Raw genomic sequence first — 72,089 nt, forward strand, 5'->3', positions numbered from 1 at the left:
AGTTCGAGTTGCCATACCATATTAGCACAGAGATGAAGTTGTCGGTTCGAATCCCATAGTGGTAGAAGTAGTAAGAGTATAAGCATTATGTGAAAGATTAGGCCTTTGGGGCCTAAAATTTCTGAGAAGCTTCTGTCACTTCCGTTTCTTTATGGTTGGGAAAAACCTTTTCTGAATTTTGATATTCTTAAAATCGATTTGGAAATTTTTGGAGATTCGTATTTTTTTTTTCAAGTTCTGCTGGATTACCATGTCTTTCTGTGTAGCTTAGGTATTTCTTTGGCACATGTTAAGATTCCAAGAGATGGCTTTTCAATATGAAAAGCGTCACAATCGACACAATTTTGTCCACACTAAAAGGATCTTTTCCTTTATTTTAACTAAGGCCCAATTTTCCCATTGAAAGATTACAAATATATTATTTTATTATCATAAGAATAACCAACCATAGATATAACCAGTATGTGACGATTGACATGCTTTTAAATTTTTCAAAAACATCAAATGTTTAGAAACTTCAGTGTACGAACTAAATGTTTGTCTTCATTTAGGTCACATACTTTTTGTACAAGGTACTTTTGGTTGACAAGTAGTGGTTCAAAGACTAGAATGTGGTTATTGCATTATGTATACTAATGCGCCAAAATATCAGTAGGATCTGATTTTAGAGAACTCAAGTAAACGGTATGAAAAACATCCGCCACAAAATATGCTTGTACTGAGTTGTATGAATTCGGTTGTTCGCACTGTTTTTTTTTTTCAAAATAACGACTACTAAATATACTGCGTTAATATGTGAAACTTTTACTTTTGCCCAGACATGGATGAACACAAATTCCTTACCAGATCTTGACAACTTTGAGCAAGATAAAGCCCTGGCTTTCGCATATTGAGACGGCACAATGCGCATGGTCGTGTTGATCTGGTCGCCAGGCTAAGCTATGTGCATTACAGGAGATCATGATACTCCTTTTATTTCTCCGTGTCACTTTTTACTCGATCGAAAAAAATCACACTTATTTAATTCTACTAACAATTTGTCTTCAAATAATTGCAAACAACAAAAACCTATACACAACAGTGCCTTATTTCCAAATATTTGCTCATCAGCTAAATTTATTACAACTGAACGTTCGGGAATTCTGATAATCCTGTTTATATTGTTGGGTGATATACTTTGTACAACAGCCAGGTTCACACATTTATCTGAAAAATTCCAAACAGTAGCTGAAGACAAGAATAGTGAGCTTGTATTCCTGAATTCTCCTGCTTCATCCTCAGTATTCAAACCAGCAAGATTTACTCGACGAACAAGCAAACCATCTGGCAAAGTAGATACTCGTAAGACTGATATGAAAACGTACTTGAACAAAGCTCGAAGACATTTATCATTTGACGGACAAATGGAAATAAAGTTTTTGAGTTCCGAACTTGTTGAATTTATTTGCCACCGACTTCCTGATCCATGTGCTCGCGCTGCTTATCTTCGTCAGCATGTCAGACACGATTTGTGTTTTCGTTTGCCTTTATTGTATCTTCTCCCATATACTGATTCTCGTTTGGATAAACCATATTTGTCGGAATATAAACCTGGAACTTGTAAAGGAAGTCTATCTCATCTCATATACCTACCTTCAGACAGTATTTTTGAACAGTTTCTGACTCCGGTCCATATATGTGAACGCAGTCTACTTTCGCTAAAAAAGATAATGGACGATAATTTAACTTCACATTTTGGAATATTTGACGATCTACTAGAAAAGTCGTTTTGTGTTAAACCATTTGATTCCCGCCCTAACGTAACAGGAGAATGCCAATGTCAGGAGTGTCAAGTAAGTATTATTTGTAAAAACACTTGTTCATGTATACACGATGACCTTCTTAGTTTTCTTATATGGTTTCATTATATTTTGAACATTTTAAACTTTGCTTTAACTATGATACAATAACCAAAGATTAGACCTAACCATCACGTCCTAATTGAAGAATGAATGACTTACGAGTTAATTTCCTGCAATCACATACGATACTTTGTATGTATTTTGCGTTAATGTTTTGTGTATAAGCACGTAACTTAATTGCTTAAAAACCCCCTATTCTCGCTTAGCCGTCTTGTTCCCTATTTCTAATAATTCGTGGGCTTAAGTCAATAATATGATTTCGTGAGCACCCATCACTTGGTCATATCATATCATTGTGTCCATCTATCACTTAACATTCATTAATTTCAAATGTCTAGAATTTGGTCTAACTATTAAAAAGCCTCTCCCATAAACAAACTAGGCTTATAAAAACATTTCATGTAAAAGCTTGAGATTTATTTATTTATTTAAACACTTAAATATTGGTACAAGGAAGCACCAGATACATATGCGCCATACAAATCTCATTCGATTTGCTTGAGGGCTGTGATACTGCCCAGGTGCCCAGACTGAAGCAGGTGGTTTTCTTAGGGGGCCACACCCGGAGCCTTTGACCGAAAGATCTGATCCACAAGGCAGTGGAGCATCGTAAGGAGATGCAGTCCCATGGTAGCCGGTGACCAACGGTTGGTTCATACGCCATTTGTTCCTTCAGGATACTGGAGCCCATGTGCATCATTGGTTTGGAATCAGGGTTTTCCAACTCCCCTAGGTGGACTCGCCGTGTTCACCAACCCGGTTAAAGCGCCGGACATTCGCTTTTCGTCCTCTCAATTTCGTAAACAACAGTGATGCCACGAGAAGGCAGTGAGTAGGACTTCCCTGGCAGAGGCTGTATATTCGCGTGGTCATGTGAGAGCATTTCGAGAGAGAGAGCGGACTCTCCCCACTCTCGGCCGTACCAGGGCATTTGGGGGCACAATAAACAAGAATAAACATACCGTAATAATTGTAAAGCATGAGGAATTTGTGAAGGAAAATGTACTTCTCACGTTGAACAGTCTTCACATCAGTTTACAAGAAATGTAAATCAAATCACAAAGCGTTATTTTTCTTACGAAAGGGATTCCATTTTTAGAGGTTAATCACTTCAAGACAAGTTCCAGTGGTGTACTAAACTCAGCACGAACATTGAACTGTACTTTTTGCACCCGATTTAACTCTTTGTAAAAGCATTGGTTACTCATTTACTCCCGGAAAGGTATCCTTTTGTTTCCAGGTAAATGCAAAAGTGAGATTCTACTAAAGATACCGGACATATGTCTCCTAGTAATTGCAATAAGTATCCTTTTAATCAAGGTGTTAGTTACTTACTTGCTGTACCTTCTAGATGTGTTTGACCACCCGAAGATCTGAAGATCTCAATAAATGATCTTCAAAAGAATTAAAGTTTGCCGTTGCTTTATTATATCTGTTTGCATGAACGTTTATTTTATTACAGAAGTTTCGTAGTTTAATCCACCTAACTTTTTAGCGGTACCAGGTTCACTACTTCATCGACTAACCTTGTCTTCTTGACTAGAACCTAACACTAAAACTTAACCTTTTTAGCTCAATAGTTCTTTCATATACGAAGAATGTTTGGATGACACCTAAGGTCGATTACCGACAAGCTAATGTCTTAAACATTCAATGATCATATATCCTAGTGGTTAACTAGGTCAAAGTATTCTTTTCCTTGGATAAGGTTTACAATATACCAAAGTCAGATTTTCACTCAAGCTTTTCAATATATCCCACAACCTTCCCATCACCTTCAATTAGTAGGACTCTATCTTTTGCTTATTTAATCTGTTAAAAGATCTCCAGATAGTATATTAATATTGCAAAAGTGCCGGAGGGTACACAATTTTCTACTGAAATTCTCCCGAGATGTGTCAAGACATGGTTAAAACGAACATTCGCCATGGATACCCGGTTGTCATCATTGCACCTCTTGACAAATCTAGACGATTGTTTCAGAAGATATTTAATCTGAGGACTATCACAGATCACTTTAGCCACTTAGATCTGTAGTCGTTTATCTATGTGTTTTGAAGGGAACGTACATTAAGTTCACTGAAATCCTGTAGCCTTTAAAACTTCAAACAATATTCGTTTTTCGTATCCAAAGCAAGATATTTACAATTTTTAAGGAATGACTGTCTAAATGAATAGTTAAGGTAAATGTCGGTCAATACTAACTTTATTATTTTATTGAACGTACATTTGACACCCGAAAATACTCCGATTTCCAATTTAATAGGTATTGGAAAACATAACCACTGATCAAATAATTGAGTATATTTTGGGCAAATATCAAATATCGTTTGCATACGAAATATTCAGCTCAGATACTGTTGTTAACAAAACATCAAATGATTATATATATCAGTCAGCTACAACGTAGGACCAGGCACATATATGCATCGTTCCAAGTTGCCATACCTCGTTAGTACAAAATGAACACCGAACTCATAGAAGTAGTTAATTTAGTGGTGTTAATATATAAAAGAAATTTATTTATATTTATTATTTACTTAAACACATAAATATTGGTACAAAGGGGCACCAGATATATATGCGCTACACAAATCTCATTTGATTTGTGGGAGGGCTATGATACTGTCCAGCTGCTCAGACTGAAGCAGGTGGTTTTCTTAGGGGGCCACACCCGGAGCCTTTGACCGAAAGATCTGATCCACAAGGCAGTGGAGCATCGTAAGGAGATGCAGTCCCATGGTAGCCGGTGACCAACAGTTGGTTCATACGCCATTTGTTCCTTCAGGATACTGGAGCCCATGTGCATCATTGGTTTGGAATCAGGGTTTTCCAACTCCCCTAGGTGGACTCGCCGTGTTCACCAACCCGGTTAAAGCGCCGGACATTCGCTTTTCGTCCTCTCAATTTCGTAAACAACAGTGATGCCACGAGAAGGCAGTGAGTAGGACTTCCCTGGCAGAGGCTGTATATTCGCGTGGTCATGTGAGAGCATTTCGAGAGAGAGAGCGGACTCTCCCCACTCTCGGCCGTACCAGGGCATTTGGGGGCATATAAAAGAAAGGTTGTATATAGGGATATAGTACAGGAAAAAAGACAGATGTGAAGCAATTTTAATTTCGAGGTTTAAGGGAAGATAAAGAGTGTATACACCTATGCCATTGTGATCGATTCTGAGCCATGTCACCTAGAGTCTCCAACCATTAGTTACGATAGTCACGCGGACCCCAACCAGGTAGTTTGCATCTACCAACATGGCTCAGACTAGAAGTTAGTGACTTCAAGCTCTGATGCCACGTTTTGGTTTGGCCACCCCTAACTCTCTTCCAACCATCCCGAATACTAGTCAGCATTTCGCGTCATGGTAATCGGTGTCCAGACATACGTAACACGTGGCCCAACCATCTCATTCGATGAAGATTCATGACCTGATCAACTGATTTACCATCATTCCCTAATACCCTGTGTCTAACCTCACTATTACTTACCCGGTGATCCCAGCAGATGCGAGCAATATTTTTAAGGCATCTGTGGTTAAATACTAGTAACTTACGAGTATTTTCTATTCTTAATGGCCACGTTTCGCAGTCATAAAGCAGAACAAAGCGAACTGCTGTACAGTATACTCGTCCCTTAATTGATAGACGGATATCTCGTCTTCGCCATAGATGACATATATATATATATATATATATATATAGTTCTGACCAACAAACTTCACATTACCTTTGCTGTACAATAATTTAGTGACCCGATATCTGACTCCAGTAATATTGTATGATTGGTTGTTATTGAAATATGCATTCCTCCAAATCGTCGTATAAAATTATCGACTTACCTTGCGTTATTGAACAACGGAATTAATAAGTCAAATGCGAAAATGAAATTTTGAATACGCATGTTTTGTACACTCATTAATCTGAACAGACAATCAGAGGGACGAAGCGAAATGACGTGCGGTGGAAAAGGCGTGTGAGTCAACTCGATCTAATCAAGCGTTAATCGATATTTATAGCCGAACAAAAATAAGTTGCAGACATCTGACGAGTAGGATAAGAAGTGTACACACATACACATATAAAAACAATCAAGGTTGATAAGCACATAATTGACAAGGTCAAAATGTGACTCAAGAAAAATAAACAAGTTGGCCTGTCCAGAAGCTAGAATAAGTTATGTGGACTTAACATAGTAACCGACACTACAATAATCAGTTCTTACTATTTGTTCCAAACGATCTGTGAGACCCTGGTGTTTAGAAAAACCTTAAAAGCTATATTGTTTTGATATTTTTAGAAATAAGCTATCAGAGGCCTTGAAATAACACGATATAAAGTTTTTCGTAGCTCCCATTCACTTGTAAGAAGTGGTAGTTGGGTTCGTGTGCTGATAACGTCTCAGCCTCTTTTAACAGCCAGTGGGTTCCATTGTAATCAAGGCTACAATATTTTTGCCATTTTCTATAGATTGATTTAGTGTCTTAAGAATTAGTATTAGATATCCTTTAATTTTCGGTTGTCCGCACAAGTAGTTTATATAACCTGTTTGTAGTACTCAGTTTCTTTCACCGTTTCCTAGCCCAATATTGGTTAGGTTATACTAGAAGAAATGAAGAAGCATTATTAAGGCTGCATGCAATGGGATATAAGACCCTTTTAATTTATAAGGTACGTATTTATTTATTATCTATTCTCCGTCCACTTTGAATGTGTCGTCAAGGTCGATTGCTTTTACGGTTTTAGAATATGGTACTGATTTCTACAAAAATAGAGTAACAAAGACGAAATTTGATCTGTGTTTCTTCCAAGCTATACGTTTTATGCATTCATAGTGGGATTTTTCAAAATTCTAAAAATTAGACACTTATTTTTTAACTTTTTACGTTCTCAACTGTAAAATACTTTTTTTTATTAAACTAGGTTGTTACCAATATAACTCAAATTCACAGATCTTATGATTTAGTGAAAAGATTTTCATTATTCTTATCTTATGTAGTACACAAATCTATGTTTCTTAGGTATTTTGTTGGCTAAGTCTTCCTACTTTTAACCATCGCGGTGTTCAAATTACACCCCCATTACACTTGGGCAGCTGAGTGATATCACTACCCTCTACATATGAAGTCCAGCTCAAAATCTAGTACATGGTTCTATACATGATTACCGACTTCCAGTCAAATATATTCCATTAAGTTGCGTTATTTAGTAATGAGATAATTCTGTGTTCAACTTACCATAAATATATCTTTAAAATTTACATTTTGTCTTTAAATTAATAGTAGTAGTTTAGAAAATGTAATGACTTATCAAAATGCTTACATGTTACTACTGGTGTGGGAGTGAAATAAACTGCTATTCGTCAATTGTATAGTGGAATAAGACTGATATGGTCTGATGCACAGAATGGAAGACAGTAGGTGAGAATGTATTTATATACCAACCATTGATTCACAACTGATTAAAACGATATCAACATTTTTAGTGAAGTATATATCATTTTAAATACTTGTTCAGTTGGTAAGTTTAAATACACTGTATTGGCAGTAATTATCATTATTTAATTAATAACTCAACTGCTTTATCTGATAGATATAGCTTAATTACTAAGCTATATTTTTCCCCCTTGTGATAGAAAAGTCACTAGTCCTGAATAATTTAAACTAAACCATGAGATTTAACATCGATATTATTCCTAAAAATTAATTTGTTTGTACTGGCGTCTAACATAAATCGCGTTTATATATTAGATGTTAGTTACGACTTTAACTGTTTCAATGCTTTGGGACAGAACTTGGCCAATTTTTCAATTAAATACGGTTAGATCGTTAGCTGTTAAGTTAAGCTTGTACATTTTTATAGTTTTCACTGTGTCTAAACTAGTATTATCACTTAACTATGTACACAGGTAAATAGTATAACGGGTTTCTGTTACTAAGGCATCTGTATGAGCTCATTTGAGTTGCACATAATCTATCGCAATAGAAGAATATGTATAATTTTGGGGTTTATTATTTTGTCTTTACTCTTCTACATTTAATATTGATGGTCTCTCCAAATGCTACTCACATTAAGCTTTGGCTCTCTCTTCCTGAATCAACCAAACTTTTAACTTATTTTATGTGTTCCTTAATTTGTTTGTTCGTTTGATAGTCACTCTTCCTTTCGTCTCTCGTTATCTATCAGTTAGTTCCTCTCACTTTAGTCTATTGATCGCCAGTCATTTTTCTGGTCTTTCGAACATTTTCCTGCTTTTCTAAATAATGTATAAGTGTTTGTTGGCATGCGTGTGTCTGTTCATAAGTTTACTCAGCTTATTCACTTTTATGCTTGTGAATGCGTTTATATATCATCTTCATAAACTCACATAAATCGTTTAAATCATTTAAATAACCTTTACAAATAGTCCTTTTGCATCTGAAATAATCTCAAATATTTCTATCTTATACGTTGTCTTGTTAATCGGTATTACCTGTTAGTTTATCTTTTAGTATGTTGTTTTGAAAACCTGACAAATAAATAGGATTTTAAGCTCTATCAGTTTTAAGAGTGACTGAGTAAAATCATGTAGCGTGACTTTTCTAATAACTATTCCTCAATATTTCTTCTAGTTACTTGCTTTCAATCTATAGTGAATTTCCAATTAAAATTCTTCCACTCGATTCTTTATACATTGAAGTATGTTGTCTGTTGTATTCTTTTACATGTTATCATTAACCATATATATTCACAAAGTTCATTTTCCGGTGCCATTGACTTTGATAGGTTTTAATAGATTTTGAAACGTAACTTGATGATTTGGCCATTTAGCTTCGAATTGTGTGTTGGAAAATCTGTATTGTGCACACTATGTTACTTCTTTAGTACGTCTTTGCTTTGTTGCTAAATCGCACTACTGTTATGATTGTGCTAAATGAAAACCTGTGGATTGCTTAGATGTTTAGTTTATGCTTTTTAAATATCTTAACCATGCTATTCACATTCAACTATAATAATAATGATATATCGTGTTTCGGAATCACAGTATTTTCGTCACTGAGTAGGGAACAAAAAAAGGGAATAGTTTTCATCCTGTCTTCTTAAGTTGCGTAATTCGTTGCACGAAGCAGGTACTAAATTTGAAACGAGAATCGTTTAGGTGTACAACTATTTCTTCCTTCTAATCTTCTGAATTTGTTGTCAGTACTAATAAAAGTTTTCAATAGAGCGTTAGTGAACCGTATGAAAGACACAGTAGACGCCCAACTTCGAGATCAACAGGCTGGATACCGTAAGGATCGGTCGTGCACAGACCAAATTGCTACACTACGGATGGTCGTGGAACAATCAGTTGAATGCAACTCGTTACTATGCATCAACTTCATTGACTATGAGAAGGCGTTTGACAGTGTGGACCGGAGAACATTATGGAAACTTCTTCGACACTAAGGAGTTCCTGAGAAGATTTTCAACATTATCCAAAACTCATACAACGGACTACAGTGCAAAGTCGTGCATGGAGGACAGTTGACAGATGCATTTCCAGTAAGGACTGGAGTCAGACAAGACTGTCTACTCTTCCCCTTCCTCTTTCTTCTGGTGATTGACTGGATTATGAAGACTTCGACATCTGAGGAGAAGCACAGAATACAATCGACATCTCAGAATCAATTAGATGATTTAGACTTTGCAGATGACCTAGCCCCCCTATCTTATACACACGTACAAATACAAACAAAGACAACAAATGTAGCAGTAGTCTCTGCATCAATAGGCCTCCACACACACAAAGGAAAATGCAAGATTCTCCAATACAACACGGAGAACACCAACCCAGTCACACTTGATGGAGAAACTCTGGAAGATGTAGAAACATTCACTTACCTGGGAAGAATCATTGATGAACAAGGAAGATCTGATGCAGACGTAAATGCGAGGATTGGCAAAGCAAGGACCGCATTTCTACAATTGAAGAACATATGGACTCCAGACAGCTGTCAACTGATTTCAAAGTGAGAATCTTCAATACGAACGTGAAGACAGTCCTACTGTACGGAGCTGAAACGTGGAGAACTACTACATCCATCGTCAAGAAGGTACAAGTATTTATAAATAGTTGTCTACACATGATATTCAATGTCTGTTGGTCGGATACCATCAGCAACAGCCTTCTGAGGGAGAGGACAAACCAGCTTCCGGCTGAGGAGAAAATTAGGAAAAGACGTTGGAAGCGGACCGGCCATACATTGAGGAAATCACCAATAAGCATTACAAGGCAAGCCCTAACGTGGAATCCGGAAGGGAGGCGGAAAACAGGAAGGCCAAAGAACACATGACACCGGGTAACAGACGCAGGTATGAAAAGGATGAATAACAACTGGAAAGGATTGCCCAGAACAGGGTTGGATGGAGAAGGCTGGTGTGCGGCCTATACTCCTCAACGAGGGGTAACAGGCGCAAGTAATCTTCTGAACTCTTCATGTCCCTTCCTTGTTTCACTTTCCAAATTTATTTCACTGGATTATACTCCTTGAATAACATCTTCAAACCCTAATCCTTCCGATTACTGCTTATACTCTTACTACCTATACCACTATGGGATTTGAATCGACAACTGCATCCCTGTGCTAATGTGGTATGGCAACTTGAACTGATGTGCGTACGTACATACGAAGTCCTATGTTGTAACTAAGTGACCTTACAGATCGACATAAGAGAATCAAAATTTTAATATTATTCCAATAAACTACGTAGATTTGTTGGCAAATTTTCATATTACTCCTCTGCAATATGTTCTTCAACCACTAAGTAGAAACTTAAAAATCTGTTTAGTTTACTTTTTAGGAAATTTGATTTAATTGACTTAAACACCAGGTACTTGGATATGTGGTGATTTACTTAGTTTGAAAATGATTTTATTAATAATCCTAAGCTTATTATTGACCCACCTCAAAATTGGCTTTTAGGCTGTTAGACAGAAGGTTTGACCTAGAGAGTTGGGAGTAAGGCAGATACACACCGATCATATTAGTTGGTAGCCACTATATCTTGCGAATTTACTGGTGTTGACACATGTAACTTTTATTTCTATCAAATATATGAATGATATAATGGTTTTTGCGAAACCTGAATACTTTGGCTTTTATTTTGTTTAGCGTCTTAGGTGTCTACTCCTGAGCGTTCCCAAGAACCTCTAAACAGCCTATAGTGAAGATTTTTCACTTCGCCTCTTGGATGTTTTCATTCGGCAGTACATCTGTAGCCTCTTTTAGCGGATTTGTACTCAGTGGCTTTATTCGGTGTCTCTCCATATAGACACAGACAAAACAAGGGTATACATTTATTTCTCCCTCTTGTTCTTGTCCAACAAGGGTAAAACAGAGTCGCTCAACAGCACGTTCCTCTTCATTTATCCCATCGTCAACATTCTGAAAATAGGGCTAAAGGAATTATATAATGGTGGAGTGGATCTCTTACTTGGTGAGACCTTTCCACCTGTGGAACAAATAACAGTCTTACTGTGAGATGAAAGCTCAGTCGTCCTTTGCCAACTTACATCCCTCGTGGTGTAGGCGATATTTCTGTCTTCCGAACAAGGGGCAAAAATGCCTCTCAGTAGTCCGTTTTGTATTTGTCCATAGATGTGAAACCTGGTCTGGCTAACTCGTTGAGTGTTTGAAATGAAAGATACTGGATTTGAATACCAGAAAGAATATCAAATTTAGGATGCAGGTATATTCAGCTGACGACTTCATTGCTAGCCACATCTCATATGTTCTATAGAAACGTTTGACAATGACTATGTAAAGGTAGTCTGCACAGGATGCACGTACACCAGCTGAGACTGACCAAAGTTCGGTCAGAATATCAACAGCAAGATAATTTTTACCGCTACAACTCCAATATTATATTTTCAGTGTTTGCTCTTTTTCACTATCATCACTACTTTTATTTATCTAAACACAAACATTAGTACAAAGTGACACTAAAATGTATATAACCCAAATCATGAAAATGAGATTGTAAATAGATGGGGAAAGGAATGTGGGTTTAACAAAAATAAAAGAGCAAAGATGAATTAGCATATGAGAATGAAAAAATAATAATGGGAGAATTAGTTTAGTTGAAAAAAACAACCAGAATGGGATCTTTCAGTTATAAGGGGGAAAGTTTGGTAAAGTTACAGCAGAACCTCCACTGACTTCTAATCTGAGCTGTGTCTATCTCTAGGACCTGAACCAGGGGGTTGTAAAGGACCGACAGTCCCAATTCCTACACAGATCTATTTCGTATTGCAACACCATGTCATAAATTGACCACCTCTCCGCCTTTTCCAACCAGTCCTAGCGCTGCCAAATGATGCAAGACGTGGAATTCTCTGGGACTGCATTCGTAGAATATTTCCAAGCCACCAAAGTCGGGATTCTAAGATGGTGGCACCAATTGAATTATCGTCACTGTGTTCGAACACACGATACCGAACCTACGCACTAATAACACGGTGTCACTACTGAATATCAGCAGTCCTTTAGGGGACAACGGTAATCAAACGCAGATAGTCACTTCACACCCTCAACTGGAGGGGGCAGGTTTGACAAACATACAGCTAAACTGCTCTCATCAGCGCGTTATATATCCAACCTTTTACATCCAAACTAGCATCATGAAGGCACCAAAAATGGCCTAGATCAGTATGAATTGCTCTAGCCTTCACTATATTTGAATTAATCTCACTACTCATTCCACCACCAGTACTTTCACAGATACATAAACATCTCGACTACTTCTATCTGCTCACTACACAGGGTGGGTGCAGGTTCGAGTCTCTGACAGTCGTGTAAAAGTATCTTACACTTGAAAGGTGCAAAGCACATACCATACCTACGGACACTGATCGGCAGCTTGGCTTGGGTATCACTGCACAGTAAGACAATATCATCTTTATACTCAAAGTTCACACCACTACTACGTACATTCATCAGAGCTGTTTCCAGGACGTCATCGATGGCAAAGTTGAAGAGAAATTGTTAGATTGAGCAACTCTGCCTGACCCCCACTGCTGAAATAGGACAATAAAAGGAAGTGGTTGTATGCCCTAGCTCTGCCTGAGATTGTATCTGGGGCTTTGAAGATGTTAATAAACACACCCTTCTTCAATAGACAATCCCAGAGAACGTCCCTGTCGAACAAGTCGAAGGTGGTTCGGATATCAAGAAACACAGCAGTTGTTGACCTGCAATAAGTATGACGGTGTTCTAACACCTGACCGAGGTTGATGATATTACCAATACATACTCAACCTAAATGAAAACCGGCCTGCTTCACGCGAGTTAATCTTTCTCGGATTTTTAGCAACCTACGAAGTATGACGGAAGCCAATAAATCGGACGCAATCGGAATGAGACTTAATCCCCCATAGTTGTTGCTTAGGTGTCGTAAAACCTTTTCAAAGATAAGGACAACTATCGACTGTCCTCAAGATGTTGAAACACTCTGTGATTACCAGACATTTGCAGAAAACTCAGATCAATAACTGAGGGTCTCCATCATCCTTAAAAAGGACCGAAGATAAGTCATCTGGGCTGGGTGATGTGACTCATCAGGAGTTGGAGTTCCTTGCATAATCCTGCTTCGTTAGATGCATCAGTCGTCACAGGCCATGGGGGGGTGATAATTTGGTCGATGTCAGCGAGACAAGAGATCAGTTGATTTGTTCTTCCAAGATCTTTGTCTATCGTCCAACACATTGATAGATGTTATTGATCAGCGTCCCATAAACTTCATAAATTGTTTCACTCACATCCTGCTTCAGTCTGGGCACCTGGGCAGTATCACAGCCCTCACACAAATCGAATGAGATTTGTGGGGCGCATATTTATCTGGTGCTTCCTTGTACCAATATTTATGTGTTTAAATAAATAAATAAGTTTCACTCACATCAGAGTTCTTGCTGAGAGTGCTTCCGACAGTTATAAGATGCTGCTACTTCCAACTCGTTATCACTTTCCGACAACCAGGCTTCTCGGTTCTTACTCAGAATTTACACACTTTGCTTACGTAAAAATCTACGCTTATTGTCAGAACTACGGTTAACCGGAGTAAACCAACGTACTCCAACGAGTTGTAAGGAGACTGTAGAAACCCAATTCCTATAAGCAGGACGTTTCACAAAGCTGCAAGCGTCTCTATGTGCCTTTTTCATGGCGTCATCCAAATGCAGCCATTGCTCATCCATACTTTTCATTGGGTTGATAGCTAACCATAAACCTAGCTCACTCTGATATTTAGTTGGGATAGAGGCTGCAGTCAATTCGCTTGCATCGACCCATTTAGGACGGTAAATTTGTTGACCACTGAAACGTATAATAAGATTAGCGCAAATGAGAGCACAATCAGAGTCCAAATAAGTACTTCAAAAAGAGCGACAGTCTTGTATACAACCACCCCAGTGATAGCTGACCGCTATGTGATCAATCTGAGTCCAGGCTTGAAATGCAGCGAGAGGACGCCAGGTGGCACATCAGCGATGACTGTATCGATAGTTAGTGCTAGCCAGAAATAGGTCGTAGTCTATGCAAATTTGTAGTAGACGGTCGCTGTTATTTGACCTGACACCAACAGGTCCCCATTGGCCAACCAAACGGCTTTGCCCTGCGCCTAGACACCCGACTTAAGAATTGAAGTCTCCGGCTAGCATTACAATAACTTTCATTTCTACTAGAATATTCCGATGGCGATTCATCTTGTCGTTCTGCTGTGGTATAGCAACTTAAGTCACTTGGCATCTATAACAGGCTCACGTTGGTGATGACTGACTTACTGTGCGACAATACCCGGACTAGAGAAATTGCATACTACAAATTAGTAATTGGTGTCTGTAGGTACAACATGCACTTCACAGTTTCAAAATGCAAGATCATTTTTCAAGATTAACACAAACCTATTCCTGCAATCATCCTCTTCAGTAAGCCATTGAAAACAATTGGAGATTTAGTGTAACTGAGTAGTAGTGTTAGTCCTCGTATTGGAATGGCAAATGAGATCATTCTGGACATCAGTCACTCATGTATGGGTTATCTCATTATGGTGTGACTACCGTAACTCCGTGTACTGAAAATTCTATATTGTGCTAAAAATATGGTAATAAATAGAAAGATTATCATTTATGCGGGCCACTTGATATTATCATTTGAAGCGAACATTTAGCCAAAACATGACCTGACTGCTGGTCGATAAACAAATAATAGACTTATATCATGGTAGATTCCAGGAGTTATTAAAGACATTTGAAAATGCTTTTTTTTATGACACGAATTTTAAGTTATAAATCAAAACGCAAAATCGAACCACGTAAGACACTTGTAACAACTTGCAACGATGGTAAACGCTGAGAGTTGTGTCGAGTTCCAGCAACGAATATTTGGTCAGTCACATGCAATGTAGAACCTAACCTAGCAAATGTGTACATCTTTTCGAGCTTCCATATTTCATTAGCACAGCGAAATGAAATTTTAGAAACGAATCACAGAGCAGTGCACGTTGTAACAGGTTTAGTGGTGGTAGGAAATATTAGGCACGTAAGATATAATTCTAGAAGAATGGATTAGTGGGATATCCATAATAAAATGTGTAAGGTAATTCAGAAACTTTGGATCTTAGGGAAGACAGAAAGTTAATGTATCTGCAAAGTATTCTGAGTTATGTCGTCTAAAATCTTTAACCATTAGTTATGACAATCATGTAGACTCCAATCAAGTAGTCTGTGCTTACCTACATGACTCAGTCAAATGGTCAGCTTTTTCCTAGACTGTAGTCATGTCTTGGTTTCTCCCCTCCTAACTCTTTTCCAAACTATTCATACGCCGGTGATCATCGAGGTATGTAGTGAATGTGCATACGTAACATATTCCCTAACCACCTCAGTTAATAAAGATTCACTACCTCGTCAATGGATTTCTCATCCTTACTAGTGCTCTGCGTCTAACTTCAGAATTGCTAGCTCGATGATTCTAACGTATAGGAGGAATGTTTCGAAGGCATTTATGATCAAATACTAACGGCCTACAAATGACCTCTATTTTTAAAGACCAAGTTTCATGCCCATAAACTAGGACGGAACAAACTGCTCACATTAGCTTCATCCTTTATTTGACAGATGGGTATCTCACTCACGCCACAAGCGACACAAGTTAGCAAACAACAACCGAGCTTTCGAATTTGTCCAAAGATTTCGTCAGGAATAGCGAGACTCCCAAGATAAGCGAAGCTATGGATGCACTCAACTTCACTCCTTAACATTAATTAAGACATTGACGCAAACCAGTGTATAAGCAACATTTTGCATTTGAAAGAGGAGCATCACATCTCAAATATGCTTTGATTGTTGCTTAAGGCAGTCAAAAGACTGGATTTTTTCAACGTCTTCACTAAACAGGATTATATCATCTGAGGGTTCTAGGCCAACAACTGAGTCCCCAGGTAGAATATCAGTTCTCAAAGAGCAAAACGGCGACAGCATTATCTCTAGAAGAATGTCTATGACAAGTTTAAATAAAAATAATGGAAGTGGGATATCCTAACAAAAAGTACTTGAAGTTATCGATTCTTCGTGAGCCTTAACTCGACCAGTAGTATTCGAGTAGAGAGCCTGTACAAGGTTGATATACTTCGTTGGTACGTTTCTCAACGACAGGCACTACCATAAAGCATGCCTATCTATCGAGTTGAATTCTGCCTTAAGGTCAAGAGATACAACTGTAGCTGAGAGTCCAGAACATACCTAAGTTGGGATTACTTGGTCTACATATCCAAACTCAGGTATGAAACCAACTTATTCTTCCCGAGTTTGCTCTCCACGAGCTCTAGTTAAGCGTTGAATAATTATTGATGCTAATATTTTAAATATGTAAGCCGAACTGATTCCTTTGTGGTTATCACAAGAGGATTTTTGTTCTGGAGCGATTGGCAAGCTAGACTAGTGAGATGAGCTTATTTTCAGTATCAATCTTCACTGTTCCTTCTGTAAATATCAGTTCATTTTCTCTAATTCCATTCTTCATGCATTTTCCCACCAATTGCGCTTCATTTCAGTTCTTTCCTTATCGGTCTTCTGTCAAAATACATTCTATGTTTGACCATCGTCATATACTACTGATGTCTATATAAGTAGATCACACCACATTGCTACTGTTTTCACAGCCGTCTAAATATCATGCCAATTCACATTTGAGTGAACACCACTTTGACTATTGACTAGCTTCTTTAGTTGTTTTTGAAATATATTCTTTACTTCATTGTTAAGTTGAACTACAAGGCTTCTTTTTGCCTTGGCTTTCACGCGTCCATTAAAGCGCAAACAAGCGCATGCACGTACTAGGGCGTGATCGAAGTCTAGAAATGGGCCCCAGAACGAGATGCAGTCTCTTATTGAGCTTCTCCAATGATGGCTGATTATGATATCGTTGAGTCGATTGTGACAGTCTTCTTGTCATGTCTCTTTATACTAAAAGTCAGTACTTGCCATGAACAGACGATCGTCAAACCGTAGTTATACCATACTTTCACTTGTTTGCTCGTTGAACCAGGAGCACTGTAAGACTGACTTAAGTGTATTTTACTTTGACTTAAACTACCTACTTGCACATAAAGATCTAAGATTACGAAGTTCAAAAGTTTGGCATTTTGTATGAGAGCAAAGCTTTTTGTAAAACTCATCCCTTACTTCATCCGAACTGCAGTCAGTGGGAGCTTAGGCAGAGACGAAAAAAAGTCAACAACATATGTTTCTATCTTTCCATGTTCTAACTTCCTCATTTATTCGAACAGCCCAAAAGTAACTATCTATTGGTATCCAGTCTGAGAGAGCCTGTTCTACTTCTGAATTTAGTGCTATCCCTGTACTAGTGAGGCTACGAAAACTCCAGATACACGGATGGTGAATTTCACCAATTTTCTGTTTTAACTAAGTACGGTTATGTGAATGATCGTACTTGGGTCCTGTTTCAGAGGCACATTATACATCGATAGTTCTTGATTCTAGAGTCCCAGCTGAGGCAATCTGTTGTCCTATTTAACATGGGGTTCTAACATCGAAACCCCCAACATATAATTCTGTGAGCGGTTTCAGGCGACAAGAAATAACAAAATCCTTAGCACTGGCGCTGCGTTTTGATAAATCCATGGAAGAGTTAATTGTGGGAACAGGGGGAATATTAAAAGATGAAAGGATTTGACCATGAATATGGTGATCTCGAGCGCTGTCGAAGGTGTGAGTGTGATTGTAACTTCCTGGTTACCTACACCTTAGAGGGATATTTTTCGAGGAACCTGAAAAAGAAGATGGATTAATAGTGGTCATGGTTGACCTGTAAGCGTGACTCTAGAGCTCAAGGGGCAACTGCTTGAGGTTGGCTATTCACAGCTTTTCTGTGACAAGCTTGCAATGTGTTAGCTTTGTGCTTCAAAATACCTTGGTACTAGAGACGGAAGTCCGTGGGGCAAGTTAAAGTGTGATAATTTTTTGTGCCCAAACTTTACTAATCCTTTCTGCTGTGAAAACGCAGCATCTCTGCAAATTCTGATCGCTTGACGGGAACACCTTTGTACAGTCAGCAGTACGACTTCTCCCTTGGACTATTAGTTTGTTGCTTCTAGTCGTACTGTTTGGCAACCAACCCCCCTGTCATGTTAGAACCTGAAGGAATGATTGTTTTAGCCATTATAGGTCGACCAGGTCATCGCGATAGGCAAGCTCAACCGTTTGGTCAAGGTAGCAACCAAGGTTGGGAATGAATTCGCAAAATAAAAATTAATAGATAATTATAAAACTTAAGATCTTTGGGACGACAAAGAGTAAATGCATCTCTCTCGTTGCAACTAGTTCTTAGCTTTGTCTCGCAACATCTCCAGTGATGGGTTTCAGAAGTCGTGTAAACTCCAACCTGGTAGTCTAAACTTACCAACATGACTCAACAAAGCAGTCAACAACTTCACGGGGTGATGCCATGTTTTGATTTGAGCTTTCTTAGCTTTCTTCCAAATTACTTTGGGTGTTGGCTTAGGTGATTGTTTGGTGGATACATTATATATCCCAAATACTTCGGCTAATAAAAATTTGTTATCTCATCAACCTGTTTGTCTTCTTTACTTAGTACTTTGCGCCTAATCTTAACACACCTTTGATTATCCAAACTTACACGATCAATGGCATAACTGTGTCCTTGTAATTAAGTTTCATAAGTGCAATAAAGTGTAAGCGGGGGGAGCATCTAAACAATTAAATGTTAAAGTAAAGTGATACAAACTATCTGAAATATGTCCCTGAATCCTTAGAAGAACTCAAGAAGCTTTGAAATAGTTCAGTGGTAACACTACACACATTGGAAACAGGACATGATACCAACTTTGAAGCAATAAAATCGCTTCAGAAGGGTTGGGGGCTCATAAAGAGAAACAAAGCTTGGAACATATGGACGAACCAAAACAATATCAACAGAAGGAACGGAATACAGTTTGCCACTTTATGGGGACTGTTGTTTTACAATTAAATACATAAACTTTAGCATCCACTTAATATATACCACCCTCAAGATGTTTATCTGCAAAATCGCGGTTATTTAGCCTGTGCGTGAAGTTGTATATGATCACCTTTAATTTATGTCACACCGTTTATTGGATCGGCAGAGTCGGTATGCAGTTGTGTCCATTATTTTTCTGGTTGTGACTGGGATATTGGAGGTACTTTTTAGTTTAGCTGCTCTTTGACACTTAGAGCAGTCGTTCACAAATTCTACAATATGTTGCTCCATAAATGACCAACATGCAAAACTCCTAGTCATGAACTTCATATAATAATATCTGGGTGATCACTTGGAAATTGTCATATGGTTTGAGGTAAAAAAAGATTTGGTTGCTGTCATTTTTCCCAAGCACTAAGTAGTTACCCACAATACATAAGTATTACGGCTATGGAAAAGTCATTTTGGCTCTCCATCGAGAGAGGTCTATGGCTATCTATTCATGAAGTTTATTTCACATGTGATTGTTCAGTTTCCGCTTCTAGAAGTTTGTAATGAAATGTACGATCCTTCTTGCATATAATTATATGAAACATGGTTCATAACGAAACTGTATGTAGTCATTTGCGACGAAATGATAATATCTTCACAACTTTTGGGAAATGCTTTATTGTATGGTGATTTTATCAAAACCTACTTCCAGATGAATTTTCTTAAAGTGTCGTCTCGGAATTCGCAAGTCGCAATGGGAAACTCAAAATTGTCTTGACTTAGTGACACCACTAGTGGTTTATCCTGAGGAATACATCAAGTAATTATGTAAGCGGCTGCGCAGTTATTTACCGTAGCTATCATCATTAATAGTTGTGAATAAGTCCGCATTTTTATTCATCTTGGCTTCTTAATTCCAGGTCTTGTGGTATAGCGAGTCAATAGCAATAGATCAGATCTGCTGTCAATTAATATGTTCAGTGAATCATTCAGTTGAATTGCATTAAGGTTTGTACCACTTACCTCCCAGTTACTTTTGTACACCTCAGACATGCAACTCTCAACTACTAAATTTTATCTTTCAAACAATCACACCTACTACAGTGTCACTAATATTCATGTCATATTTTACAATCGTGTATATGGAATTAAATGTGAGAGCATTTCGAGAGGGAGAGCGGACTCACCCCACTCTCGGCCGTACCAGGGCATTTGGGGACGAGCAAAATCGTAAGAAAATGTTATTCTGCTACGATTTTGCTCTTTATTCAGATTAATAATAGGCTGTTTATCTCGAGTGATAGACACTGATGGATATTTTACAATTGATCATGTAATTAGTTTTCATACATAGATCCATTTGTCTACTTCATGTGGCTTTTAAAAATATTCACTTTCTGTCTACATCTATTGCGTTCTTTTATTTATTTATGTACCCACTACTTCTAAATTTGTTGATAATATTCGTAAACGTTTACTAATCGTTCACATACACCCGATAATAGTTACCTGACCGTTTTATGCGACTCAGCATTTTGCTATCAGTAATTACTAGTCAGTAATTCATACGTACTTCTCTGACAAGCATTTGCTCTATTGTGTATGAATTTTAACCAGTTAACTGAATTCGGTCAAATACCAAGTTTTATTTTGAAGCACGAAATAAGTATTTCAAGTAGGGATTATCCAAAGTAAATATTCTATCAATAATTTAGGAGTATTTCTGTTTATTATTAGAATTTTTCTTTCCCTTTTTTTCAGGGATGGTTTTTTCGTATCGATTTTTGATTAATGTCTTTATGCTTATATTGTCTTAAATGTGTCATTTAGGATGAAAAGATGGATAGTATTTCCTACTGTACCTTTATTTAAAATATATGCAATCTGTCAGTCAGAATGCCACTTATTTTCTCGTTCATCCATCCATCCCTTTTTTCTATTTTATGTCTATTTGTAATCTTTCTGTTTTAATTTTCTCTTGCCAAAACATAAATAAATATTGGAGGAAAATTTTTACGTGACGACTTCGTTTGCAAACGAGCGACTTTTCAATTCAAATTTCTCATTGATCTAGGAGGAAATTTCTCGAACTTATGTGATTGGCCCGTTTTTTTCTCTCGTTATACTAGGTCATTTTGTGATTCGCCAAGATAAATATAATTTAGAGCAGTTTCTATTTGCCTACTTTCAATAATGATTTATTTTCTGTAATGTGATAATATTATATTTCAAAATGTATTCCAATCTTGCTCAAGTTTGTGGCATGCAATTTGGTGTTATCCCTTATGTATTTATATTGTAAGAAAATCAAACAACGTGTGCAGCACCATTTTTTTTTATAGACTCACGCTTATGGTGGAATTAGAATATATAAAAAAAACAGGATCTCCGTAAATCTGTTAAAAATACCAGAAATAACTGGCCGGTTTTTAGATTTTCCTTATATTCACTTGTCTATATGCCCATTAAGTTTGATCGATATTTTCGTATGTATTGTTTTCCGTATCTTTTTTTACGTGAAAGTTTTTCTTCAGAAAAGTAAAAAAATATTACTGACAGAAAAACCCAAAACGATGACAGTATAAGATGACTTTATCGCTGTTAAAGTATTTACTAGCAGAAACCAATGTGAACTCTTAGATAGTTGTGTGGTGTGTGCTACTGATGTTGACAGATGTAAGTAGTATGTATCATCGATTGAAAGTGAAATGCATGGCGGCAGAAGGTTAAGAAGATCAAAGAGAAGAGAATGATTGGTGTAGAAAAAAAGGAACAATCAAGTCTAAGACAATTGATTGACATTTTGCAAATGAAGTATCTACTGTATGGTTCTCAGATTTTACTAAGAGATTCTGTAATTTTGTATTTATATGTATTTGGTTATCCACACTGGTGTTCTCGTTCACTACAGTTGTACTAGGAAAATGATTGATGTAGTCGTAAATTATCAGTATTGTCTTTCACGTGCTTGATTGATAGTGACCAGTAGGTCTCAGCATCATTCATACAGTGAGAAACATACCGAGTGAATGTTGATCGAACAAATAAATAACTCAAGTGATAAGGTAAATAAATAATCAAAGAACCAAAAAAGTTGATTTATCCCACTTAAGAGGCACAAAATTGTAACTTCCAAGAAGTGGGTGATTGCCAACTTAAACGAAATGATAAGTGGACTGTTACTTTAAACTGAATTAAACTTATTACTGTACAATAGACGTTATGCGAAATAACATGACGTAATTACATACTGAGTAAAAAAAGTTATCAACAGCTAAAGTTAGTGTTACTCAGTAAGCATCCAGTCAGGTTTTTTATCCAATTTTTCAATCACGCTATTTCGAAATTAAAAATTGAAGTTTGTATTGATCTGTAGAACATCCACAACGATTTGTTCCATCGTTTAGTTTATTGGTATAATAAATCTGATCGACACGATAGAAAAATATTGTTATCATGTCGTTAACAAAAGTAGATAAATCATGAAATGCTTACTTTGAGACTAAATGTAATAAAATCTATACTGTACATGTCATTTGGTTTATATAAACAAAAAACTCGGCTAACATACTAGCTTTCATGAAAGAAATATTGAAAGTGATTCAAGTTCTTGCATATTTTTAATAACCAAAATCAGTTTTAAAGAAAACATCCATAAATCCTCCTCTTAGAAAAAAGTTTAGGAATACTTTCAGTGTCACAGTATAGCACAAATATTCACTGTTTTAGGCCATAAATTACAGAGTTTGCTTCTTAACTACTACAGTGTTACGCTGGTACTAGATTTTATGATTGTCAAGTATCAGTTTCTATCACTAAAACGATAACCTTACTAAAATAAATCAATCATACACGTCAAAAGATTGCGTACTGCTTCTACATTGAGCAATTGAAAATTGTAAAATTGAATGTGCCGTTCACTCCAGATTGTTATTGGCGAACAAAGTGAATAATCGTTAATTGTTTTTGGACCTTTATTCTCATCTTTAATTAATCACATTCGTTAACTGACAAGTAAATGATTGCCACTTAGTTTTAGCCAAGTATATAGGTCAATCGGTTAGTGGTTCTGTCTTATTAAGTAGACAAACATTTTAATGTGAAACATCTACATTCAGTGTCCACCTGTATGTTTGTAATTCAAACTGTACATTATTATGTAATAAAGAAAGCTAAAACAATCATCTAACATCTTCCTACCTCTGGTGCTGTAACTCTAATGGTATTGAAGTTAAGTATAATACCATATCAGATGATTCAGTACAGTTTTGATGACTACCGTTTTGCATCTGTCACAATTGTTTCTGACAACCTTTTTTATCATCAGTACAAAGTAACTTGTTCAACATATTCACGCTAGTGAAATTGAATTTCCGTTATCAGGACAGTACGTATACGAGTTACAAGCAGGTATTAAACAAATAAATCATTAAATGAATATAAACAACAGTTTAAAAATCCCCATAGAATATTCAAAAATGAAGAATATTTGAGCGAACAATTGTTTTCAAAAACTTCATCATGAGGCTCTACAGTTATAAGTCCATAATTATGATATTTTACAAAGGCCAAAATGAGGTATGTATTAATTAATTTGACAATGTTATATGTTGAAGATGGTGAACGTTTGTGTTATATCCCGAAGAGAATTATGAATGGTAAATTTTGAGAACTATTCATGGACCAATATGATACGTATATTTCCTATCGTATACTTGTTAAGTAACTTAATTATTCATATTCATGGTCTTTTTATCATAAGCTTTATTTTGACCCAGAGACTATTATTATACGATTTACCGTTCTTGAGTTATCCTCAGTCTATCAATTACTATCTCCCTTATTCACAGCCACATTTGGATAAATCTTGTACAAATGTTGTTTTCTATTTTATGGTACGATATGGTCTGTCTGTTTGGTATATAAACCTAGTATGCTTGAAATAAATTATTCGTACCGCAGAGGCTGAGATTGGTGTTCTGGACTTATTTGGTTGGGGTAAGCAGAAAGCAGGACTGATAAGTACTGTAGACTGCTCGCATGGGTTTTTATGCGTCATTGGTTCGATCGATAAATCGCTGCTATCTAATTGGCGGCTACAAGTTATAACATTACTATTATCATTATTATCTCAGTTGACAAGATGAAATTCTCATGTTATGCATTTTATTCACACGGTTTTTTTGCATTTTCATTTTTGCTATGTTACTATTATATTGATTGTGACTGGACACTTTATTGCAAATCATCTTGACCTTTATCAAACGACCTTTCTAATTTACGAATTATACAATTTTGAAGTATATATTTCGTAACAGATGCAAACGTTCACCATTTTTAACATATAACATTGTCAAATTAATTAATACATACCTCATTTTGGCCTTCGTAAAATATCATAATTATGGACTTATAACTGTAGAGCCTCATGATGAAGTTTTTGAAAACAATTGTTCGCTCAAATATTCTTCATTTTTGAATATAAACAACTATGTAACTTCATGAAACAGGTGTGGTTCTGATACTGTTCTCTCTGAAAATTTGTTGATTGATGGCTAGTGCTTCCTAAATATTCTTTCATTCCAAGCCAATACCAAAGTTTAATGGGAACAAACTTCTTATGCTTGAAGTGACACTAACTTTTCTATACGACCATAAAGGTTATGTTTATGGAAGTGCAGAAATTGAGTGTTTAAACTTTATGATCACCGTTCTCAGTGAATTTGTTTTGTTCTTTATGTATAAACGCAGCTATCATTGATAAACCGTAGTAGTTTTTGAACTCAACAGATATTTGGCGACTATATCGATAATATAGTAGCTTCCTAATGAAAGCATAAAAAAAGGGAAGTTAAAAGTAATCATCAGGTACTGAGTGTATTTTCTTAGAATTTATTTGTGGTGCATATTACAAGTACACTTATACAAGCTTGTCTGTACCCAATATTTTATGTTGTGTAACTTTTTGACATGAGATTGAGTCACTGACACAGTTGATATTTAAAATCAGTAAATACCCTTATGAGTAACCACAGGAAAACCAATATCTGCTGAATCACATTATTACATAAGATTTCTGATTTAGTAGCAATCGATAATTGCAAGTTATAATATTACAGTTGTACTTAAGCTCGCCTTGCGATCATTAGTTTATTAATTTTAAACATTAAAGTCAAAGAATAAGACCGCTTATTTGTAAAGGATTGTGCTAACTGATTTCTCAGTTTCCTTCTTAGGTCCTTAAAGATGCTGAAGTTATTTATCATTCGAATATTGGATCAGGTGTAAATAAATCCATTGCATCACAAGAACTTATTAGTTTTTGTAGCGTTAATATATCGTGTCCCAGACAGGTTCGTTACTGTTAATTGACCTAGTGTATACAGCAGTTAGTCCAAAGAATATATCTTAAGTAGTTTAGTTTGCGTTAGTATATCTACTGTACCAAATAAATAGTCTTGTGATAATCTTACGAAGATTTATCTAAAGAACATTCACGATATTCTCTAGTGGTTCCCTCTTCGAATATCACAGTTTGCATAAAATTATTCACTTGAGCATTCTTGGTAGTATACATTTTATTATAATCTGTGGTAAATGGTGTTATGTACCAAGTACATAATAAAGAATATTTCCAAAATAAAATGTGTAGTAAGTAATTCCGTTCCAAACTTGAAACTCGTGCTTTGCTAGTACACCCCACCTATTTGCGAAATGGCAGTTGTGTAATTTAATAAATTAGTCAGGTCACAATGACTTCTAGTTTTATTTTACTTTTTTATAATTACTTCGGTTTTGAGATCAGAATATTTACGTATGGAGTATAAAATTCGTCCGGTATGAATAACTAAATATTTCATTTTTAAGATCACAGTAATATTTTTTGCTAATCTATGCAATAAACTATGTTAATTATTTCATCTTAGCATCTAATTAATATCTTCATATACTGCTATAGTTTCTTTTCTGATTGTTGTTTTCTTCCACGTACCTAATCATAAACATACTTTCTTCATTTTATAGGAAGCTTATAGAAGTTGGTTTTGTGCAACAGAATTCCCACTGTATTATCCACTTAATGACGCAGATTTAAGTATACCTTTACACTCGAAATCTCTGGGTTCCGATATAACTGACGTCGAAGTTCATCGAATTCATGTTCCCGTCACAATTTCAAATCTATCGACCAGTTCCAAAATGCCTCGTCCTCGAAAGAGTAGTTACTTCCTAAATAGATCATCACCGCCGCAACCATTTAATATATCTGTTGTAGAATCTATGTCAGAACCCAGAAATATATATCGAAAATCTAGCCCCACAGAATTCCAGGTAGATTCCCATTTACTTTTTCGACTGGTAATTGTACAACCCTGCATTTCATGGTGTACTCAGGTTGAGACTGTTTGCCCATATTTAAATCCCGCTGATCCTACCTCAAACGGTGGTGAACCTGCATTTTTGTGCGATGGTAAGTCCATATTTATTTATAGTATTTATGCTCACTAATGATTATTTTTTCACCTTCTATACTAGAATTTATGTACTCATTTTTATTCCTGTTACTGGGTTAAAAACCTTCATGCTATCACTCTTTCATAATGTCTACCATGAAAGCATTTTCCATTGGTTTCACATGGTGGTGACTGTTTCCTGCAGAATGGAAGTGGTAAAATAGACGACCTGATACATAGGTATTGAGTGTCCATTTGTATAAGTTCGGAAACCCTAGTTTTAAACTATTTGTTCACCCAGAACCTTGTATACGGGTAGTATTGACGACTAGTACATCTATATTATTTGGTACTATTAGGGTATAGCTTCTAACATAGTCCGGTCATCTTTCAGATTGAGACAAAATTTGTAGATTTTTTTGCCATTGCTGTGGTCTGAAAGCCTGTGTATTATCAAAAGTCATTAAATATCACCTATGCTAATCCATTTACGGCACCATTTTTGCTTCTTTGTTCTTACTTTTGGTCCATACCTTCAACTAATTCTACATGACTAACAGTTTACCTATTATATATTATTTAAGAATCCATCTACATTTCGATTATTGAGTTCTCTTTGATTAGAAATATGGTTCCCATTAATCATTTTGATTCACTCTGTATGATGTGATGTTGTTAGGGTGTGGATAGACTGAAAGTCGTGTGAATTCATATTGTTTCATCAGCTATAAATGTTAATAACTCTAGTCAGTTTTCTTATGCATACTCATATTTCTGTTAGATAGATGGATAAAATTCATTATTGTGTTTTATGTAAAACTTTTGATTCAATAAAAAAACAACTAGCTGAAGAGTTTAGTTACAGAGTAAGTAATAACTTTATTTTACGAAATATATTTTTGTATTGACTGACTGTACCTATTAGAAACAGTAAGAAGATGGAGATTCAGAGCTTTCAAATACCTAATTTAGAAGAATTGTATTAGCTCTAGATATAACGATACAATATTATGACCAGCGGATACCATGACATATTTATATTCATTGTTTTCCTCTTTTCTAAATACTTTACATGTTTATTCATCACTCTCAGTTTGTTTTCTTCATTTTCTGAGACCTAGAACCTCTTCCAGCGTTCAATTTTCTATCCTTTTTATTTCCGTGAAGCATTTTATAATTGAAATGTCGTCGTCTATTAATCTCTTTGTTCACACTAGGTGCTTTCGCTCATTAGTAGTGATTTCTTAACATTATTAGCACCCGTAACAAAAAAGCATTCTCAATACTTACTCAAAGATTTTGATAATTTCCCGTTTAGTTGTATCGTTCTTCATATGGTAATATATGTACGAGGTATGCATCATGAATACGTCACGGGGTGTTTCTGGAATTTCGTTGTTCTTGTGTCCCACTTGGTGACTCCGAGTTACAGTTATGTTACACAGCCCAACAGTTCTTTGTTCAACTTTAGTGAACCTCTTTACGTCCGAAGCAATTTTTTACAACTCATTTTCCAATCAACTTCATGTGCTAATATAGATTTTATGTTCTTGTTTGCGCTTATATTTTATTCATTTTCGTATTCTTTCACCAAGTAGTGTTTAAAACCGTGGCATCCTAAAACAATACTCTATCTCTCGCTACAATGTTTAACTTTCCTACGTGTTGTTCATAATCTCCCTAAATTGTTTCAAACAATTCACTGAAAGTACTTACTTATTGAATGAAATGTTCTTCAAACTAATAACCAGCTTATTTTGTTTATTAGGAGTAATAGTTAAGGCTAGCTTTCCATTATTTCTTGATCAAGTGTATAGTTGCATCTTTAGCGATTCATCTGTTATTGTCAATACTCTTTTATTTTGTTGTACTCTTAAATACTTGATCATTGCTTATATATATATATATATATATATATATATCACTGCTTGTTTGTTGTTCGGGCCTTCCTCTTCTATTCTTTTTTGTCCTACATAACTAAGTAAATAAAAGCTTATTGACTTTTTTCGCTCTTCGTTCTCTTCATCTGTTTTCTATCTGTTAATTCGTTATCTGTTAATATATAGGCAAAAATTATTGTATATTTCATCAAGCTAAGTAAGATTAGTTTTTAATGATAGTTAATTATTGCTATTATATCTTCTTCACATTCATATATGTACATTATTTATTTGTTTTTCCATGGCTATGAAAGGAATAACTTTATTTTGGTCTCATTATACTCATTATTGTTATTATTTATTATCATTATTATTATTACTTATCTCTTAATGGAGAATATTGTTGTTGTCTTCAAGTCTTAGAATTATATCTAGGTAAATATTTCCAATTTCTTCTTATTCATCTGTACTGATAATAATAATAATGGGTCTTTCTATTTATGTAAAGTATCATAAAAAGGAGGCTCATGCATTACTTGAAGCTTAAGCGATGAAACGAATATGTTTGAATCGTTTATCGAGCAACCTTATGGTATTCTGTTGTATTCAAATCGCACCTCCTACTGAAAATACATTCGGAATACACTGAACAGCATATAAATTCGAATAATAATCTTTGGATTTCAATTGGTACTTTCCTAGACATTTATAAATGATGAAAGAGATAATCACTGAAATAAATGAAATCCTAAAGTAGACATATAATTATTAGTTTTCACCATACTATCTACTTGACTTCTAATAGATAAGTTCATTTGTAGTCTTTGTTCATGGGTTTGTAACTTTTCACCATAGCTATCCACTAATAATAAATATATTTTTTATATCCCAATGAGTAGAAAGATTGTGTTTCTGACGTTTCGTGACTTAATGTAAGCCACTTCTCCAGAGTAAATAAATAACCGAATTAAATTAACACAAATTTAACTAGTACAATTTTTCTACTCATTGGGATATAGCAAAAATATATTTATTATTAACTGTCTAGCCAATGCTCAATTTATTTGAAACGATCAAGTCCAACGTTGGCATTGATACATATAGCTATCCACTATTAACGGTCACAACCCCATTGAAGGACATCCATAGATCTTTTGTATGGATCCGTGAACTAAGATTCTAGAATTTTGGTTAGCTAGACCTGTTGCCCGATCAGATGTACGACTCAAATACGGAAGGATGCAATTAGTAGATAAATGCCCGGTCCTTATAAATTGTATATAACATTTCGTAAGCTCAATTTGTTTACATATGTTGAAAAAATCAACACTAGTTTGAGAGAGTCAATAACAGAAACTAAATAAAATCTAGAAAAAGAGAAGTGTGGATGCGAGTAATGATGCAGGTCACGCAAATAATCAACACTTTCCGGCCGGAATTATCGACTCAGAGTATAGACACCTAAAACGTCAGATAATGTTCCTAGTGTGGGAAAAGTCCGAGTAATGTGACTAGCTGATCTTCAACCAATCGGTGGTGGCGGGCCATACCAGAAGGTTCTAGAAGCTACACATTCAATTTACATAAAACATTTATTTCTTTTCCACCATACTTTTGTTCCGACTTCTCTTGAAGATATATTTTGTTTGTAATCTTATCAGGTCGAGCAAAGTTCATTGTTCGAAAAGTTCTAAATAAGGAAGTACACATAAGCGTCATAGAAGGATGAAAACTTCAAAAAGTGATATCCTGATGCTGAATACGAACACCTAAGCGACAAAGTAATAAACTGTATTAGAAAACTAGAAATTTTTTATCGACTAATCACTCAATTGGTAATGACATATAACTCGAATAATATCAATAAACCGAACTATTAGTCATTAGTATATTATTTCTGGTTTAATAAATACTTGTTTGTATATCGCTTATTTAAAATAAATTATGCATTAATATGTTTTTTTTATATTTATAGCCAATATTGAAATTAAAGTAATTATATTTCACACTAACTGAACAATCACTTGTGCATCAGTGACTCTTTAAACTAAAATTTTCATAACTTTTTTAATCCTTGTTTTTATTACAAAAACTATGATTGGGTTTGTCAAAATATAGAAATATAAATTTATAGTTGAGTAACAAACAAATTTTATATAAATTATTCTTATATCTGAAATATCCACACAAGATATATTTGCAATCATTAGAATTATTTTCTAGGACTGACGTGTAAACTATCACACTATGAAATTAAGTGGGTATATAAATCTTTACATAATTGTCTACTAAGGTTATATTGTACTAATGATTCCATTAGAATAGTCAAACTAACATGAGATAGCACATATTTTTTTAAATGTAACTATATAAACTTGAATTAGTTATGATTGAGACTACAATGAAAAGGGAACAAAACAAAAAACTACTTTATCCTTAGTTCTCAATACACTTAAACATAAAATGGATAGAGAGAATAGAAAAAAAGAACAGACGAATCGAATTAATCAGAGAGATTGGAGTTTTAAAATAAAAAAGATTGGTTAGGTGGAGAGTTCTCCTTTCGGCGAATTCATTTTCAACGCTGTACAATCGCAAATGTACATAGTTATTTTTTAGGATGATAATAATAACAATAATAGTAATAATAAGGTTCTGTCAAACGTCGTAACAGTGAAGTAGTATAAACAAAGGTTGTTATAATTGTATTGCTAATAAACAACCCAGCTACTCCTATTGCTTAGTATTCTTATACAATGACACTCGACAAGACCCCTAAATCAGAACACGTTGAACAGGAATGAAATCGTATTCAAAAATAACAATGGTAAGTGAATAGCAATCACTGATTTGAATAACGTTCATATATTTATAGTATATACATAAGAAGCTTCTAGATTTTTCTCCAATAATTTGTCAGGGCTGATTAATTTAGAATTAGCCAATCAGTGCGCACCATCACGATCATGCACATAACATGCCTTAATCCAGTTTATTTCCCGCTAACAAAGGTACTTAAACATTTTCTATCAGGGAAACTAATAATAATTTTATTGTTAAGGGCCTTGAATATTCATTATGAAAATATATGGGGAAATTATAACTGGGAATGGATAGCTCAGCATGATAAAATAAAATGTTGAAATAAAATGTAATTACGAGGATTATAGAATAAAGTTTGTATGTACAGAAAAAAATAAATCGATTTTTGGTAATATATGTGTATATCAACAAATATATATTTATTTGTTTATAATAATAAAATCCAATGTCTTATTTGACCATTTAATGAACTTGGCAAATCTTTTACGTTTAATATTTCATTCAGTTGAATGTTATTATTTTTTACTGTCTTAGGTCTACTATTCTTTATCTAATTAAATAAGAACTATAATAAAGACTGATTATATATATATATATACTATTCATGTTTATTTGAAAATCGTTTATCAAAAAAAATTAATGAACTGATTTAATCGGAGAGTAATCAGTAGTGATATGGCCAGACCTCGTTATATATATATATATATATATATATATATATATATATATATATAAGTTTCTATTGACAGAATTAATTAACTTTCTTATTCAGTTTTCTACCGATTGTTTTGACCTACTTAAGAGAATTTATATAGAAAATAAACACAGAGTCACAAGCGTGTATATGTATAAAGCTATCGAATAGTTTTTGTTAGATTTTACGAAATGAATTGATTTAATTTAACAAGAAAGAAAAAAAATGTTGCATTTCGCTTATTTGGTAACTTTAATAGAAAAATAAATTTTGATTAAAAAGAAAAGATTATTCAAAGTTATTCGTTTGTTTTTTTTAAAAATCTTTTAGCTTACTTTAGTATAGCAAATTATGAATGAGAATGAATAAAGTGATTTCATTACTAATGTTGTTTATTATTCCTTTACCTGCTTAAATACGGGTTTTTTGTCAAGTTTCTTATTACTCATGAGATTTAACTAGTACACTTTTCAACAAAGAGTTAATGGTTAATACAGCCAAAAACAATAGATTTTTATGTTCTATTTAATTGTTGAATTAAATACTGTGAACTTACTATATATTCCTAATTACTTTACCGTTTCTTTTAATAGACGACGTATGAACAAAAATTTTTTAATGAAAGCTGTTCCCGATCATGTTTCCATTCTCTAACTCCAAACCAACAAAATTCCTTGTACCCATGATATTAAGTGACGAGAACAACATAGAAATCAGTATATGGTTGAATCGATTCAAATTGCTCTACTTTGAATTAGTATAACATAAAAATCAAATTGGCAAATATTATAATAAAATAAGTCAAGAGGTTAACTTGGTGAAGAAAACTAGTTATAGAGTATTAAAACACAAAATATGATAACTAATTAATCCATTTATATCATTAATTATCTTAATCACTAATATCTACTATAATTAAGATAGATTTTTTATGACTAAGATGATTATTTCCTACTTTTATTAGGTATTTGTTTACCTTCATGCTGTCATCTTGTGGTTTCCTTCCATCATTAAAATCTTACACTCGACAATTCCATTTTACACAAAAATACATTAGTCAAGCACATAATTCTCCTACCACTACATATCTTCGATGTTGAATTGTCAAAGTTAATGCTAAGAAATTAACTATTATTGTATTTATTCGTTTTTTTGTGGGTTTACAAATACCTAACCGTTAACAAAGTCACGTTAGTTATAAATGACATCTCCGTCTTCTGTATTCCAGCTTATATCCTATTATCTCCCTGTACGTTGATACGACTCCGAATAGAAAAAAAGCCGTTTGGTACATCTAAGCATTTCGCTTTCCATAGTCCAACCAGTTTAAAGTCACACTTTTTGTTTATATTAGTTCCAAACCCCTCCCAGAGCATGTACTTCTATGTATATTTCTCTGTTAAAGATATTCAAGTCGCCATATTTCTGTCTTCTCTTAGTCATATAATGTACCGGTTCTAGTAGTTTATGACTAATTAAACTCTAATAATAATCGTTTCTTTTTTATGTTTCGCTAAATATTAATGAAGCGTAAGATGGTAAAGAAAATGTTCAGAATTTGAATTTACATATGTGTATGAAATATTATTCTAACTCGCGTGCATTGATTTTTTTTTCATGAATCCAATATCTTTTTTTGTTGTTGAAAAACACGTAGAAAACGTTCAAAGAATATTTTCGATTTCAATCGTTACTATTCGGTACTTTCTTCGTTATTCTGATATGAGAAATAAAAGATTCATTTTGATTACCCTTTAATATGAACCATTCACTCTTTTTTATCTCAATATAAAGTCAATTAATTTTTCCATTATACATTTATTCTAAATTCTTATTTTTGTCCAGTCATTTTATATTGGCTAGCGCTTTTAATGTTTCATTACTCTCTTATAATTATGATATACCTACTTGTGTTCATTACTCTTATGGATATTGTTCATTTTTCGTCACACTATTGTAAATATAAGTGATTTTCTGCAAAATCACATATACTTCATAATGGCGAATCAATTCCATGTGCAAAGAATTTGATGTAAACTGACCATTATCATTTTGTCTGTATATATCTATACTGATATCCCTACATCTTTAAGGAAAGTTACTCGATAATATATATATATATATCCTATTTTCCTAGTGAACTTTTTTTTCGATTACTTTGTTTTATACACTCAAACATTTTAGTGATTGGTAAGCCAATTTCATGTCGTACTGTAATGACAGTAGACCGATGGACACGTTAGGTGCCCTGGTACGGCCAAGAGTGGGGAGAGTCCGCTCTCCCTCTCGAAATGCTCTCACATGGCCACGCGTATATAACCACTGCCAAGGAAGTCCTAATCACTGCCTTCTCGCGGCATTACTGTTGTTTACGAAATTGAGAGGACGAAAAGCGAATGTCCGGCGCTTTAACCAGGTTGGTGGACACGGAGGGTCCACCTAGGAGAGTTGGAGACCCTGATTCTAAATCAATGGTGCAAATGGGCTCCAGGATCCTGAGGCAACAAATGGCGTATGAATCAATCGTTGGTCACCGGCTACCATGGGACTGCATCTCCTTACGATGCTCTACTACCTTGTGGATCAGACCTTTATGTTGAAGGCTCCGGCTGTAGCCCCCTTAGAAAACCACTTGTTTCGGTTTGGGCACCTGGGCAGTATCACAGCCCCCACACAAATCAAATGAGATTTGTGTGTCACATATGTATCTGGTGCCCCTATGTACCAATATTTTCGTGTTTAAATGAATAAGTGTATAGGGTTTGACAATTTTTCAGTTCAGTCAGTATAACTTTCAGTGAACTACTTACTTTACTTTAGCCATATATTGAAGATATCTATTCCCTTTAAGGCTTTCATATTTTTCTTATTAGTAATGAAACGCATATGCTATTTCATAAGAAACCTAGAAACGATCTTAAAGCTTGAGGCTTCCTGTTGCACAGAAGTAAAGGATTAGCTTGAAAAAACTTTTTTGACGTCATTATATTTGTATACTTTTTTATTTAAAGGGAATATGGTTTACTGTGCAGTAAAGTTGGAAAGTGCATATTAAAGGAAATTCTCATTTACTTTTCAACCTCATAAGTTTTCAACTATATCTATGTTTTACACAATTACTTTTTAACATTTTCCGATATACTTATTAGTATGTAAATTATAATGAATTCAGATCTGTTTATAACATAAATGATAAATTTGAGAGTCGTTACTGCTTATTTAATGAGGTTTTGTTTGCATGACCACGCGAGTTTCATGCATACATTTTTTATTACTTCATCTACTGTGTCAAAGACTTAATAAACTATTTTAACTTATTTGTAGTGAAATACATTTGTTTTTTAAGATATTTGTATAAGAAATTTATCAATATATACACTATTTGTATCTTTAAAACCGTTGGAATAAACAATCTTCAATTGCCTGTAATTAGTGTAACTATTCGAGACCCACTGAACAATTCAGTGGAGTTATATAAATGTAAAGGTAGAATCACTCATTTAAACAAAGTAAGAATAAGACGGATTCCTTTTTCTTCACTTACATACAGGCTAATAGGTTTACTTTGTATTAAATAATAATATTTTTTGTGAAATAAGTCTACGAATTGTTTATCAAAGAACAGGGGATTGTTTGGAAGGTAAACTGAGCTCGGAATTTGGGGTTATTAATAGAGTATGTATAAGTTAAATTATTCATAAATATTATGTTATATATAGTTAGTCATAGATAACATAGAACCTGGCTCATGTGCTTCAATCCAGATTGTTATACCACACTGTACAGCGAATTAACATTACCTTGATGAATTACAAGGTAGTAGGAATGATCAAATCCTCAAAAGATCTATTTACGTACTTGTTCGTTAAATTTATTTATCGTATTTGATATTACTGGATAGATCCTCTTCATTAACTTATCCTTTCGTTTTATTTTTCAATATTATGCCTAACTTAGTTTTACTGAAACAGCTAGACGCAATATTCGATAATTGAAATGAAGTCAAGACTTAATTAAATCAGTCAAAGGATATAAATCATCGGATCAGTAATGTAAAGTCTGTTAATTTGAATCCAGCCGTAACTTACACTTTCTTTTTAAACTTCTATCATCACTCCTGCATACAAAAGGGAGTATTTTATGTCTTCACGTGGTATTCTAGTCCATGATGTAATTTTTCCATGAAGTTATTATTTTTAAATTTTTTTACTCACTGTAAAGAAGTTCTTTTTAACACTAACCTAATTATTATTTGTACTTCATTCTGTTTTATTATCATATAGAAAGTCATTATCATCACAGTTCAAGATACCAAGCAGTTTATTGGGATGTGAATACTTGTGAATCTGAGTGTTGTTTCGGTGTATCAGATTCAATTCTTCTTTCTGTATCCATTCCTGATAAGAAACAGTATTCTACTTCCACCGATATTGTCTTATCATATTCATCTGATGTTGACAAATCTAGTGATAATGACTCATGTAGTCATTTACGTGATCGTTGCCTTCATCGATTTTTGTCAGTTCATCATTCATCATTGATAGCAGAATTTTCATCGATTGTTCCAGATCAAACGTCATCAAAATATTTCAATTATGATTTCAATCAATCTAATAGAATTAATTCCAAGAATTTCAGTGACTACCATTCATTATCTCCTGCTTTGCATAAAATAGATAGCATTTCTTTTAGAATTATACTTATAATATCGTTCACTCTTCATATTTTCATTTGGTTGCATAACATTCAAGTTTTATTATTTCAAAATTTCACTTCTATTATTTTCTTGCGTTATCATCATGTGACAATGACGATTATGAATACTTCTCTAACAAGTAATGATGATAATAATACTACTGATGAAAATACACATTATGTATCGAGTTCCTTGAGTCATTCACCAACTTCTTTGGTATCCCACCCACCACTGTGTTTGTCTGATTTTACAAAACATTCAAATTCATGTCGACCATCGTAACAACAATTTCTGAATTTATCTTATAATGTGATAGATTATTATTATTAGGTAACCTTTTTATCTCTGTATTTTATAATAAACAAAGTAAGTAATATGTTTAGATATTTATCTAATCATTTGTTTCTATCCTTTCATTGCTGTTGACTTTAGTTTCTATTGTTTTTATTATTATTGGTGTTAGTAAGGATACTTTTTTGCCAATAATAATATCATGCGAAATTCGTCGATTTAGTTAAGTTTTACTTCTAATCTCGACACTTGGTCAAAGTATAAAATTATTTACTGTGAGCGTGTATATTTATATATATATATATTCGTTCTGTCCCTTTTCTCTGCACCTTTCATTTTTGTTTTTTTTTTGCCTCAAATTCGTGTCAGTAGGCAAAGATATACTTAAAGGAGTGTCGTAGTTTTCTTCTTCAAGTCAACGATAATGTATTTCCTTATAAATTGACATTTATTGATTTCCTTTGTTCGTCACTACTAGTTCTCAAAAGCATAATCTATGTATTTCTTCCAGGCTGTTTACTTCCTCTTTCTCACTTTTCACCAGTCACGAAATCATCTTGTTCTCTTGTCTTATTTTGTTTAAGCTTTTTCTGTAATGGCGCGTAAAAAAAACAAAGGAAAGCGACGAGTAAAACTCGTCAAAATTTAACAAGAAGAGATGTATGGGAGGATGTTATGAGCTTGTTATTATTAGTATTATCGTTAACTATTTTAATCCGCTATAAATTAATGGCATATAGACAATGTAGATTATTAGTTAGCTGTACAATTGAAACCATTTGATTTTGTTTGTTTTCTTTCAATCTTCCTAAATCAAATTATGTTTATATACACACGTAGGCACTGGATATAATCATTATTTTGTTGTTGGTAGTGTTGTTTGTAATGGGGACGAGTGTTCACTTCTGGTTTTTTGATTATTAGACAGGTTATACATTTTCTCGTCACTGGAATTTATTTGATGAAGTATATATATATATATATATATATATATATATATATATATATATATAATCTCTACTTTCTTGTTTCAACTCCCATTATATATACACATACAATCACATTGGAAATAAAATCTTCATACACCGTAACACGTAATAAGAATTTTATTAAAAAAGTCATGGCCATGGGGTGTAATGTAAGTTTTATTTAGAATAAACACAACTTTTAATTGTGTATAGCTAATAATTAATATATGGAAAAATTCACATAAAAATGTTCTATTTTTGAATAAATTTATACAACTTCATTTGTAGTAACGTATAAATATCGACTAATTTGGAACTGTTAACATTTTCCACTGATTAGAATGTTGAAGAAAAGCGTTCTTGTTGATGATCTCTGGGCTGATACTATTTCATGGTCACTTTTTTCTCGACAATCTTACTTTCACTGTTTGATTTATAGTGAGAGTTATGTAATTGTTGATTATTTATTGTGTTACACAAACTGATCATCAGATTGAAGTTAAATCAACTCGCTGGTGCAGATACTGATGACGCTTTAAGGATTTATTGACCAAGTTTGACCATTAGGCTGTGTAAGACAATAATTCGATGATGATGATATATACAGTGACGTCTTAGTTACCAACGGAATGGTAGGTGCTCACTACGTTCACTCATTGGTAATGAGATTAATAATTGGAATACAAATATATAACAGCTATTAGTACTGGAGTGCCTCATTATTTCATAAGGTCGTGACAAAACTAGCGATTGGTAAGCAGAGATGGATAGTGGCTAGCAGTGGAATCCAGGACGCGCGTTTCGTCCTATTTAGGACTCGTCAGCTGGATGTACCTGCATCTCAGAGTTGATGTTCACTCTGGGAATCGAACCCAGTACCCTCGCTTCAAACGCCATCGCGTTACCCACTGAGTCCTCATAGCCACTTGCTTCAAACAATCACTAGTTTTAAATTCATTTAGTGTTGTTTGTTTGAATCTTCCCATCGATGTGTTAGGACTGCAACTGGTCAGTCTCTAATTGGCATATGTGCATACTGTGCGTATTGCATCGATATAGCCTTAATTCACAAGCATGGTAAGCAGAGATGGATAGTGACTAGCAATGAAGCGAAAGGTACTGGGTTCGAGTCCCAGAGTGAACATCAACTCCGAGATGCAGGTACATCCAGCTGACGAGTGCCAAATATGACCACACACGCGTCGAGGATTCCACTGCTAGCCACTATCCATCTCTGCTTACCATGCTTGTGAATTAAGGCTATATCGATGCAATACGCACAGTATGCACATATGCCAATTAGAGACTGACCAGTTGCAGTCCTAACACATCGATGGGAAGATTCAAACAAACAACACTAAATGAATTTAAAACTAGTGATTGTTTGAAGGAAAAAGACATGTAAGCAGACATTTTTGCTTTCAATCAGACACTGAGGAGTTACTATAAAATACAGGTACGTTTTCCACACATAAATAATTTATTAAAGCAATCAAGGCCTTTTACCAGTCATTGAAGTAGATTACGGACTTATCAATAAGAATCAGTAGTTTAGTAGTGGTAGTAATGGTAAGAATAACAAAGATGATATGAACATGTATAATGAGTCGGAGTCTTTTTTCAACAACCTATTTTTAATACTACAACAATCCTTCTATCTAGTCGATGATGGTTTGCCACTAGTGATAGGGTTCTAAGCAATAAGTGTGTCTTAATTGCAACTCATTTACTTGAATCCAAAGCCAATATACCAGCTGAAGTCAGACATTGAGGTAACTGCAAACATGCTTCACCTTCTACTCAAGAAGATTTGGGAAGAGGAACAAGTGCCAACGGACTGGAAAGAAGGATACCTCGTCTAGATACCAAGGAAAGATCTGAGCAAATGTAAGAACTACAGAGACACCACACTATTGTCAGTACCAGGAAAGGTTTTCAACAGAGTCTTGCTGAACCGGATGAAAGACTCAGTAGACGCTCGACTTCGGGATCAACAGGCTGTATTCTGCAAGGATAGGTCGTGCACAGACCAAATTGCTACACTACGGATCATCGTGGAACAATCAATTGAGTGGGATTCGTCACTATACACCAAATTCATTGACTATGAGAAGGCGTTTGACAGTGTGGACCGGAGAACATTATGGAAACTTCTTCGACACTAAGGAGTTCCTGAGAAGATTTTCAACATTATCCAAAACTCATACAACGGACTACAGTGCAAAGTCGTGCATGGAGGACAGTTGACAGATGCATTTCCAGTAAGGACTGGAGTCAGACAAGACTGTCTACTCTTCCCCTTCCTCTTTCTTCTGGTGATTGACTGGATTATGAAGACTTCGACATCTGAGGAGAAGCACAGAATACAATCGACATCTCAGAATCAATTAGATGATTTAGACTTTGCAGATGACCTAGCCCCCTATCTTATACACACGTACAAATACAAACAAAGACAACAAATGTAGCAGTAGTCTCTGCATCAATAGGCCTCCACACACACAAAGGAAAATGCAAGATTCTCCAATACAACACGGAGAACACCAACCCAGTCACACTTGATGGAGAAACTCTGGAAGATGTAGAAACATTCACTTACCTGGGAAGAATCATTGATGAACAAGGAAGATCTGATGCAGACGTAAATGCGAGGATTGGCAAAGCAAGGACCGCATTTCTACAATTGAAGAACATATGGACTCCAGACAGCTGTCAACTGATTTCAAAGTGAGAATCCTCAATACGAACGTGAAGACAGTCCTACTGTACGAAGCTGAAACGTGGAGAACTACTACAACCATCATCAAAAAGGTAGAAGTATTTATAAATAGTTGTCTACACATGATATTCAATGTCTGTTGGTCGGATACCATCAGCAACAGCCTTCTGAGGGAGAGGACAAACCAGCTTCCGGCTGAGGAGAAAATTAGGAAAAGACGTTGGAAGCGGACCGGCCATACATTGAGGAAATCACCAATAAGCATTACAAGGCAAGCCCTAACGTGGAATCCGGAAGGGAGGCGGAAAACAGGAAGACCGAAGAACACATGACGCCGGGTAATAGAAGCAGATATGAAAAGGATGAATAGCAACTGGAAAGGATTGCCCAGAACAGGGTTGAATGGAGAGTACTGGTGGGTGGCTTATATTCCTCAACGGGGGGTAACAGGCGTAAGTAAGTAATACAAATCAGTGAAGGGACAATAACACAGTTTCTTTACTTAATCTTATTTCATGCAAAGTATGATATGGTTTCACATTCCATCTTCTGTTTAATATATTTTCGTTAGAACACATTTGTTAATTCCAGATGTTATTAACAAACTACAAATAAGACAAGTAATTAATTTTAGGACGAAACGGCTGTCCACTACTTCCAGGTTTTCCATGGTGGTCTAGCTTCAATTGATTCATGATTTCAACTATGAAAATACTGAAATATCCACAAAAACTCCTTCTGAATTAATTTTAGGCAGTCGATACTTCTAGTGTGGTGAAATATATATATTTGGTATTATTTGTCTCAGATTGAACTCTCGTCCATCACTTTGAAGCTATTTTGAAACCAGATCGTATGGTTTTGTGGAGATTTTTGTATGTTCTCAAAGTAAATAATTTCGCAAATTCAGGTTAGTTTGGAAACCAAGAACCTCTCCTAAGTCTAAGATCTGACTCCATCATGAACGAACGACGAATTAGCTATGAACATAAATCGTCCGTTTGATTTCCCATATTCTACCTAGGCTAACTCCGTGTGATTGACGGTGGTGATAAATATCCAAGTACGAGTTAAGTTGGAAGAATTTCTTTCAGGCACTCGTTTACTCAGATAGACGGTAAAGTCAGAAGTGGAGAAGGGAGATGTGCCCACTACTTGATAAAGCTTGACTCACTATGTAGAGCCGGACAGAAAAATAGGCTTATGATATGTGGTGAAAAAAGTGATAAACACACACATCCTTAAATAAAATCAGTCAAGGTTATGAGCGAATAGCTAGCAAGGTCAAAATATGTGTGGGCACCGACCCGAGAAGAATAGATCAGTTGGTCTACTCAAAAGCCAAAATAACCCATTTAGACGTGAAATAGTGCTAGATGCTATGTTCACCACGACTGATCGTTCCTGTTCTATGTATCTTAGTCGTATACTTATCAGTGACCAATTTACATATAAATATCTGCAAAATCTATTACAAAGTCATCCAAGTCAGGAATTATGGATTTAACAGTAATCTTGAGCGGGAATCACATTACTTACTGAAGTTTAAAATATGTCATTTGACCCTGACTTGGTGGTCTATAGTTATCTTCATCATAACGAGCCATGACGGTCCAGGATTTGACCCACTCCGATATGGATGTTGGATACTACTAAAGAGTTCCGAACTGGGATGTAACGGCCACCCAGTACCTCTTGATTCACCATGCAGTGTCGTTTTGTGATGGAACACATCTTCAAAACGATTTCTTATGAATATGGTTTGAAATTGATGTGTGGGCGAGAATGATAATGATTGGTTGTTTTGCTTAGTCAGACTTGTAGATATTGTGACAGGTGTTAAATATGTGTATATTCCTCTATCCTTATTATTATTATTGATTAATTGTTCTTTGTTGTTGGATTGTGTCGGGTTTTGGTGTGGAAATATATTGACGTTCTAGTCAGGCTAATCACGTGTTCTTGATCTCAGTTGTGTTGAAGTCCTGTAGAATAGACACTGGGAGGGAATTTAGTGTAGATATTCGTCTAAGGTAAATCAACGTCCCACATACGTGTAAAAAGTAAAAGGACCGTTATAACAAGAAACTCTAGCACTTTAACAGAAATAGTTTCTTTTTTGTTTCTTTGTTTCCTACTGAATGAAAAAAGTAGAGCCTACCAAGTTGTCAAAGTGGTATCACTTCGAGTAATAAACAGTGAGTTTACCCCTTATTATATGCTATACATGGTGTGCCGTTAATTTCATATCATATCACACTCAGATATTTACTATAATGGGGTAAATATACGTTTCTTACCCCTTGTAGAGAATTACAGGCCACCCACAAGCATTCTTCATCGAACTCTGTCTTGGGCAGTCATTTTCAGTTGCTATTCATCCTTTTTATATCTGGCTCTAACTCTGCACAATGTGTCCATTAGTCTTCCTCTTTTCCTTTTGACTTCAGGATTACAGGTTAGGGCTTGCCTCGTAATGCAGTTTGATGATTTCCGCAATGCAATTCCCATACACATCCAGCATATCTTCTTAATTTCCTCTTCAGCTGGAAAATGATTCTTCCTCTCCCTCAGTAGGTTCTTGCTGATGATGTCCTGAGTAAAAAAGACATCAGTATCGTAATCAATTAACTAGCTCCTTTTAGACATCCTAATTAACTCCCTGGCAGTTAAATCATTATTACTTCTTGTAATATGATTGACATCACTTCCATAAAAATACGAATTTTGCTCAATCATAGTGCCCATGCTACGTTAGTGACAATACATTACCAATTACTACTAGTTATCATCTGAATAATAAGTTGAACCAGATTGAAAAAACTGTTATAAAAATACCAGTTACTTACCAGTAGTATGGTTATGTAAACGACATATTTATGAGTGCGACTGTGTGAAAACAGTTCAAACAAAGGACGTTAAAAATGCTATCCATCAAAAGGGGATGTAATTGTTATTAATAAAGATATATTAAACAAATAATCAGATTATAACCTTATTATTATTCTTTTCTGTATATTTTTTAGTGATCATTAAATATTAGACTATGATAATGGAACTAATCATAGTTTTGACATTAAATATTAATAATATGTTTGTAAAATCTCAGCGAATGAATTTGTAGTGTGAGTGTTATGTATGTTTCAATTACTTTAGTAGAAACATTCAAGTTCTAATTACAGCTTTGGGGATATATAGGTAATTAATAAAGGAAATAAATTATTCCCATCTCATAAGTCAAATAACTGTGTTTTCACCTTCATTAGTTCATTGTGAATTTACTAACTGTTTATTTGTAAATCTCTTGTTTATAAACCTATAAATGTATGTGTCTTTTATTATAAAGTATCCAGGTTTTATTACACATTTTTTCATGATAGCCTGTCCCTACTTGAATGGCTCCTAATACAGTTTTGAGCGTCTGAAAAGAGGTTATTTTCTTGGAACTATCACTTCATAGGTTCGCCTAATCCTAACATCTTCTAATTAACTGAGATTGTTATTAACCTTACTATTAGTTTAAGCAATTTAACGAGATGATAACTATAAAAAGTAAATCCAATTTCTTCAGTATTCAATTGTATGTTAGAATCGTTGTGGTATTGAATGATGAGAATCTTGGTTAAATGAGTTTTACAGTGATAATCACCTTTCCTCATATTATTAGAAGATTGTCCCGACGATGAGAACACGCTTTTTGTTGGGTTGTTGTTAATTTTGTATGTTGAATTTCTTATGTTCCTAGATTTTAGATTATTTCATCTACATCTGATATGAACACGATATCCCTAGAATATTAGTCATATCCCTATGAATAAGTGACTATGTTTGGCTTTGTAATAGATTTTGTGTTTGAAAACAGCCCTTCAGTGTAATCTGTGTGTGAGAACAATCTTGTTTTCAGTTAGGTCTTCATTAGTCTAGATTCCAATTTATGAAAAAACTTAAATGCATGTATGAAGAGTATTAAACTAATCAAGGCGGCTTATAAGACAATAACAACAAAATAGGTTACATAACCGTGGTATCAGTGAAATAACACTTATCGATAACTGAACTCTCCCTTTATTTAAACGTGTTCCTACCTTAGAGGACTGGTTGCCGGATGTTGATTGTTCGATAACAAGTCACTGTAGATGGTAGACGAGGAGGATTGACCAAGCAATGACACCGCTGATCTCACGTCACAGCTGGAAACAACGTTCTTCACATTCTTTCAGTTCGTTCTGCTAAATATGTATAATATTCTTCTGGCAGTATATTTGTTACTTTCTAAGTGCTAGATGGATGCAGAATTGCCTAGAACAAACATTCCCTGACGAAGTGCAACTGCAGAACATCTATACATTTTGTAATGGTAGGTGAGATGTTGATAAAATAGGGAACAAACCTATCCGTTTAGTAAATATTCCTTAAGATATATCGATGGAAAACATTATTTTCACTGAAATATCACATACGTTCCATACGTGTTTGAGACTCTCACCATTATCTATTTTAATCTGTATGACGTACTAGATTACTCTGACTAGGTGATGAAATTCTTGCTGTGAACTGTTAAGTCAGTTCAGCATGGAACGAATAAGGGTTTTTCTTACTCATTTATGATAAACGATAATTTGATGCAACTGTTAAACAATAGCATCTAGGTTTCTAAATTCTGTTAAGGAACCACAGGTTACTGATGACCAGCACATTCATTGTAATATAATGGTATCTTAGTGGCTAAGTTAACGAATTTGAGATGCTCCTCATTTAACGTTCATTACATGACATGGTTCACTTAACTCACACAACTTTGTGAAATACTGACACTGATATCAAATTCAGTATTTCGTGAAAAATGTCAGACCTCAGATTGTGATTAAACAGTTTGAACTTTACTTTCAATGGATGTACTTTTTTCTTACAAATTTGAATAAAAGCAGTGGTCACAAAAATCATAATAATATCAATGATAGTAATGTTTGTATAGACTTAACTAAGAATAAACAATGGGCTTCAGGTCATAATCATTCAGGGCCAACCATTGTTTACGGGTTTCGTTCAATTAACTTCATAACATAGATGGATTTCTATTTAGTTCACCATATTCAGATTCACAGAAAGTATTCATTCATTCGTGATTGGTAATGTACACATACAAGATGACCTATTACAGATTCTTACGAGCAATTACATTACCGTTATCTTGCCTTAACATTCTACTAAAACTTGGTAAGACTTATGTAAATTTCATTTTGCGTGGTTGTAATATGTTCCTGTCAGTCGATAAAAATTATTTCATAGTACAGACTCTTCAAACTTTATTGATTATTCTTGTGACATGAATTCAGTATGTTCATTTAATGTTGTCTTAAGGTATACGGTAAAACTCCCGAGGTGTACTTACGTTTGAGTGACAATTACATGTGGTAATCGCAAATCATGCTTATCAAAAATGTCACCATAAGGGCTTGTCCAGTAAAAAATCAACCCTTAGTCACTCATTCCTGACTTCTGGTTTGGCTTAGCTTGGGATCTTCTAACTATGAAGACATTGTGGACAAAAGCGTTGTCAAACCCTCAGTATCCGTGACACCTTTACCACGTTCGCGAGTGAAATTCCAATCATGTACTAATGATGTACATTTATTACTTCTGTGTTATTGTAAGTAAAATTTCCACTGGGCTTAGTCAGTTTATTTAGATTTTAACCACCATGTTTAGAGCGACCTCCTTGGTTAGACAATTTACATGAGATGACGAGCACAAAACCAATCAAATGAGCCGAATTCTAAGGGGGAGAAAAACTATAACTTTTGACACCTATAGCATTCCCACTGACAGTTGTTCAGCCTGCATACCCAGTGCTGTCCATTTTAACTTTGGATTCAATGTGCCTTATCAGAATGGTAAGGTGTTCCCCATGCATTCTGTTGAGACGAACTCCAACCTTTCACAAAACCGGTACTTCACGTCGTCCGTATGCACATAGGAATTCTGACTATAGTGGCTGCTAACGATTGTATTTTAGTTGCTTAACTAGTCATTCTAATCTACTATATTTGACCAAGCATAATACAACAGATTAACTTGAGTAATCTCACGTCAAAATCAAGTCATGGGTTGCTGCTTATTCAGACCTATTCAAATGTGGCGGCCAGGTTGTTCAACTTTCAAGAAATCCTTAATGGACAGACAAACTTTTGCGTGTAAAATAATATATTTTAGATGAGGATGAACACAGTATGACCAATTTTGTATGGATTGAACCATGCTTCTATGTGTCTATGCCTTGTTCGCCACTAATGAGCTTAGCCCGTTTCCACTAACCATTCAGTGCTGTGGTAAATTTTCCAAAGTATGTTACATTAACCTTGATGGACTGCTCAACTAGAGTTCAGTCCCATTCCATTACTAACATATCCCCATAGCACCGGACAACACTCATTGAGACAATTTCTTTATTCGCTTTGGAAGATGCTTTGATGACCCAGGAACCACAAGTTTCCTATCCTTGTGCGCCTTTTTGCCTATTTGGAGAGCGTCTGGGAAGTCCTTTCCGCTCTCATTACCAGAGCAAAACAGTGTCTTTTACAGAGTTGGCCTTTGATATCCAGTTCGTTTCCTGTGAATTGCATCCATTATCGTGGTTACTTAAAAGATACTCAGGGACTCCCACATTGTTCATTCAACTTACATCTCTCTGTTAGTTATCTAACCGGTCTTCAGAAGCGATTTAGGTTTCGTTGATTCCGAAGACTCTAGGCTTTTGACATGAGATGTGATAAATATCCTATACAAAGACCCCTCTCTTCACAAAAGTCCAAGTGATTTTCTTATGTTAAAAATTTTATAGCAAAATTCTATTTTGTGAGGCAAGGTTTCTAGCCCTACATCCAGACTTACTTTGGCCAGAATTATAACCGGTAGTAGATACAAAAGGCATCTAGATAGAAGAGGTCTAAAATAAACCACCCACTTGAAGATGTGTAAGGACTTCAGTGTTTCTAGAGTTACCTAAGATGACACCAGGTTACCTAAAGATTTAAATTGCTCTTATTACCTAGTTATTAACAAGCCCATCAGTGACCTATTTATCTTCCTGAAAAGCAAATGTTTTGACATTTCCTTTTGCAAAAGGAGCTTAATAGGGATCTGTTCTATTTGTGTTCGCTGTTCATTCTCAAAATAGGCGGATAAAAACAGTTCACATAACTGTTCCACGAATCAGAGCATACAATGAACGAACACGTTAGAATGTTATAAACATTTTTACGTTGGACCTGCCTTTGGTTAAGTATGTTGCTTAACTCTTAAGGGCTTAAAATTTAACGGTGATGAGGTTCATTGTTGACTAACGGGAAGGGTACAAGTACATTTGACTACTTTAACTAGTGGCCGTATGTGGCCTAATCAAATCGGGTTAAATAAACACTAAGGAATAAACAAACGTGGAAGTGGTCACTACTAGGTGGCAGATCTATATAGTTAAGCGTTTTGCTTGATCGAATATTTAATTCAACCTAAGTGATATACCATATGGTTACCATCTGACCCCAATGAAATATAGAACACCGACTCGATTCAGTGTATATATCCTTGAACAGGACACACTGTCCAACGCCATACTGGAGATCAAATACTCAGGGTAAATTTAGGGATACTACCGAAATCAATTTTAGGGCTGTATATACAGAACCGCAAAATAATAAATAATATGAAGACAGAAATACTCACTAGCACACATGTTAATACGAACATGAATAAGGGGATCAATTAATTATGCGGTAAGTTTCATATTTTTTGTGGAATAAGGACGTGTGGTATTTAACAGAACAGTGGCATTTTTCCTCGCTTATTAAGGGTCAAGACTACTGTTTTCACCTTCATTGAATCTATTTCAGTTCAAATAACACCAAGAGTATCGTGTTCTGAAATTAGTTTAACATATGTATTTTTCGATTATATTTTTTCTTTTGTTTGTTGCACTTTCGGATCTAACGGCTGTCAGTCTTTCATATTTCTTCTGGTTATCAGTTTCTGTTTCCATGTATTGTTTGTGTTTAGTTTTGTGTTTGCAAACCTCTGGTTGATGACTGGACAGTGTGAAGAAAGCGATTGCCAACGCTCGAGCCGTCAGTATCCTGTGAAAAGTGGCATGCAATGCAATGAGTGCAAAGGATTCTAGACCCCGGCCGTTGAAGGTGACCTTCCCACCCTCCCATATGGCGGCTGCAACTCTGGAAGTCACCGACTGGTAGCACTTCTCTCTATTCTCTCAAAAATTATGGAGTTCCTGATATGCGACTGTAAACAAGACTATTTACTATCTTTAAACTTCCTTTCACCCCAACAACATGGCTTGAGAAAAAAACCCTCTTGTATAACCAATCTACTGACCGCGGTGGACGGGTTTAAGACTATCCTCGATCTCAAGGGTAAGGTTGACATCATATACCTCGACTTCTCAATAACTTTTGATAGAGTCAATCATATATATCTTCTCAACAGGCTCAAACGATTGGGTACCGAATCACCTTTAGTTGATCGGCTGACTTCATATCTAAAAGATCGACATTTTATGGTCAGGGCTAACTTTACTTTCTCTCAGGCCATGGAATGTCCCAGTGGGGTCCCCCAGGGCTCATTACTAGGACCTCTTCTTTCCTTGATTTATACAAACGATTTTATACAGCAGGTATAGTCACACTTATTACTTCTCACCGATGATGCGAAACCTTGCGGAGAGATACGCAACCAAGAGGATATACTGGCACTTCAGGAGGATCTGACTCGACTTCAAAGTTGGGCGGACGACAACGGACTTTCCCCTAACACTTCAAAGTGTAATGTAGTCCTTTTGAGAAATGTTGTAGACTACAACTACTACTTCGGCAATCTCTCTCTAGAGGTATCCGAAGTTGGAAAAGATCTAGGAGTACTGGAACCCCATAATCTGAAGTCTTACGCTAACTGCGACGAAAACGCCTTCCGAGCAAACCTTGCACTGGTGATATTGAAGCGCAAGTTAGGTCAGCCTGACGGGAGAACTCTTCACATAATCTTCAACAGTCTTACTCGTCCCCGAATAGATTATCGAGACATAGTATTTCCTCTGTTACTCAAAAAGGATATAGATACTCTGGAACGTACCCGACGGCGAGCCACGAAATCAGTTCTGGGACTCCAATTCAAGCCTTATGAAGAGCGCCTCCGATCACTAAGCCTTTACACATTGGAGTACAGGTGTCTTGGAAGTGACCTTCTAATGGCTTACAGCAACCTTAACACTTTTGGCTATCCCTTTAAACATCTACTAAAGTCTAGCTCAAATACAAACCTAAAATGTAACACCCAGAATGTACAAACACAACACAGAAGGACGGACTTTGGACACAATTTTTACTCCTTGAGAGTAGTCGAATGCTGGAATTCACTTAAGGCTTAGCTAGCCCAAGTAACTTCCCAGGAGTCCTGTAAGTGAAAACTTGACACATTGTTAAGTACTTAGTATAGTATCTTACTACGATTTACCAATTACTTTATCCTTCTTTATCGTTAATACACCTAAGTTCCAGCCTGGAGGAAGCGAGTTAAGCGAAAGTTTCTTCTGTTTCGTCCACAACCAAGGTGAATGGAGTCTTTTTAGACAGTTTTAACACTTGCTCTTCCAGCGGTTTGTGTTAAATCTAAGGAGACTTCAATATGCCTACGGTAGACTGGAAAAGCCTGAAGACTGAGTGGTGAGGGAATTTTTTCGAACAGAAATTAGTTGACGTGGTTATCATATACGCCCCAATGCAACATGTGGACAAAGCAATGAGGTACGATTCAGACACCTATTCATCCTCCCCAATATATCACATATCAACCCATCATGAGAACAATGTCACAAACGTATATTATATGTCACTTTTAGGTAAGAGTAACCATGAGGATCTAGTCTTCCATTCCAATAAGGTTGTCCACAACAATATGTCAATCAAAGCCAGAACAAACTTCTAGAAGGCAAATAAACGCGAAATCTCGATAAAGTAATAAGAAGACAAAGATTATCAGAACTATGTGATATATCTTCCTCTTCTTATCACATTATCGAAATTTATCAAAGGGATTAATTGCTTTAAACACGAAATCATTCGCTCGGCATCCTCAGCTTATTGGACAATAAAATCAGAATCCCACGTGGAAACGGCTCATCAGAAATTCATACATTAAAACTACTGCACCATATATTCTTTGGACTACACCGAAGAGTCCGGGAAACTCCCAACCATGGTCCCGTGAGGAGTTTCGCAACCTTCTCCATGAGAGGGATTTAAGTTACTGGTTATTGACGAGACGAAATCTCGCTGTTGAGAAGCTCGAAATATGTGTCTCGGCCCCCCACAAGTCTAGAAGGTTGTAGGAAGAAAAGTTCATCGAAGAGTCTATAGAATGTCTCAAACGCCAATTTTCGTACATACACCAAAGGACTAAGAGGAGAGAAAATATTCCAGCATTATGAGGAGAGAGTAGTACTTAATCATTGGTGGCGGATGAATATGGTTAGCGCGAGTACTCTCAAATTACTTTAGTAATTTATATACTGTATAGATGTCCTTCTCTTCCGTTCATACAACATTCCACATACTTTTTGGACACTGTGACCATTAGGGGACTCGATGTCTTTGGTCCGCTAAATAAGATTGATGTCGGCCAAATAATGAGATCCGATGAAATGCATCCTAGGTGACTAGAGAATTTGGAAACTTTTGCTGCAAATCTCCTAAGCATATGTTTCAATCTCTCTGCAATACATGGTCGAACACTATAAAAATGAAAGAATGTTATGGTTAGTCTTTCGTGCCTATAGGTAACCCTCGTGCTATTGATAGAAGAAACCAGTGAAGTAGTGAATAGGTCTTTATTTCGATCTTCGCGCAGTCACAGTGGAGCGTGGGATTATCTGTTCAGACAAACAAAGGCTCTCAACATTCAATATAAGATAATAGGGAATATAACGCTTACAAAAAGTAAGGAAGTGAATGAATACTTGAACAATACTGTTTTAGCATATGCTTGGTTGTTTGGGGTCACCTCTTAACCAACCAACCTGAGCTGTTACAAGTCTTAACCTTGAAACAGGTACGAGACACAAACCTGAGAACTATCGATCTGTAAGCCTAACCAGCGTAGTTGTTGAAATTTTAAAAAACATCATTAAGAAAGCGTTGTTAAATTATCCCAACGAAAACCGGATTCTTTATGAAAAGCAGTACAGATTTACAACAGATTTTTCACGTCTTACTAACTCATTAGTAGCCCGTGAAAGTTGGTGAGCTCTTTAAAATCAACAAGGTTTCTGACAAGGTTCAGCACAACCAGTTGTGATATAAGTTAAGTAATACCAGCATTGGAGGAAATTCATAGATGTAGATAAAGGAATTCCTAGTTGCGAATCGAAAGAGAGTACGGGTGAACTCAGAGTTATCTTGCTAGGATACTATGCTTGGCGAAATGCCTCAAGGTTTAGTTTTGGGGACAGAGTTGTTCCTAGTCTCCTGTCATCATCGGTATTGTTACATGCGAACGATATCAAGACACAGAGAGCAATAATATGTGAAGTCGATAGCTTGGAACTCGAAAGTAACATGAAGAAATTATCTGAATGGTTTGGAATTTGACAGTCGCCGACAAACACCCCCAAGTGCATTATGATGCATATTGATCATCAAGGTGCAGATACATACACAGTGATTAACATTGAGCTACATGACGTCCAAACACACAACAACCTAGGAGCCATCGTTGGCCAAGACTTAAAACTACTGCACACTGCAGTCCAATAGTTGCCAAAGGTTTTAGAACCATATGGTCAGTAAGTAGAGCCTATAGCCATGTCTATGTCAGAAACCTTTTGAATTTCGGTACAGTATTCCTTCATCCTTAACTAGAGTACTGCATGCAAGCAGCTAGCTCCTTACTAATAGGAGGTAGTAAGTTGTTAGAAGAGGTCTAGAGAACCACAACTAAGCTGATTCATAGAATAGCAAAGCTCTTGTATATGCTCGATTGATTAAACTAGATCTATTTCTCTTGCCATATAGAAGAACTGGAAGTAACTTGATCAAAGTTCTTAAATTACTCAGTGATAAATTCGCATCTGATATGTCCTCACTTTTCTTGTCTTCCAAAACAGAAAAGTTACGAGGACACTCAAAAATGTTTACAAGCCAAGAGAAAACGATTTGTTAGCTGACTACCGACTTTCTTATTGAACCATCAACGGGTGGAATTCATTATACTAACACGTGATTGAAGCTCCATATATCGACGCTTTCAAGAGAAATTTGGACTAACTAGGAGACCACGATCGCCTGGACTAACACAGCCCACTTAGCATCCTGTCCTTTATAAAATGGAAGTGAAAATGAAAATGAATCGATTGTCACCTATTCTCACTATTCGTATCATATTCCAATATAGACAAGCTTACGTAAGCATGTAAGAAGCTCTATATCACAAATATCTCCCACTTTACATGGAAATACATTAGTTAGATAGCACTTTTTTAAGGCTTTCCTAAGGAATATTAACCGAAAATAATTAGGCAATTACTTAGTAATATCGTATTTTGAAAAACGACACAAATAAATTGGTAAGGCCATTCAGACAATAAAAAAGCGTCATTTATTATAAATAACAGGCATTAATTGCATGATGAAATCGAAAAGTTGTTGATACTAATCAATCTCGATGCTGTTGTTTGAAGTCTTCCGTTCGCGGCGCTATTTCTGTATTATCCGCAAAATATGCGGGAATACAAGTTAGTTGTGCTTGGTAGCGGTGGTGTTGGGAAGAGTGCCCTCACTGTTCAGTTTGTGCAAGGAATTTTCGCTGAAAAGTATGACCCCACTATCGAAGATAGCTATCGGAAGCAGGTTGAGATTGATTCCCAACAATGCATGCTAGAGATTCTAGATACAGCTGGAACTGTAAGTCTCATTTTTTTAGTGATATATGTCGTAAATTTATAGGAGCAATTTACGGCGATGAGGGATCTTTACATGAAAAACGGACAGGGGTTTCTGCTAGTTTATTCCATCACATCACAGGCTACATTCACTGACCTTATCGATCTGCGGAAACAAATTCTTCGTGTCAAAGATGTTGACGAGTTTCCACTAGTTCTGGTTGGAAATAAATGTGACTTGGAAGATGAAAGAAGTGTGGGTACAGAACAGGGAAGAAACTTGGCGAATGAGTGGAAGTGTCATTTCGCAGAGACTAGTGCCAAGACTAAATCTAATGTAAACGAGGTGAGTAATCTACGTTGTTTTGTACCTTCTGATCAAAATTAGCGTCTTTATATACTTGTATACACTTCATTTAAATTGGTAACTTAGTTTTAGGAGTAAGAGCCCTCCAGTCTTTGTACTGGAACTCGTTGCTGTCTCCTGTTAGTCCTAATTTACTCGTATGTGTTACGTTTGTCCAATGTTTAGCAATAAAGTAGTATTAGGATTTATATTATTCCAATTAGACCCAAGCATTTTAAGGTTGCGATTATCTCTTTATTTGGGGTTTATTCTAAATAGACCGTTAAATATCTGCAGTATAAGCCCCAATAATGTACTTTAGTTTACACTAATGTATTTTGTAAGCTAGTATGCGGTCTCATTCACTCTGATGTACAAATTAAATAAACATCTTGAAGACAAATCAGTCATGATTGCGGCGAGACTACAATTAATGGACGAACTAGTCAGATTTATGGTAGTAGGTCTTAGATTTTGGCGCGAGATTCATCCACTCATTTGGCTAAATACCATTTCGGCATTATAGCTAATGTCAATTCGTAGTGAAAATATTAAATATAATTCCTAATCTTAACATTCAGCTGTCAATCCTAATCCTAGTTCCGCGTACTAATTTACAACCTTCATTTAACCCTAGTTAGTGGATGGACACTTCCAGGGTCATTTCGGTGTTGCTCAAAGGTCGTTCATAAACTATAGCACCACTGCACTCAATTTTACAACGATTAGTACAGTAGGCTGTATCAACGATTTTTGACGAGTCACAAACGTCCGAAAGTATAGGTTCACCCGTTCTTCTGATATGATTTTCAGGTGTAGTGGTTTAAAACCATGACGAGGCGGTTCATTACTTTCAATGCCAAGTCTGTATCGTCAATAAAATTCATCATTTCATTTATTTGTGAGTGGGCTGTGATACTGCCCGGGTGCCCAAACCGAAGCAAGTAAAAAAGATGTTGGAACACTTTCTTCTTCCCAAACCTTTCCAAACAACACAGTCAATTCCTTAGTCAGGTCACCACCATCTTTAGAAAGAGCCGGAGGTAAGTCCTACAAGACTGGCAGGATTCTCATCCTGTACTCACCCTGGATGGTGAGCAGATTGAAGTAGTTGAGAAGTTCGTGTATCTAGGTAGCTATATAAGTGCTGGTGGTGGCGTGAGTGATGAGATTGATGCACGTATAATGAAAGCCAGAGCGGCTTATGCCAATCTGGGCCATCTTTGGCGCCTTCGTGATGTTAGTCTGGCTGTAAAAGGTCGGATCTACAACGCGTCGGTGAGAGCAGTTTTGCTCTATGCTTGTGAAACCTGACCTCCGAGTTGAGGATGTTAGACGACTCTCTGTGTTCGATCATCGTTGTCTCCGAAGGATTGCTGACATCCAGTGGCAACACCATGTTAGTAATGCAGAGGTTCGGCATCGTGTGTTCGGGCGCCGAGACGATAATTCAATTGGTGTCACCATCTTGAAACACCGACTTCGGTGGCTTGGACATGTTTTACGAATGTCGTCCCAGAGACTTCCACGTCGTGCATTATTTGCCGACTCTGGGACTGGTTGGAAAAAGCGGAGAGGAGGTCAGTGTATGACGTGGTGTCGTAGCATGAAAGAGAGCTGCAAAGGGCTAGCTTTTGTTGGTTCTTCACGACTCCCTGGCTGGGGTCCGAGAGATGGTGCAACACAGTGGCTAGAGACGTTATCAGATATGGCTCAGAATAGAAGCCAGTGGCGATCCTGCTGCAACCTTCTTTTACTTTCTTCATAAAGAGTGGTTCTAACTTTCTTAACCGAAAGAGTTTTCTGGTCGTACATTTTAGTCCGCCTTATCTTTTCATCCTTTCTCTTCCTACTTTCATTGTTTTGTGTGGCGCATATGTATCTGGTGCCCTTTTGTACCAATATATATGTGTTTAAATAAAATAAAATAATAAATATGCCAAGTCTGTATTATTAAACCAAGCCTCTCCGTCACTTAATCACACCTCGCTAGGTTAAAATGATGATGTGAGCTCTCCAGAACATAATTTTAGCCCCTCAGTAATAAGGACTATGAAACTAGTAGTGAGGTACTACTTCACTTCGTTTTCCATATGTTTATTATTTATTTATTTATTTAAACACATAAATATTGGTACAAGGAAGCACCAGATAAATATGCGCCTCACAAATCTCATTCGATTTGTGTGAGGGCTGTGATACTGCCCAGGTGCCCAGACTGAAGCAGGTGGTTTTCTTAGGGGGCCACACCCGGAGCCTTTGACCTAAAGGTCTAGTCCACAAGGCAGTGGAGCATCGTAAGGAGATGCAGTCCCATGGTAGCCGGTGACCAACAGTTGGTTCATACGCCATTCGTTTCTCCAGGATACTGGAGCCCATATGCACCATTGGTTTGTAATCAGGGTTTTCCAACTCCCCTAGGTGGATCCTCCACATCCACCAACCCGGTTAAAGCGCCGGACATTCGCTTTTCGTCCTCTCACTTTTGTGAACAACACCCCCGCCACGAGAAGGCAGTGAGTAGGACTTCCCTAGCAGAGGCTATATATTCGCGTGGCCATATGAGAGCATTTCGAGAGAGAGAGCAGACTCTCCCCACTCTCGGCCGTACCAGGGCACTTGGGGGCATATGTGGAGAAATTTGAGCACTTCATTTGTACCTGAAGTTTGTTCTGATGATATCGTTCAGATGAACGATCAGGGCTCAACGATCGAACTATCCAGCTCAGAGAACAAAACCGTATCCAAAAAATACGAGTCTCGTATAGACGACAGAAATCAGTGTTCAGACTTTTTAAAGGCAGTCAAACTTATGTTATCCTGTCTGCATTAGTATGGGAATTTATGGAAAGCTACAAATGTTTTCAAAAAGGCCCTTCAAAATGGTAGCACTCAACTTTCGGTTAGTCAGTGACTTGAGGTCGTTCAGATAGGACAGGGTTTCCACCATACACAAGCTGCCGTATGAGTTGAAGAATAAGGACACACACAATATGGGGAAAAAGCAATGGACGATTGAAGTGATGCTAAATAAGAACGAATGTTATCGAATAACTGTAAGTATACTAATGATTGAAGCGAGAATAATTTTTTTCCAGTTATAGTCATAAGTCGGATCCTTTATGTACTAAGATACCACCTGGGTGCCCAGACCGAAGCAGGTAGTTTTCTTAGCCATCTAGTCCCCGAGCCTTTGACTTGAAGACAGCGACCTTAAGGATGCTGTTTCATGGTAGCCTGTGACCAACAACAGATTCATACGTCATTTATTCCTTAAGGATACTTGAATCCATGTTAACAATTTATTTAGAATCAGGGTCTTCCAACTCTCCTAGGTGGATCCTCCGTACCCATCGGGCTTCCCTAGGAGTTTCTGTACAAGCAAAAGCACTACTACAGTATTGTGAGTATTCTTTTGTTGCATGTGCTTGACTTCTATACTCTTTCTTAAAGACCAAAAGTTGAGTAGCTCACTCCCATTTTTTATAGGCTTTTCCTCTTGGTATTAGTTGAGAATGTCAAGAAGAAATACCTAAAACTGAAAAGTGAATCGCAGGGTTTCAAAGTGTGTGTTATTACATCCTGGAGACCTCAATGTAGTTTGGACTAACCCCGGTGTCATCGTTACAACTACTTGGTTACTAATACATTGTTTTCGAGGTTAACCTGGTCATCCACAGAACTGTTAAGAATCTAATAAGTCGAAGTCATTTCATTTCCGGCAATCATCTTCCGCTAATATGACCATTCGTTAATTTACTTCATTTGTTGTTTTTCTTGTAATCTCAGTTCTCTTAAGTACTTAACTATTTAGTCTGTCGAGTTCCTCAAAGTTAAATTCATTGGAGTTTATAATAATTTCGAATATTTTATTATTCAGATATTTCACGATCTCGTTCGTCAAATTAATGCGAAGACACCCAATCCTGCTTCAAAGTCATCAAAGAAATCAAAATGCTGCTGTCTCTGAAGTGGCAGTTTTGTATGCTTTTAATATCTTGTTATTTATTTTCTCGTCTATTAAGCGACCAAGCTTCACTAACTTACATTTGAAGGCGCATTACTAACTTTTTTCTAACTTCGTATAGTAATTATACCCTTACTGTTTTAACTCGCTGGTCTCATTTTTTAAAATCTAGTATATTATGTTGACTTTATTTGTCTCAGCCCATCTGACGTTTCTTATAGTTCTCACGAAGACAGTTTTGCTTCAGTTGCCTACTTCTTGACTAAAGAAGTCCTAATCAAAATGCCGTTTGATTAGTAATATTTTAATCCTCATTTTTTGTTTCTTTCGACTTCGGTGTCAGAATGTTTCGTAATTTTCACGCTTTTTGCCTTATACAGACTTCGGTATTTTTAATTTTCAATGGTCCAATGTTATTCAGTTAAAGTTGTGTATAGTTTTTAACTGTATTTCTTTTGCTAACTTTGTTTTGTTACCACATGTATCGGCGATACCCCTTTGTTTTTTGATTTAACATTAATATCCGCTATCAGCGATCTCAATCATTTTTGAAACATTAAATTTAAAAGAAATTGCTAATATTATACCATTTTGGTAAAACTGGCTAACAAAGAACTAAATTTTTGGGAAAAATGTGGGTAAAGAAGAAAAATAACTGCAGTTTCGATTGACAATTGCATGTGACAAGTTAGAGCGGTGAATTTTATTTTTCCACATTTACTTCGATTTTGTGGGACAATTGTTCATAAATTCCTTACATGGACTTGCTTAATGACTATCATGTGGTTTGGCACTAAATACATATATGCGGTAACATTCATTGGCTAGTTTATTTGTATTCGCGATGACCAGTAATTGGATAGCTTACTTAAATCCTAAATTCATGTGTTCCATACATTTTAATCTAGCACTGATCTGTAGGTTATCGTGTTAGATCGTAGGTTGTTAATTAAACGACTCCGACGATTCAGTTAAAGGCTCTTCAATGTCACAGTCAATCAGTATATTCAGAAATGATCTGCTTGCCACAACACTAAACAGGGTGACTAGAAGTAACTGAATATAGAAGCACTAGTCGTGGGCAAATCACATGCGACCTTCAAAGAGAGATGATCATAGTCAGCATATTTCATCGTTGAAGTTCTCTCAACAAGTACTAATTGCTAACTTGGTCTGTATCTACATTAGTTGTCGGACGGAAGTTTAAATGTAGTTAAGCATACAACAGCGTTTGCTGAAGATTGATGGTACTTTTTTCAAGGCAAGTTTGGATGTTAGATATGCTTCAGGCTTAGATCCATAGGAAATAGATTTTCTTCATAATCGTATTATTCAAAAACAAGCTTACTGTTGACTGATTTTTTCTTCTAGATAGAACCAATCGTTTCTCAAGTAACATAAGAGAAATAAATCCTTACTATTAGAAGACTACGTTTTTAACAATATTTCTTAAAAGTGCTCAAAAAACACTAAAGGAACTACGTTCTAGTAAGGATATGTTAAGAAGCTGCTGAACTGGATTTTGATTAAAATAAAGTATAGAAACATTCGAGGCATACTAGTTGCTGTAAAAATAAGTTTCGGGAAAAGTTCAACGATTTCTTATCTGATTTTTAGACTAACGTACTTTCTAAACACTTGGGTCATTAAACGAAATAAAAAAGGACAAGATATAGTTTCAATACTCCCATCTCATACTATAAGTAGGTAAATAGCCTAGCGATTAAAGATTTGGACAGCGACAATACTTAGACATCATTCAATTCTTCGTGGTTCACCCACCATTCTACTGAACAATCTTAAAACAACGTCCGACTCCACAGGTTGTTCCTGAAATGTTCGGCATTTCACTAACCCGAAGAATTTTGTTGATTGAAAAACTAGTTAGTATGTCAAGACTTAACGGTCATTTTCGCTTTGCATGATTGTAAGCATCGCTCTTATCGTTACTCTAAATCCTATTAGACACGCAGTCAGGAATTACGTCGACGGATCTCAGCACTCAAGAATACATTACTTCTACAGTAGTGAAATGAATAATACAACAAAGAACAGTGCCGCTATATCATTTAAAAGCTCAATTACAATGTATAGATACATCAGATATGATATTCTTTTAGGTGGATGCCGATTAAAGTTTTCAGGAACCGAATACTGAATTGCTAACATGGGTGATGAAATCATAGATTGAAGACATTGGTGAAATATGATTTTTTTTAATTTGGTCATATTACATATAAAGGAAATGTAATAGCTCCAAGAATTCTTAAATTCCTTCAACGTAAAAAGACAAAACTGAAAAAAGCGAAGATAAAACCCACCTAAAAGCTAAAAAAAAACTCAACAGATGTGATTTGATGAGGAGACCCAGTGAATTTACAGGTTTAAGTTACCCTAAATGTATTCACTGCTCACGAAGTGTGTTGTACGCATTAATCTCGACCACTTCTTCGCTCATTTAGTAAGTGCATGTTATGTACTGGAGTGGTTTTCGTTTCAGGAGTCTGGAATAGTTCATGACTACCCGGTATAAAAGTGTAATTACATGTATGTACGGTTCGTCACTTGAATTTTCAGAAAGGTCCAAATCTCCATAGATTTAAAATCTCATACAATAATTTCAGGTCTTCGATTCAGTATATAAATTAAAATGCGGTAGATAGATCACACTCTAAAAACAATGGCGAAATGTCAAAGAAGTTGGTGAGAATAAGGAACTGAGTCGGAAGCACGTAAATGAGTGATAAACCAGTAAGGGAGCGAACTCGCATAAGATATCCAACGTTGCAATTTAAACAAAATGTCCTGCAATCAGTAACAAAAAAATGTACAAAATGGATGGGGTTTTAAAGACGGATACAATAATAGAATTTAAGTGTTGAGTTTGTAATCATCTCTATGTGCTCCATATATCACTTTAGTTATCCTAATTAAGGATTTTCTGTCAGTGGTTATTTGTTCATGCTTTGCATATACCCAGAAATTCATTATTTACTGTCTGGCAAATATTTTATCTTGAGTAGATGTTTCGTTTATAATGGACAATACCTTTAATTTAATTCAACTTTTAGACGATTGGTCCTGCCTTTTAATACACATATGTTTAGTTGCCTAGTCATATAGATATTTAATTGTACAATTGCTCTGGTCTAAAATTTCACAGTTATCAGTTACTCCTATACAAAACTGGGTGAAGAAAAGTACGCGCTTGTCCTCATTAAAAATGAAGGACAATAGTATAACTGTGAAGAAAGAAATCTTTATTTCACTGAATAATTAAAGTTAATCCACGATGTAAACTATGATGTAAATAGTTTCTACAAATATGTATTAAAAAATATGAATATTTAACGCATTAAAAATGTATATCAATAGATCTCTGAACATCGGTATTAGGCAATGTCTCACTTTTTATAACAAATTATTCATTAAACTACTGAATTGTCCGAGATCATTTATCTGCAACTTTCAAATGACATAACAATGAAATTGGGATCGAAAATTCCCTCTATTTTCTTGGCTTTCAGAAACTCCGGAAGGCTCAGAATCTACTCTTTCGTAGCTACTAATAAGTAGAATCTCATACCTCTACATGTGGTAACAGTTTCTTCCGTAGGCATATTCAGAAGAACTGAATTAGAAGCCACAACAACAATAATCGGGGATAGAGTCCAGATAGCTATTTCTAATATGAAAAACATGTTTGTACCAAACAAGATTTTATGGATTTGTCTGCCCTCCCTTACAATGGATCCAGTGACGTAGTTACTATATTTGCTAACGAATGATAGCCCTGTGCAAAATTCATCTGTTCCGAAACTACTTGTCAGAACACCAGTAAGACCAGCCAACTTCCTTGTATTATTTCGTGTTTAAAAACTTGATTGTGTTGTAAAAGACGATTTAACTATGAGGTAAAAACTTTCGAAGCTATTTTTCTGCAATTTTATTGATTGTATGTTTACGAAGTATTTTGGTTTTATTATTTTCATACTACCCTAGCTCTAAGCTTTTATTAGAACCGCAGATTTTCGCTATAGCATTTTCCACTTATAAACTAGAACCACTTATTTGTGCACTCAATACTCCGTTCATCTAATCGTTAATGTTGTTGTTCCGTGTTAATAGTGTTACTCAATTGATCTACTGCGTGGTCTGGTCTTTTATGTATGTAAATGAACCTCTGAAATATAATAACGATCTTGGATTGGTGATCGTTGGCCTTATGTTTTCCTTCTTCATTCGGGGCTAGCTACTATTGAGCTAACAGTCAAACATAGTCGCCCTCGTCCTTGCTGCGTATTGGTTGCTTAAGCTGTTCTATGCCTATTGGCCGGTTATACGAAATAACAGATTGTATACATAAAATGCAGAGCTACATCTCATTTTAAGTAATAAATTACACTAGTTACATGGGTAGGGGATTTGTGATCCAAGTCTGTATAGCGGATTCATTGCTAAATAGATGTGATTTATGAACAACAAAATAGATTCCAACAGTTAAATGGTCAAATGAAAGTTTATCATTAGGACAACATATAAACATTGCAAACTAGTTGCTTGATAATACACACAGGAAAGAGACATAAAGACTCCCCTGAAAGTAGTTTCATGAGCTATGTAACTGCTTTTTCGCCTTTTTTCATAACGGAAGACTTAAACATTGATGAGTCAACTTTATTATAAGCATAATTTCTTCTGATTGATTATGAAGATTTACTTTATTAGTGTTGGTAAAAGAAACAGAGCACTAGAAAGACAGTATGAAACTTAAGTAGTTATCATTCAACTAAACAGTTTGCATAGCTCGAGTTGCTACTCACCCTTTATTATGAGTCACACTGATATGATACAATAAAAATATCCTTTAATTGGCAGGTTATATGCAACAGGATAGTCTACAGACACATCAGACCACATTAACGTGGTAGGCAACATCTATTTGATTGGTTAATTATGGAATGACTAATTGAGTATCTATCCCACTGCTGATTTATGGTGACTTTATTTTATCCTAAACACTTCATTTGTTTTGATCTCTCAAACACTGTTACATATTCGAAAGTAATAATAGTAATATATATATATATATATATATATATATATGCATGATGAGACTGTTCGAAATGTATTTCGCTAATGCATCACATAGTTCTGATAATCTTCGTCTTCCTATTACACTATCGAAATATATCAAAGGGACTAATTGCTTCTAATTTACTATAGATATGTCATTGTCTTGGACCTATTGTGATTTATAAATCATTGTGCAGCATAGTTATATGCCTCACCTGTATAATTGTATGAGTTATGAGTTCACACCATAAGAGACGTGTGATAATTTGTCTTCCTATCTACGATTCTCTGTGGATGTTATGAAAATAAAGACTCTGCGGCGTATCACATGGGTTAAAATACAAAAATGTAGGTGAGGAACATGACGTTAGTGACACAGACAATATATCAAGTCTATGGTTAAATAAATTCACACTTCCTGAAATTTTGTCACAAAAAAAAGTAAGCAACGCTTTCTTGTATTACTACAGTTATTCTTACTTTCATGACATTTTATATATAACGTTTACAATATTCAGATATAATGGCTGTTTGTTACAACTGTTTTAAGGTAAATCGATAAGCGATGCTGTTCAAACCACTATTTTTCATATCAGTAGGAGCTAACTGTTAGGTTACACAATTTGTTCGACATGTCGTTGGATCAATAAGCTAATGCGTAAGTTTTTTCCTTTCATTTTTTAAAATCATCTTTTGTTGATTTCTAAATGTTTAGATCTAATCATTGAGCAACTGGAAATATATATCTTAGTTTAATCTGTCTCGGTTCACTGTACTCACCGCACTTGTTATTGTTAAAAAAAATCGTGAATCGACTGAAACGATTTCTTTATATACTTACATATGCCTGTTACCCCTCATGGAGAAGTATGGACCGACCACCAGTATTCTTCATCCAACTCTATCCTGAGCAATCCTTTCCACTTGTTTCCAGTTGCTACTCACCCTTTTGATGTCTGGCTACAATTCCTTGCATAATGTGTTCCTTAGTCTTCCTCCTTCCGTTTTCTCTTCAGGATTACAGGTTAGGGCTTACCTCATAGTGCAGTTTGATGATTTCCGTAATGCATTTCCTATCCACATCCAGCATGTCTTCCTAATTTCCTCTTCAGATGGAGGCTGTTTTGTTCTCTCCCACAATAGGCTGTTGCTGATGATAACTGGTCAACAGACATTGAGAATTTTGTGTTGACAGTTGTTTACGAATACTTGTATTATTTTGGTAATGGTTGTAGTAGTTCTCCACGTTTCAGCTCCGTACAGTAGGACTGTCTTGACGTTCGTACTGAAGATTCTGACTTTGATTCTGATTGACAGTTGTTTTGAGTTTTATGTGTTCTTCAGCTGTAAGGATGTCGCTCTTGTTTTCCCGATCCTTATCTTTACGTCTGCATCAGATCCTCCTTGTTCATCGATGACGCTGTCCAGATACGTGAAAGTTTCCACCTCTTTCAGAGTTTTGCCCTCAAGTGTGATTGCGTTGGTGTTCCTCGTGTTGCATTTCAGGGTCTCGAGTTTACCAATAGTTTATTCAAATTCTCCATCACCTAAATTATTTGAGACATGATCGAACATTTTTCTTAAATGAAATTATTGCAGTGTAAGGTGTGCTTTATTTTTTGAAGATTGTTAACGATCACTTTTATGAGAGTACAGATGAATTTTGAAATTTAGTGTATTAGTTAAAAATGACACTTATTTTAAGTTCATAGAATACCAAAGCATTTCTTCCCGAAACCTAAAGCTTAAAACCTATATGTGATATATAAAGACAGTTTTCCTCACTGACTGATATAAAGTTTAGATTGACTTAAAGCCATAAAAGCACTAGATCTACAAAAAGAACATCAAACTTTCAGTAGTTTCAAATCATTTGATGATCTTATATCGTTTAGCAACTGATGTTCTATTATGAGAAAACTATCTAGGTACAAAACTCACTAACCTCATTTACCTAACCATTTTAAAAACTTCTAATTCTTCTTTCTTTATCATTGTAGAACACTTCAATGAGCAACTACAATATTTTGAACGTCAGTTCTGAAATTAATGAGGAAATTTGTAGCTCAAGTTAAAACTTTTTCAGTACTGAGTATTTTTTGAAGATAGATATTTTAATTAAAAAGCTTCAAATAGAAGTTAACACTGACGTCTAGATAAATAATAGAAGCTTCGTGACTAAACCAATAAGCGTAGAAAGTTAGTTTATTCCATTTAAACTACTAATGTGATTTCGTCTACAAATGTACCAGATTTGATCTTTTTTAATGTCCATTATATCAAGGAAGTCAAGTTATGTAAACTCTTTTAATTCTATATTTTTTGATCTTTTTTACATTTTTTTTGCATTAGTCGATAACTAAGATTACGGAACCAAATTATGTTCCTTGAATTTCTTGTTTGATGGATTTTTTAGTAAATATTTAGTGAATGCAAGATAAGCAAAGATGGATAGTGGCTAGCAGTGGAATCCAGGACGCGCGTTTCGTCCTATTTGAGACTCGTCAGCTGGATGTACCTGTACCTCAGAGTTGATTTTCACTCTGGGACTCGAACCCAGTACCTTTCGCTTCAAACGCCATCGCGTTATCCACTCGGCCACTGAGTCATGATAGCCACTTGCTTGTGTAATGGGGTGAAGTTTAAATTCACTTAGTATTGTTTGTTTGAATCTCCCCATTGATGTTTTAGGACTGTATCTTGTCAGTCACTAATTTAGTGAATGTACTTTTCAATAGCAATAAACATTTCATATATTCACGTATTAAGATATAAAAATTCTTGGTACAAGTTATCACCAAGAAATATTTTAAATGGATGAAGTGTAAACTATTAGAAATGAAAGAGAAAAGATAACATTACTACTACCATTTATTAATAACCTACTTAAGCTGTCAATCCAAGAATACCTTATTTTCTCCCTAGATAACAGTAACTCCATTTCACGCTATTGAGTTTAGTGATATCAATGAGCCTATTCAATGACTCGTAATGACACCTTACATAGTGATAGACTTTGTTTATTCCCATGATTTGAGGCATCAAAGTCTATGATGAAAGGTCAAGGTCAAACCACACTAAACAGTATTCTTAAATATTTCAAGTCAACAAATGAAATAAACCTCTGGATTTCAACTAAAGTTTTGGTTGGCCATTCAAACCTTTAGAGTTTTAGACCAATCAAAAAAGAATGTCGATAATTACAATGATTTATTCAGTTAACCGTTTTCAATGATTCCTCTAGCTCATACGTATCAGTGGAGGTGAGTGAATTGCATTTTATATTTTTTTAATGCTAGTATTATTGCAGCGTCATACACAATTAAATCCACATTGTGGTTATGCTCAGCGATGCCTAGCTGGCAATTAACTATACTCATCCGTAGTCTTGATTAGTGTATACTATGGACGGCCATCTCATTTGATGTGAAGTTCATTAGAATCGCATTCAATCGTTCAGATTACATCACTTCAGATCGGTTACTTGATCTCACTGCATATAGATAGGATGAATGAAAAATTGTTTGTAAAATCCTCACTCCAATGTGAGAGTGACATAACTAGATGGAATTGAACTACAAATGATAGCTGTGCTTTCGCTTGGGAATGTAAGTACTCCTGCGAATAAGTTACTATTTGTAAGCTCACTTGATTCATTGAATCATGACTACCGTTTAATGGAGTGAAAAGACGTTCACTCTTGCTGCTGTCTTAACTGAACTAGCAAATTATGGTCAGTCAGTCAGTTACAACGCAGAACTTCGTACGTACGTACATCAGTTCGAGTTGCCATACCACATCAGCACAGAGATACAGTTGTCGATTCAAATCCCATATTGGTAGAAGTAGTAAGAGTATAAGTATTATGTGAAAGATAAAGGTTTGAAGATGTTATTGAAGGAGTATAATACGGCGAAATAAATTTGGAAAGAGAAAAAAAGAAGAATTCAGAAGATTAGAATTTGGTAGAACACAAAGAGTGAATGCACTTTCGCCATTGCAAACGATTTTGAGCCATGTCATTCAAGGTCTCTAACCATCGGTTGCTATCATCTCGCGAATCCCAACCAGGTAGTCTACACCTACCAACATGGCCCAGTCCACTTGTCAGCGACTTCATGGATTTATGCCATGTTTTGGTCTGGCCGCCCCTAGCTTTCTTACAACCTACTCCTACACCATAAAGCATTGCACGTCGGGGCAGTCGGTGGTTGGGCATACGTAACACGTCCCAGCCATCTCAACTGATGAAGTTTCAGTACTTCATCAATCGATTTGCCATCCTTACATAGTACCCATTTCCTAACATCTGCATTACTTACCCGGTGGTCCCAGGATATACGAGCAAATTATGGATATTTATCGCAACTTTATTATATAAGTTCAACTCTGATGACAGAGGTGTTCTTTGGTATGTTTTTTCCAGGTTCTGAAACCGACTCTCGATCATAATTATATTTCTTGGCTTCAAGGCAATGTTCGATTCCGTGAATCGACAAGTTTTATGATGGTGTATGTCATCAATAGGTGTTCCAAACGAGTACATTAAGGATAAACAACCTGTCTACTCGAATACTGTTGATTATAGTAGTTGCTTACAGTAGTCTGTTATCAAAATTGTCAACCTCAAGTGCGTTCGACAGGATCATCTACTTTCTCCATTCTTAATTAACTTTGTTAATGACATTCTTCCAGCGATGACGTCTAACTTTTTAAGGATTATTCTCTCAGGAGATTCACATTCTGATTTAGAATACGCAGATGATACAGTCCTGTTTGGTGAAGACGCTGAAAAAATGTGGAGTTATATGACTGACTGTCTTAGTCAACAATGAAAACATGGCTGAAGTGTGTTTATCTCCCTCTAAATGCAAAATTTCCCTTAGGAGTAATCGTCGTCAACCACCTAAATGATGATAGTGAGTAAAGTAGTTGAGGAAGTCGACCACTTCACTTGTCTTGAACGTTTCATCAGCTCTGATGAGTTAGTGTTTGATAAAATTTCAGCACGAATTCAGAATACTCGGTTGGCTTTTTCCGATTTACTTCACTTGTAGCCTAGATGAGATGTCCGTACGTCAAGTACAGGACAAATTTACCTCTTAGCAGTTCTCTCTGTTCTAGTTCAGAGATCTGATGATTGGTCATTAATAATCGAGGATATTCGTTGGTTAGTAGTATTCAATCATAAGTGTTTCCGAACCATTGATCGTTTATTTTGGGACCACTGAGTAAGCACTGCTGAGGTTAGAGAAAGGGTGCTACGTTCTACGTTGCATATGACTGGCTGAAGTTTACTAATTATGTCCTTGTAAAATACGTCTGAAGTAAATACTTACCTATTAATCAATATGTAAATACGGTATAGATCCTATAAGTTGTTAAATGTCATGATTTCTTCATTAGCATCCAATTATTGTTCAATGATGGGAATTAAAGCGTATTTGCGAATTGTTCGCAAACTGGCATATCGCAAAATAAAATTAAAAATCCTGAAAACTTCATTTAGAGTATTTTAAAGATTCATTTTTCTTGTCTTGTTTCTAAAAGTCATCATACTCATTTTGAACACCGACTGCTTAATGGTCATCTAATAAACGATCTTTGAAATATTAGTACTGCTGAGCAGTTTTCAAAAATAGACAATAAATTTTAGAGGAACTGACAAAAAGTAACAAAACATTTCAACTTAGCCCTAAGCTTTGGAGAGACATGTTTGTTTTTTTCACTTATCTTGACTTTCAAGAAAATTCTCCTATTAGGTTTATAAGTGTATGTTATCGAAGTTTGACTTGATAATTCCATAAAAAAATGGAGTAATAGACAAATTGCTAATAATAAATAAAACATATGTACTTTGTTATAACTTGTGCCCTATTAATCTATAACGTGACGATGCCGCCAGTTAGAGAACAGTGAACTATCGACCGGACCAATGACGCATAAAACCGTACGAGCAGTCTAGAGTCTTTATCGGTCCTTCTTCCCGCCTAGCCCTGCCTGTTAAGTCCAGAACACCAATCTCAGCCTCTGCAGTATCAATCATTATATTTCAAACATACTAAGTTTATGTACCAATTAAACAGACCACATCGTGCCATAAAATAGAAAATAACATTTGTACAAGATTTAGCCAAATGTGGCTGTGAGTGTGGGGGGCGGTAATTAATAGACTGAGTATAACTCAAGAACAGTAGATCGTATAATAATAGTTCATAGGTCAAAATAAAGCTTGTAATAGGAGGAACACCAATATGAATAGTTTAGTTACTTACCAATTATACAGTAAAAATATATGTATAGTATTAGTCCAGAAATTGATTCCAACAGTTACCATTCATTATTCTCATCGGGATACAACTTACCCACTTCCACACATTAATATATTGCAAATTTATCTTTCATTTTCGCCAGGTTGTTGTAATATTAATATTTCGGTTTTCAGAATAATTTTCCCCAACCCTTTTATTATTATTATTACTATTGCTATTATTATTATTAATTGGTCTAATGAGGTAGATCGGATGTGAAAACTAACTACGTCTTAATTGATGAATTATGAACCAGGTGCCTGTTGACTTAATAACCCATTTCAAACGCTTACATTACACAAAAAAGCTAGCCACCCTTTACCTAATTCCAGATAAAACTCCTATCATATAACTTCTTTTTTAATATTTTTAATTTCAGTTAATCAAAAATGACTTTCAATTGGACATCGATTATTTTTACCTTAATTTGTTTAATATGTAAATGTTTGTCAAATGTAAACTATCCAAGTTGCAGTGAATCCCAATATTTAATGCAAAAGAAATCATATATAGATTTGCTTGCGAGTGATAATGAATGTCATGTTATTTTAGTTGAAAGCATACCAGAGAATGTTACATTTTCAATGGGTTCTCCAAAACACCTATCAACCTATATGGCATGGGAACTTTTAATTGATTCTGCTAAGAAAAATATTTCAATTGCATCATTTTACTGGAGTTTATCCGTAGATAAAGAACTCAATTTTACTGCTACTGAACAGGTAATCACTGTTTTTAGGCCAAATAATTTTATACTACTTTTGGCTGTATTATTTCAAAACATGACTCATTCAATTGGTAAAATTCAGCAATTAGACATAAACACTTTATTCTTTTAGTAACCATTCAAACAAAAAGAATATTTATTTTGTAGGCTAAAGTTACTAGTTTCCTAAACATATTTCTAACAATTGTCTTATATAGATACTTGTATAGATATATATATATCTATACTTGTTCATTGCCCTTCACGAACTTTGTCTCCTCCCGACTATCTCCAACCACTTAACACCAAATGTCGTAATTCGTGATGTTGAGCCACTTAGACTTGTAGCTACACTGTAAATTGACTGATTATATTATTATTATATTATTTTTCAAATTATATTTCCTGTGTATTTCTCACTTAATGCACATCAATCGAGTAAACAAGTTAATGCATCTGAGCTACGGGATTTCTGAAAATCACCGTATATTTATACGTTTTTAAGTTGACATCCTGACAAATTTTACGAATATTCATATTCAAAGTTAGTTTCAGTAGACATCAAATAGAACTAGACAATATCTGCGTTAAACTTGAACTGAACAGCTATTTCCTCATATTCTCCAGACATGAATACCTAGGTTTAATGTGTCATTGTGCTAAATATAACTTTCTTCAAAGTGGGGTAGCATCTTTGTCGCATGTAAACTTTTGTCTCGCTAACATACTTACCCGGTATTTGTCCGTGTACTTGACTTCGAGCCACACTCTCAGTATTAGTGATATAGATACTACCTGGTTTCCCAAACCTATATGGGTGGAGGGTTGGGTTCAGTCTTGCGATCTTGTAAGTAAAAGTCGATTCTCTTAACCACTGACCTACCAAACCTCTTGTATCAGAAATTTACAATTAAAATAATTTTCTAAAATTTAAGATATATGTGACTATAAGACTAAATATCCATCGTGTGAACAATCTAGGTTTATTTACACAAAAACATTGATTAAAACATAAAATGCGTAGGCTGTATACATGATCATGCATACATTAATCATGAAACTCTCTACCCAATGCTCAGTTTATTTGAAACTATCGATTCCAATCTTGGTATTGATACCTGACCGTTGCTGCTACCTTGACGTGGTGGTCGGGCTTGCCTATCGTGATGAACCAATCGAGCTATACTGGCTGGAACAATCGTTCCTCAAGGTCCTACCATGCCAGTCAGGTCTGTCGAAGAGTGGTAAGACTAAAAGTAGCAAATCCATGGTCCGAAGGCGAAGTCTTACTTCTGATGCCCTGGTACGGTCGAGAGTGGGGAGAGTCCACTCTCCCTCTCGAAATGCTCTCACATGGCCAGCGAATATATAGCCTCTGCCAGGGAAGTCCTACTCACTGCCTTCTCGTGGCATCACTGTTGTTTACGAAATTGAGAGGACGAAAAGCGAATGCCCGGCGCTTTAACCGGGTTGGTGGACACGGAGGGTCCACCTAGGGGAGTTGAAAAACCCTGATTCCAAACCAATGGCGCACATGGGCTCCAGTATCCTGATGGGACGAATAGTGAATGAACCTATTGTTGGTCACCGGCTACCATGGGACTGCATCTCCTCACGATGCTCCACTGCCTTGTGGATCAGACCTTTAGGTCAAAGGCTCGGGGTGTGGCCCCCTAAGAAAACCACCTGCTTCGGTTTGGGCACCCGGGCAGTATCACAGCCCACACACAAATAAATGAAATGATGAATTCTGTTGACGATACTATTCTCGCTCATATTAGAAGCAAGACAATTTACACTATTATTATTACCATTATTATTATTATTATTGTTATTAT

General features: G+C 35.7%; 3 protein-coding genes and 1 non-coding gene across 4 annotated transcripts in view; 3 read left to right on the plus strand and 1 right to left on the minus strand.

The window, feature by feature from the left end:
* The first annotated feature begins 912 nt into the window (after positions 1-912).
* Smp_160820 (hypothetical protein) lies at positions 913-37,379 on the plus strand. The gene is made up of 4 exons (XM_018799652.1): positions 913-1,832; positions 25,620-25,736; positions 26,407-26,851; positions 36,515-37,379. Exons 1-4 carry the CDS (start codon positions 942-944, stop codon positions 37,207-37,209), a joined length of 2,148 nt encoding a protein of 715 aa, XP_018651420.1. The 5' UTR covers positions 913-941; the 3' UTR covers positions 37,210-37,379.
* Positions 37,380-53,650: 16,271 nt separating this feature from the next.
* Positions 53,651-58,977, plus strand: Smp_071250 (putative rap1 and). Its single transcript, XM_018799654.1, has 3 exons — positions 53,651-53,867; positions 53,910-54,191; positions 58,072-58,977. Exons 1-3 carry the CDS (start codon positions 53,685-53,687, stop codon positions 58,159-58,161), a joined length of 555 nt encoding a protein of 184 aa, XP_018651421.1. The 5' UTR covers positions 53,651-53,684; the 3' UTR covers positions 58,162-58,977.
* Positions 58,978-65,771: 6,794 nt separating this feature from the next.
* Smp_tRNA_02429_Pseudo_TTG.1.1 lies at positions 65,772-65,840 on the minus strand. Its single transcript has one exon. It is a non-coding gene (tRNA).
* Positions 65,841-66,476: 636 nt separating this feature from the next.
* Positions 66,477-72,089, plus strand: part of Smp_160830 (phospholipase d-related) — a 26,068-nt gene continuing 20,455 nt past the window's right edge. Inside the window, exons 1-2 of the mRNA XM_018799655.1 lie at positions 66,477-66,497; positions 69,925-70,267. Coding sequence (XP_018651422.1) covers positions 69,935-70,267 — 333 coding nt within the window. The 5' untranslated portion in view covers positions 66,477-66,497; positions 69,925-69,934. The remainder of the gene's footprint in view (positions 66,498-69,924; positions 70,268-72,089) is intronic.

The sequence above is a fragment of the Schistosoma mansoni genome, chromosome 3 (assembly GCF_000237925.1).
Source record: "Schistosoma mansoni strain Puerto Rico chromosome 3, complete genome".
Classification (NCBI taxonomy): Eukaryota; Metazoa; Platyhelminthes; class Trematoda; order Strigeidida; family Schistosomatidae; genus Schistosoma; species Schistosoma mansoni.

Coding starts and splice junctions, on each gene's coding strand:
- Smp_160820 (XM_018799652.1), top strand. CDS start 942: ATGTGCATTACAGGAGATCATGATACTCCTTTTATTTCTCCGTGTCAC. Junction 1,833..25,619: donor GCCAATGTCAGGAGTGTCAA/GTAAGTATTATT, acceptor TTTCCTTCTTAG/GTCCTTAAAGATGCTGAAGT. Junction 25,737..26,406: donor ATATATCGTGTCCCAGACAG/GTTCGTTACTGT, acceptor TTCATTTTATAG/GAAGCTTATAGAAGTTGGTT.
- Smp_071250 (XM_018799654.1), top strand. CDS start 53,685: ATGCGGGAATACAAGTTAGTTGTGCTTGGTAGCGGTGGTGTTGGGAAG. Junction 53,868..53,909: donor TTCTAGATACAGCTGGAACT/GTAAGTCTCATT, acceptor GTAAATTTATAG/GAGCAATTTACGGCGATGAG. Junction 54,192..58,071: donor CTAAATCTAATGTAAACGAG/GTGAGTAATCTA, acceptor TTTATTATTCAG/ATATTTCACGATCTCGTTCG.